The sequence below is a fragment of the Aegilops tauschii genome, chromosome 1 (assembly GCF_002575655.3).
Source record: "Aegilops tauschii subsp. strangulata cultivar AL8/78 chromosome 1, Aet v6.0, whole genome shotgun sequence".
NCBI lineage: Eukaryota > Viridiplantae > Streptophyta > Magnoliopsida > Poales > Poaceae > Aegilops > Aegilops tauschii.
In genome coordinates, this window is record NC_053035.3 from 232,115,043 (window position 1) to 232,187,131 (window position 72,089).

At 45.5% G+C, this 72,089-nt stretch overlaps 3 protein-coding genes and 2 long non-coding RNA genes across 6 annotated transcripts; 1 reads left to right on the top strand and 4 right to left on the bottom strand.

Moving 5' to 3' along the window:
• The first annotated feature begins 6,950 nt into the window (after positions 1-6,950).
• Positions 6,951-13,346, top strand: LOC123497552 (uncharacterized). Its single transcript, XR_006671358.2, has 3 exons — positions 6,951-7,227; positions 12,849-12,996; positions 13,078-13,346. It is a non-coding gene; the product is annotated as an uncharacterized lncRNA (long non-coding RNA).
• Positions 13,347-22,403: 9,057 nt separating this feature from the next.
• Positions 22,404-23,274, bottom strand: LOC141042576 (uncharacterized). The gene is made up of 2 exons (XR_012205812.1): positions 23,010-23,274; positions 22,404-22,661 (listed from the first exon to the last, which is right to left on the bottom strand). It is a non-coding gene; the product is annotated as an uncharacterized lncRNA (long non-coding RNA).
• Positions 23,275-23,497: 223 nt separating this feature from the next.
• On the bottom strand, positions 23,498-27,527 carry LOC109741840 (uncharacterized). 2 transcript variants are annotated; one of them, XM_073511386.1, is made up of 2 exons: positions 25,780-27,527; positions 23,498-23,575 (listed from the first exon to the last, which is right to left on the bottom strand). In XM_073511386.1, the coding sequence occupies exon 1, from the start codon at positions 27,510-27,512 to the stop codon at positions 25,788-25,790; it is 1,725 nt and encodes a 574-aa protein (XP_073367487.1). In that variant the 5' UTR covers positions 27,513-27,527; the 3' UTR covers positions 23,498-23,575; positions 25,780-25,787. The 2 variants fall into 2 exon arrangements, with proteins under 2 accessions (XP_073367487.1, XP_020156505.1); XM_020300916.4 differs by lacking the exon at positions 23,498-23,575 and adding an exon at positions 25,165-25,520.
• Positions 27,528-27,786: 259 nt separating this feature from the next.
• On the bottom strand, positions 27,787-30,324 carry LOC109741841 (uncharacterized). Its single transcript, XM_020300918.4, has 3 exons — positions 30,021-30,324; positions 28,988-29,936; positions 27,787-28,276 (listed from the first exon to the last, which is right to left on the bottom strand). Exons 2-3 carry the CDS (start codon positions 29,921-29,923, stop codon positions 28,238-28,240), a joined length of 975 nt encoding a protein of 324 aa, XP_020156507.1. The 5' UTR covers positions 29,924-29,936; positions 30,021-30,324; the 3' UTR covers positions 27,787-28,237.
• A 19,294-nt stretch (positions 30,325-49,618) lies between these two features.
• LOC109741839 (uncharacterized) lies at positions 49,619-52,739 on the bottom strand. Its single transcript, XM_020300915.4, has 10 exons — positions 52,440-52,739; positions 52,235-52,365; positions 52,002-52,087; positions 51,804-51,898; positions 51,534-51,630; positions 51,304-51,418; positions 50,986-51,140; positions 50,773-50,898; positions 50,198-50,385; positions 49,619-50,002 (listed from the first exon to the last, which is right to left on the bottom strand). The coding sequence occupies exons 1-10, from the start codon at positions 52,619-52,621 to the stop codon at positions 49,981-49,983; spliced, it is 1,197 nt and encodes a 398-aa protein (XP_020156504.1). The 5' UTR covers positions 52,622-52,739; the 3' UTR covers positions 49,619-49,980.
• Between the last annotated feature and the right edge of the window lie 19,350 nt (positions 52,740-72,089).

A 72,089-nucleotide genomic window follows, 5' to 3' on the forward strand; every position in this document is an offset into this window, starting at 1 on the left:
TCCACACTATCTATTGCTTCTGTCTCTCATACAATGTCTGTACATTCAACTATGTTTCCTGTTTATCAGCCATTTGAATTGGAGCGGGTGATGGCAGTATCTAGCGGAGTAAAAACACGGTCTTCAAATAAAATAGTGCTACCTCTTGGTGGAGATAACACCCCGGTTGTACATGCACGAGAACCAGCACTACCACGCATAACCCAGACTCTCGCAGATTGTACCCCTACTGCGATGGACAGAGAACCAGCTTCACCCAATCTAACCCCAACCCCAGCAGATAGTAACCCAGTTCCTGTTGACACATCACAATCTCCACCACAGAGCTCCCAAACAAGAGCAGTTAGTAAGGCAGCTCCAGTGCCCAAAGCGCCAGTACTACCACGGCGAACCCCAACTCCACCAGTTAGTACACCTATTCCTGTGGCGGAAGCACAACCAGCCATTCGTAGTTTAGCATCTATCGCATTTGATGTTGTTAAATCCTATGTGTGTATCTTCCCATCATGGAAATATTATACTGAAGATGAAGGAAAATGCCAGTTGCAGGTGTTTGTCCAGGAGTTATGTGTAAGTAATGTTATTCATGGCAATTACTTTGCTTTGTCCCATACATTCTGCCTCCATGATGGTTATAATACAGCAAATTTTCCCATTTTTCTCTATAAAGAAGGATCGATTTGGAAACTCGGGATGAGGTAACCTGTGCTAATACCTCTGCTATCTTCAAGAATGCTTGGTGGCAGTATCGGAACCTGAAGAAAATGTACTTCACTGGCAAAGAAACTCATCAAATTCCCTTACGTTCTCCTGAGACACATTTACTGGACGATGACTGGGAACGCTTGTTCTGTACTGGTCCCGAAACAAGAATGTGGTAAGGTCTATAAGCTCAATTTTTATTTTTAAGTACTATATGCATGTGTCTTACTGTATTATGTTCACGTAGAACAAGTGCTTAAACCTGAAGAACAACTATTCTCATTTAAAATTCCATTGATATCGTGCATACTGCTTTGCCCTTGTATCACTTTATTTACTCATACAAACTTATTTTTAAATTGAGAGATCCAATCGAAACTCCAATGGCACAACAGGTATGTTTACGCATGTTTCTTTAACATGTTTGCTCTTATAAATAGCTCTGTTGATTTCAATTTCAATTGTGTGTACAGTTGACTTCTCATATCATGCACATTACTAGCATCACAACAGAGCCAATAGTGTTGTTGTACATGTAGACCCGTGGTACCCATCTGAAATCTTGTTGTGCCGTGTAGTTTCCCACCTTTGTATTCTTTCAGTGCTGCTTTGTCTTGAACTGATATGATTTGAACCATGTCTCTATTTTGATTTGGCAAGACAATGCAGTGACCATAGGACATACATATATGTTTTTTATGCTTTTATTATGTACTACTTGGCAATAGAAGACTTGGTAGTTTAATCTTGTCCACCTTACTAATGAACTGGTTCACAGAAATGAGTTTCATATACTAGTACATGCTAAACCTGTTATGTATCTGCTTATTTCTTCTTTTAGAATGCTAACAAAATATTGGGGAAGAGTGCCTTATTAAGCAATGGTAAAGGAAGTAATGCAGATAAGGTTTTGGATAGTGAGACATCCTTGTTGGTCTCCAACAAAGCTGATGAAACAGCTAAGGAAAACTATCTTGAAGACAGTGAGACAACCCCAAAGTCTTGTCTTGGTGTAGTGTTCGAGTTACTGGCCACTACCGCTAGGACAAGCTATTCAAACTCATTGTCTGAATCAGTTCGGTTTCTTGAGTCTCAACTACAAGCTGAAAGACATCGATCAGCTGTACTGCGACAAGAAGCCGAATGACTGGGGAAGTCCCTGGAGCATTCAGATGCATACTTTCTGGTGCAACAGGAAGCGTTGGAGGATTTTAGCGCCAAACAGGAGAAAGCTAATAAGCTTGCTAAGCTTATTGCCAGCATGGTGGATACCCAAGATAACGTTTCTTGAGCTCTTCTGAAGTTGTTTCAGTTATGGACTTGTTTTGCTGCCGCGTTTATTTGCACTGGTGGCCAATTTAGACGGCCAGTGTATGTAATATGCTGTTTTGTTCTCTATATTTGCACTGGTGGCGAACTTTGATGCCCAGTGAATGTAATATGTGTAATAGCCTTAATAGCCTAGCATTAGTTGCTTGCTTATTTATTTCCTTATTGTCTTGTTTAGTTGTTTGCTTGTAGTCACTTCAGTTCTTTTTCCGTGTTTTTCTAGTGGCCACAGTAACCTATTTTTATAACTAGGCCACAATAACCATGGCAACACACGGACTGTTGTAACCATGGTCCTACATGATGTAGTGACCATGGCCCTCCTACGGGCCGTAGGATCCATGGGCCTTCTACGGGCCTTAGGATCCATGGGCCTTCTACGGGCCGTAGGATCCATGGGCCTTCTACGGGCCATATAATCGTTTCGCCAAACATGGGCCGTACTATTCCTGGACCAATAACGGTCCGCAAAATGGGCCATAAACGGGCTAGAGTGAAAATCGTCTGTTTTATGGCCCGACCATAACGGGCCGTTAATAGGCCGTATTTGATGATGCTATGAAAACAGCCTAACGGGTTAACGGGCCACAAACGGGCCGACTGTAACCACGGGCTGAATTTGGCCCACAAGCGGAACAGGCCAGTAACGGACCGTAAGTAACCGAATTCTGGAAATGAGCCCAAGAATAAATGGGCCCTTAGAACGTCAAAAGTTAACACGGGCTGAAAATGGCCGACGAAATAATGGGTCGTTAATGGGTATAAAGCGATACACTATTCATTATGGGCCAGTTTCATCTCAGGCCTTTAATGGGCCCAGAGTTACAAAGGGCCTCCTATGGGCCGAAAGACGTCATGGGCCATACATGGGCTGGAAGTTACAACGGGCTGGAATCATATTGGACGGCCCAGATGACGCTACTGGGCATAATCCGGGTAGGCCGAGATGACGCTACTGGGCATAATCCGGGTAGGCCGTAACGGACCGTGAGTTAGCAGGTTGTAAATGGGCTTTATGCGAACAGGCCGTTAACAGGCTTTCCATGGGCCGGGCCGCTACCTTTTGACCAAGTCAAACAGGCCGGCCTTTTCACCGGAATGGGCCTTTGTTGGGCCGTGCCATGTGTCGACATGTCATAGGCGCCTTCGGTCCAATGAGTGGATGACATCTGTCCCAACGGTGAGTCGACACGTGGTTCCTCTGGCCATTGAGAATTTTACACGTGGAAAATCTCCATTGGTCCGGGCTGTTAACGGGTTACTGGATCCAAACCGGAACCCGATAGCTTAACGGCGACCCATTACGGTGGATGTCACGTGTCGGTTACCCTTGATGAAAGTGTTGGGGAACGTAGTAATTTCAAAAAATTCCCTACGCACACGCAAGATCATGGTGATGCATAGCAACGAGAGGGGAGAGTGTTGTCCACGTACCCTCGTAGACCGAAAGTGGAAGCGTTATAACAACGCGGTTGATGTAGTCGTACGTCTTCACGATCCGACCGATCAAGTACCGAACGCACGGCACCTCCGAGTTCTACACACGTTCAGCTCGATGACGTCCCTCGAACTCCGATCCAGCTGAGTGTTGAGGGAGAGTTTCGTCAGCACGACGGCGTGGTGACGATGATGATGTTCCACCGACGCAGGGCTTCGCCTAAGCTCCGCAACGGTATTATCGAGGTGTAATATGGTGGAGGGGGGCACCGCACACGGCTAAGAGATCAATAGATCAATTGTTGTGTCTCTGGGGTGCCCCCTGCCCCCGTATATAAAGGAGCAAGGGGGAGGCAGCCGGCCAAGGGGAGAGGCGCGCCAAAGGGGGGAGTCCTACTCCCGGGGAGTAGGACTCCTCCTTTCCTTGTGGGAGTAGGAGAAGGGAAGGGGGAAGGAGAAAGAAGGAAGGGGGCGCCCCCCTCCCTAGTCCAATTCGGACTAGCCCATGGGGAGGGGTGCGGCCACCCTTTGGGGTCCTTTTCTCCTTTCCCGTATGGCCCATTAAGGCCCAATACGAATTCCCGTAACTCTCCCGTACTCCGAAAAATACCCGAATCATTCGGAACCTTTCCGAAGTCCGAATATAGTCGTCCAATATATCGATCTTTACGTCTCGGCCATTTCGAGACTCCTCGTCATGTCCCCGATCTCATCCGGGACTCCGAACTCCTTCGGTACATCAAAATTCAATAAAACTGTCATCGTAACGTTAAGTGTGCGGACCCTTCGGGTTCGAGAACTATGTAGACATGACCGAGACACCTCTCCGGTCAATAACCAATAGCGGGACCTGGATGCCCATATTGGCTCCCACATATTCTACGAAGATCTTTATCGGTCAGACCGCATAACAACATACGTTGTTCCCTTTGTCATCGGTATGTTACTTGCCCGAGATTCGATCATCGGTATCTCGATACCTAGTTCAATCTCGTTACCGGCAAGTCTCTTTACTCGTTCCGTAATACATCATCCCACAACTAACTCATTAGTCACAATGCTTGCAAGGCTTATAGTGATGTGCATTACCGAGTGGGCCCAGAGATACCTCTCCGACAATCGGAGTGACAAATCCTAATCTCGAAATACGCCAACCCAACAAGTACCTTTGGAGACACCTGTAGAGCACCTTTATAATCACCCATTTACGTTGTGACGTTTGGTAGCACACAAAGTGTTCCTCCGGTAAACGGGAGTTGCATAATCTCATAGTCATAGGAACATGTATAAGTCATGAAGAAAGCAATAGCAACATACTAAACGATCGGGTGCTAAGCTAACGGAATGGGTCAAGTCAATCACGTCATTCTCCTAATGAGGTGATCTCGTTAATCAAATGACAACTCATGTATATGGCTAGGAAACATAACCATCTTTGATTAACGAGCTAGTCAAGTAGAGGCATACTAGTGACACTCTGTTTGTCTATGTATTCACACATGTATTATGTTTCCGGTTAATACAATTCTAGCATGAATAGTAAACATTTATCATGAAATAAGGAAATATATAATACTTTATTATTGCCTCTAGGGCATATTTCCTTCAGTCTCCCACTTGCACTAGAGTCTACTGTGACAAACACGTATCATCACGGAAGTGTATTTTTTTATAGTGCAAGCCCCCGAGTGTGGAGCATGTCCTCACTCGAAATGTTTTTGAACTTAGGCGAAACTAGTTCACGGCTAAGCCCCCGAGTGTGGAGCATGTCCTCACTCGGAATGTTTTTGAACTTAGGCGAAACTGGTTCACGGCTAAGCCCGTGAGTGTGGAGCATGTCCTCACTCAGAATGTTTTTGAACTTAGGCGAAACTGGTTCGCGGCTAAGCCCCCGAGTGTGGAGCATGTCCTCACTCGGAATGTTTTTTAACTTAGGCGAAACTGGTTCGTGACCAAGCCTCCGAGTGTGGAACATGTCCTCACTCGGAATGTTTTTGAACTAAGGCAAAATTGGTTCGCGGCCAAGCCTTTGAGTGTGGAGCATGTCCTCATTCGGGATGTTTTTGAACTTAGACGAAACTGGTTCACGGTTAAGCATCCGAGGTGTAGCATGTCCTCACTTAGAAAACTACTAGTAGTAGCATGAAACCCTGCCCTTCTTTCTTTAAAGCCTCGTTCGATTTGAAGGAAACTAAAATGTAGGAATTAAGAGTAGTATAGAAATTTGATAGGATGGCATTTCTGATTCTTAGAAATTGTCTTGCCTCGTTCTTATGTAAAAAATGAGCTTTGAGTGGATGTGTACTTTTCTCTAAAAACACAGAAAATTAATAGTATTTCTAAGAAAATCCTATATGTGTTTCCTAAGAACCGAATGCATCTGTCGCCCAAGCAACCACAGCCGACACCCTACAACCATCTCTGGAGCCGCTGCTCCGACGTATAGACAGAGACCCCATGCGTCGACCCTGAGGCCATGCACCAAATGAGCCGCCACCTTCATCACCTGAGCAACCGAAGTCGACAACCAACAACCATATCCAGAGCCGCCACTCCAACATCCACGCCGATCCCGAGGCCGCACACCAGGCTAGCCAACGACACTGTCTCCCACGTGACCAATGTCGTCACCCCTTCATGACGACAAGATCCGAAGCTATCGTTCCGAATTCCACGCTGGCCCCGAGGCCGCACACCACCCGAGAAAATGGCTCTCCCAGGCCAAGAGCACTCCAAAACAATGCCTCCAAGAAGGACCACGACACCGGAGCGCCGCCCTCGTTCGCTCCAGGAACCTAGAACATGGATTTCCTTCGGAGTGCGAGAGAAGAGGTCCTAGGCCCTCGAGCAACGATGCCTCCAAGAAGGTGTGTGACGCCCACAGGCTTCGCCATCGTTGGCTCCGGCAAAGGCCGGAGCAAGGCTTTTGCCTGGAGCAACTGAAGGAAGCCCTTCCCTCAAATGGCACACGAGAGCCACTGCCCGCCTGAACCACCAGCCGCCACCAGAGCCTGGAGCCACCGACCAGAACAGCCTCACCGCCGCCACCTGCACCGTGCAGAACCGCCGACCAGGCCACCCCATCACCACCACAGGAGCCAAAACCGGCCACGTCTGGTCAGATTCGGTGCCCTGCGCAATAGCCACAACCAACCCATTGGCCAGCACCAAGCGTTCGTAGCACGACCGAGGGCCGACGCATAGCCGCAAAGTACCGAGGGGGCGCTCATTTGGGCGCTTGTGCTAAAAGAAAAAATAAATAAAGATGAAGCATCGACATAAGCATCTAGGTTTTCAACGTAGAAGCGCTAGTCCCAACGCTTACCTTTTATCTTCTTCCAGACGAGCATGCCAACCGCCCATTTCTCCAATGCATCCATAGAAGCATCGACGCCAAAACAGATAACGCCTGACCAAACACTGAACCGGCTAGCTACCTCACTCTAGATGTCTCCTCTCGAAATCTCCACACCCTTCCCCATCCCACCATCCCTCGTTGGATCTGGTGAGCCATGGTGAATGGCGGCATGCGGATGGGGAAGCAACAACCTGCATCGTCATCGTGGGGACGAGATCGATTGGGCAGCGAGGCTGAGGATGGGAAGAGAGCAGCGCGCAGGTGCGCCTTCTCGCAGGCGGACGAGGCCGGAGGAACTCGCGACGAGCCGGGAGGACAGGGAAAAGGAGGCAGTGAGGCGCAAGCTCGAGGCGTACAAGATGGACAAACTCGTCAGTATCGTTATCAAGTACGACGTCTAGGTAATATGCCCGCCCCTCACTCTAACAATCCCTAGTGAATTAGTTTGGCTCCTTCTGAGGTGAAGAAATTTATGGTCTCGCAGCAGAACAAGCGATGGTGATTTAAAGTTTGGCATGTTTCGAAATGACTGATTTTTAACCGTAGATAGTAACAAAAAGAAATTTGAGACTACACCTCGGAATTAGGATAGCAATTTCTTATCTAGTATTGCAGTGATAATTTCACAACATTGGATGCAAATATACATAAACAAGATAATAAATAAAAATATCCCACTTACAGTTTATGGCATCATTAGGAAAAACAGAACCTCCTTTTTGTTATAACAAAAATGAACTTCGATGCACTAGTGCTGCAGTACTAATTTGACTTGACAGTACTGTCATATTCCACTACGGACAATATCAATTTCATTCAGACATCCTCAAGTTAAGAAATTTGAATGGTTAATTCATTTCTAACTTATACATTTGAAGAGATTTGGAAATCAAGTCATGGTTAGATTCTCCAGTAGCTGTGAATGCATCATTGACCCTGCGCCACATGCCATTGAATAGCAGAATTTCAGAGTTCATCTTACCCCAATGACATTTGATTTGGATGTGTTGTCTTCTGCGATTATCAGCAATATTTGCGTTAAATTCTTCAATGACTTGAAACCAGTAATCCTCGACACCGCTTTCATTGCCAACAAAAACCAGTGGGAACATTTAACCAAGCATTTACCTGCTCAATTTATAAAATATTGTTAGGCCAACCTTTTCATGATATAGTAACTATTGATTATTAAACAAATGAGTTATGACGCATAGATATCCTCTTCGCTCCGTTGTAAGTGTATGTCTTCAATATTGGCATTGACGATAACCATTTGCTGGAACTAAATTGGACTACTATCATGGGGGTGAAGTATGTGCAACAAGTAGAGTATTTGTAGGTTCAAGTAAATGTTGAATTATTAATTATTACTAATGCATGCATAATTTAGTGGTCACTCTTGCTTTGACTGGCAGAGAACTTGTATTATAAAATAGAAAAATCTCAAATTACATGATACATTGGCATTCTAGTATCGATGTATGTAACAAAGTAAAGAATTTTTTCTACATAATAAAGTAAATGGGAAAGGTAATTGAAGTGATATATTAAAAATGAAAATAACATTCTAAAATGTTTCATGATTGTTTTAGTTTCCTTCAAATAGTTGTCCACTAAAAATATTTAGTGCCCATTGGTGTTCACTCTTTTCATATTCATCCATATGAGAGGCATCGACCATTATGAGTTCCTTGTTGTTACTAGACATTTTGATCATCTCTCTTGTCTTGTCAATCTCAAGCTTCTCTTTGGAGAGTCGAAGCTGCACCTCTGTCATTTTTTCTTGCGTGGATGCTCGTAATGCTTTCATGTGATGGTATAATTGAACATTTTTTGTGTGTAAGTGTTACAAAAGAGTTGTCATCTTCGACTTTTCCTTTATTTTTCCTTTCGCCCATTTGGTTCCACCTGGGAGAGTTTCTTTTTCCATCTGAGTTTGTATGTTAGCATTACCTTTGCCTTTTCCCTCCTTGCAGTGTCTAGTCTACTTCTGGTGGACTCTAACCTTCTCCCACCGGTACAATAGTGTAAATTTTTATCCTATCTCCTTGTATCTGGCTAGTGTTTTCTGGACAAGCTGCAAGTCACATTGACCACTCGGGTGGGCATCTTTTAGCCTGCAATAAACTCAATGAAAAGCAACAACTTTCCTATTAGTTTTACCCCAATGGTCCTTGAAGTTTTTGTTGTTTCTCCTCCGGTGGACGAACTGTTTTTGTTGTAGTCATCTGTTACATTCTTCTAGTACACCTCTCCCTTTTTGTTATTTCCAACAATAGAGTCTATGGACTTATTAAACCAAGTACTTATGTGCAATAAAAAAATTATATTCCTAAATGTTTCTTGAATAAAAATATTGAACTTCTTAAATATGGAAATAATGGAGTTATTCTACGAAGCGTTAATGTGCATGAAAATTTATTATATTTATACAAGTTTGTTAAAAAATATATGTGTGTACAAATTACTGGAAGGAAAAAAATATGTGTCTACTAGTTACTTGAAGGAAAAAAATAAAATGTTCTAAATATTAAAATGATGTAATTACTTAATCAACTGCCAATGAGCGATAGCATTCATTGTATTTCTATTTGTTCCTAAAATAAAAAATGTGGAATAGATGGATTTTTTTCTAGTGAAGCATTAACATTAATAAGATTTTATTACCAATGGCTTTATGATAAATAAAAGTTTATTCCCACATGTTTAAAAAACTATAGCAATAAAAATACTTGATGGCTACTCACCAGTTTAATGTTGTCCTCCTTGTCCTCCTTGGTCGAAGCTAGACGCCGACCTCGGCTATCTTCTTCATTGTTGTCGTCTTGGTCACTGGTACCATTGTGTTGAATACTCAGAGCATAACCATAGTCGCAATGTCCACTAGAATCAAATTGTTGGGACATATGTGGTTGGGAAGACAAATTTATTGGATAATTAGGAGGTGGATACATCTCTGGATTTTCATACTAGAAGCTAGCAAAAGCGAACCAGTCGTTCTGAAAGGGATTCATTGGAAAACCGTGATGTGTATGAACAAAAAATTGTGTGAGATATGCAAGGATTGTGTTGTGTATGAGCAGATAATTTTGGGACATGCATACAACTGGAACATGCAAGTAGGAATATATATATATAGCAATATAGTTTCGCTCCATGCTTTAGTTAGTCCGATTTAGCTGTGTATGACCGAAGGAATGGTTGAAGTAACTTGACATACCTTGTTTTTAACTTCGTACTCACCATGCTTTAAGGTTTGAAGATTGCGATTTTCGTCCCTATTGACCCAGCTTGGCATTCACATGCATTTCATTTTTAAACATTCATTTTTTATCAATTCAGGTTTTTATAGAATATTGTTGTGCGTGAAGAGAAAAGAAACAAATCATTATGTCTACCTGCGAAAGGAAATCGGCTGAGTTGTTGAGTAAAGCTTGTCTAGTTCAGCGATCATCTGAGCCCAGATTGGAGCAGAGAGAGGTTGTCGCAAAAAAAAGAGCCGAAGCACCCCGCCACAAGCTCCGCGTCCATGCCAACCCAAATCCTGGGATCGGGCCTGATCCCAGGATTTGGGTTGGCATCGATGTCGAGCCTGTCGCGGGGCGCTCCGCCTCTTTTCTTTGCGCCAGCCTTTTTCTCCGCTCCAATCTGGCAGCGAGCGTTACCTGGAGCTCTACAAATCAGTAAGTCTCGTAAACTGCTCAACTATACCAGCTCTACTCAAGTAACTCGGTTGATTTCTTTGGCAGCTAGACATAAAGATCGGTTTCTTTTCTCTTCACACACAACAATATTCTATAATAAATATAGAGCTTGTTTATTTATTTTAATTCTCCATGACACCTGAATACTTAGATAAAACTGAATTGATAAAAAGTAAATGTTTAAAAATAAAATGCATGTGAATGCCAAGCTGGGTCACTAGGGACAAAAATCACAATCTTCAAACCTGAAAGCACGGTGAGTATGAAGTTAGGAAAAAAAGTATGTCAAGTTACTTCAACCATTTGTTCAATCATACATGGCTAAATCGGACTAACTAAATCATGCATGCAGTCAAGCTATCTCACTATATATATTCCAACTTGCAGGTTCGAGTGGTATGCACATCCCAAAATTATCTGCTCATACACAACACAATTCTACTCATATCTCACACAAGTTTTTGTTCATACAGATCACGGTTTTCCAACGAATCCCTTCCAGAACGACAGGTTCGCTTCCGCTAACTCCCAGTATGAAAATCCAGAGATGTGTCCACCTCCTAATTATCCAATAAATTTGTCTTCGCAACCACATATGTCCAAACAATTTGATTCTAGTGGATATTGTGACTATGGTTATGCTCTAAGTATGCAACACAATGCTACCGATGGCCAAAACGACGACGATGATGAAGATAGCCGAGGCTGGTGTCTAGCTTCGACCGAGGAGGACAACATCAGACTGGTGACTAGTCATCAAGTATTTTTATTGTTATAGTTTTTAAACATGTGAAAATAAGTTTTATTTATCACAAAGCCATTGGTAATAAAATCTTATTAATATAAGCGCTTCATTAAAAAAATATCTATTCCAGACTTTTTTATTTTAGGAACAAGTAGAAAGACAATGAATGCTATCGCTCATTCGCACTTGATTAAGTAATTCCATCGATTCAATATTTAGAACATTTTTTCCTTCAAGTAAATAGTAGACATATATTTTTTTCTCGTTCTAGTAACTTGTACACACACATATTTTTAACGAACTTGTAGAAATATAATCAATTTTCACCCACATTAACGCTTGGTAGAATAACTCCATTATTTCCATATTTAAGAATTTCAGTTTTTTTTATTCCAGATAATTTCTTGGTTGAATAACTCCATAGACTCCATTGATGGAAATAAAAAAAGGGAGAGGTGTACTGGAGGAATGTAACGGATGACTACAACAAAAACAGTTCGTCCACCGGAGAGAAACAACAAAAACTGCAAGGACCATTGGGGTAAAACTAATAAGAAAGTTGGTGTTTTCATTGAGTTTATTGCAGGCTAAAAGATGCCCATGCGAGAGGGCAATGTGACTTGCAGCTTGTCCAGAAAGCCCTAGCCATGTACAAGGGGATAGGACAAAACTTTAAACTATTGTACTGGTGGGAGAAGGTTGGAGTACACCAAAAGTTGAGTAGACACTCCGAGGAGGAAAAAGGCAAAGGTAATGCTTACATACAAACTCAGATGGGAAAAGAAACTCGCCCGATCGAACCAAACTGGTGAAAGGAAAAGAGAAAGAAAAGGTCGAAGATGACGACTCTTTCATAACACTTACACACGATGATGTTCAATTATACCATGACACACAAGCATTACGAGTATCGTCGCAAGAAAAAATGGCAGAGGTACAGCTTCGACTCTCCAAAGAGAAGCTTGAGATTGGCAAGACAAGAGAGAAGATCAAAATGTCTAGTACCTATAAGGAACTCATAATGGTCGGTACCTCTCATATGGATGAATATCAAAAGAGTGAACATCAATGGACACTAAAAAATTTTAGTGACCAACTATTTGGAGGAAACTAAAACAATCATAAATCATTTTAGCATATTATTTTGATTTTTTAATGTGTCACTTTAATTACCTTTTCCATTTACTTTATTGTGTAGAAAAAATGGTTTACTTTGTTACATACATTGGTACTAGAATACCTATGTATCATGTAATTTGAGATTTTTTTATTCAATAATACAGGTTCTCTACCAGTCAAAGCAACAATGACCACTCAATTATTCATGCATTAGTAGTAATTAATAATTCAACATTTACTTGAACCTATAAATACTCTACTCTGTTGCACATTTCACCCCACATGCAGTAGCCCAATTTAGTTCCAACTAATGGATATAGGCAATGCCAACATCGGAGTCATACACTTACAATGAGCAAAGAGAATAGTCTATGCCGGTAAGTCATTTATTCAATTATCAATAGTTACTATATCACAAAAAGGTTGGCCTAACACCATTTTATGAATTGGGCAGGTAAATGCTTGGTTAAATGTTCCCACTGATTTTGTTGTTGTCAACGAAAATGGTGCCCGGGATTACTGGTTTCAAGTCGCTGGAGAATTTAACGCAATTATTGCCGATAATCGCGGAACACAACCTATCCAAATCAAACGTCATTGGGGTAAGATGAACTCTGAAATTCTGCTATTTGATGGCATGTGATGAACTCTGAAATTCTACTATTTGATGGCATGTGGCGCAGGGTCAACGATGCATTCACCGCTACTGGACAATCTAACCAGGACTTGATTTCAAATCTCTTCAAATGTATAAGTTAGAAATGAATCGACCATTCAAATTTCTTAACTTGTGGATGTCTGTATGAAATTGTCCCCAGTGGAAGAAGACGTACTGTCAAGTCAAATTAGTACTATAGCATTAGTGCGTCAAAGTTCAGTTTTGTTCTAATAAAACAGAGGTTCTATTTTTCCTAATGATGCCATAAACTATAAGTGGGATAATTTTGATTAATTTTCTTGTTTATGTATATTTGCATCTAGTGTGCAATTGTGAAATTATCACTGCAATACTAGATAAGAAAGTGACATCCTAATTCTGAACTATAGTCCCTAATTTCCTTTTGTTACTATCTAAAATTAAAGATCAGTCATTTGAAACATGTCAAAACTTTAGACCACCATCTCTTGTTCTTCGGCAATACCATAAATTTCCTTCATAGAACTATTGTTGTATCAATTCGACAAGAAAAGGCACAAACATATCACAGCTAATTCACCAGGGATTATTAGAGCGACGGGCAAGAAGATTACCTGGACGTTGCACTTGATAACGATATCGGGGAGCTTCTCCATCTTATACGCCCTGTGCTTGCGCGTCGCTGCCTCTCCTTCTCCCTGTCCTCCAACCTCGCCGCGAGTTCCTCCGGCCTCGTCCGCCTGCTGGAAGGCACGTCTGCTGCCTCCTCCACTCGCGCGCCGCCATCTTCCTATTCGTCAACCTTGCCGCCAGCTCCTCTGGCCTCATTCATGAGGGTTTGTGCCGCCTCCGCCAGCGTACCGCTCTCTTCCCGCCCATTAGCCTCGCCGCCGGACTGGCCTCTCGTCCCCATGATGCGGACCGCCCGTCGCCATTCGCCGTGTCTCGCTGGATCTAACGTGCAGACCGGCCTCTCGTTCCCATGATGAGGACGCAGGTTGTTGCCTCCTCCGTCCGCGCGCCACCATTCGCCGTGGCTCGCTGGATCTGACGTGGGATGAGGAAGGGTGCGGAGAGTTCGAGAGGAGACAGCTGAGAGTGAGGTAGCTAGCCGGTTCGGTGTTCGGTCGGGTTATCCTTTTTGGCGTCGAAGCTTCAGTGGATGCATTGGAGAAACGGGCGCTTCGCATGCTCGTCCGGAAGAAGAGAAAAAGGGCAGGTGCTCCTGCGCTGAAAATCGAGACGCTTATGCCGATGCTTCATCTTTATTTATTTTTCTTTTAGCGCAAGCGCTCAAATAGGCGCCCCTGCATTGAACATGTCTTAGAAAACTACTACTCCCTCCGTCACAGTTTATAAGACGCACATCAGAAATCTCTGGGACCAAGGTGATCCACGATTGGCTCCAGTTTTCTTTCCTCTCGACTAAAAAATAGCTGCGTAAGTTAAACCACAACGCCTAATTAGCTGAGAAATCAAAGCACAGTAAACAACCGGGCCATTAAACGAGCCGTCCGTATGCATGCAGTGGTGGAGTAGTAAAGCCTGCCTAGTACTAGTCTAATTAACTACTCTAAGCAGTAAATGCCAACGCGCCTTAAATCTCACATATTCTGAAAATGCATGTAAACGGAAGTGTGCCTTATAAACTGTGATGGAGGGAGTAGCGTTAAACTATGTTTCATGCAATGAAACCGGGGAAATTGCTTTACTTCATTAATTTTGACTTTTTTTTAAACAAACTTCATTAATTTTGACTTTTTTTAGACAAACTTCATTAATTTTGACTGATACACTTCACAGGAAAATGGGCCTCGAAACGTTACATTGTGTGCTTAAATGACTGTTTTTTAAGACCCAGCAATCGTTGCATTTTCATGTACTCCCTCTATATCAAAATAAAGACCCTTTTTGACACTCTCATAGTGTCAAAAAATCTTATATTATGTTACAGAGGTAGTATTATAAGCAGGGGCAGAACAAACTGTACAGGGTGATCATTCATCATCTTGTACGGTTTCCACGTCTGTAGACCTTGTAATCTCCATGTTTAATGCAACGTGCGGTTACTACTAAAGAAAGACGATCCAAGAAAGACAAACCCTCGGCGTGTTTGGTTGGGGGTAATTAGATCTAGGGAATGGGAATTGAAGGGGTATAAGACTTCAAATCTACTGTTTGGTTGGGGGATTGAGAATTAATAAGGGAATAAGCATGGGATTTTAGACTTCAACTCTCACCGTTTTATTAATAGGGGAGGGGTGGGAATTGGAAGGGAATTGTTTTAGTGAGTCAATCTTAACCCTTCATCATAACTTATGTAACTTCCCATGTCTAGTCCCTCACCAATTCCGATGAACCAAACAAGGGAATACCGTTTCTCCTCAAATCTCAGACATAATTCCTATTATGTGCCAAATAGAGGATTGGGAATAAAACGTCTCATCTCATGTCTAATCTCAATACAACTCCCTACTCTAAACTCCCATTCCCCTTCCCAAATATTGTCAAACGCGCTGTAAACCCTATTGCGATCATTCACAAGATGATCAAGGAAAGACAGAAAAAAAGGAAAATGAGAAGAAACAGTGGCCGGACAGAGGCGGAGAACGATTAGCGTGCTATATCTCATGTTCCCTTCCCCGAACAGGGGTTGCTCCGGCGAGCCGCCAGTGCTTCATCGCACGCCGGATTGAAGCAACAACGTCGCTTACTTGTGCTAACTTCCTCCTGTAAGACTCGATTGTTCAGCTCAGCCCAAATCTCCCAGGCAGTGAGGTGGACCGTACCCCTTTGCATGCGCCCTGGAGCAATGAGAGGACAAATCCAACATTGTGCAAGCTCGATTCTTTCTTTTGCTTTTGCAATGCCGAGTGGGACACAAAGCTCAACACACATGTGTTGCATTCCCTATCTTACTCGCTTTCCGTTCATTGTCCCATCTTGCTTGCCGATGTCAAAGGACCTGAAAGACCTAGGAGCTTCAAGTTCGAGAATTTTTGGACCTCCATGTCGGGGTTCCACAAGGTGGTTCACAAGGCTTGGAATGAACACTTGGACCACACCGAGCCTTACCAAGTTCTATTCCACAAGCTCAAGAAAACGGTCATTCATCTCACTGGGTGGAGTAGAGGGCTCTTCTCCGAAGCTAAGGTTGACCTCCACGCCGCCCTTTTGGTGATCTTTAGGCTTGATACCGCCAAGGAGATGCGACAATTATCTGTTAACGAGCACGACCTTTGTGCTAGACTAAAGAAAGGGGTCATAAGTTTGGCAGTGCTTGAGAGATCAAGGAAAATGCAATGTGCAAGGATTACCAACTTGGGAGAAGGGGATGCAAACACTAAAAAAATTCACCGCTGCATCAATGCAAGGAGGAAGAACCACATTCATAGGCTCAAGCATGGCCAAGGATGGGTGACCGAGCATGAAACCAAAGAGAAAATTATCCTTCACCATTTCATCGATGTCATGGGGAAAGGGTGTTATAGTTCCAAAGACTTCAATTGGGATGAGATAAATTTGGAGGTTCCGGACTTGGATGGGCTTGATAGATACATTTCCGAGAAGGAGGTGAAAGATGCCATTGATGATATGCCTAGTGCCCAGGCTCCCAGGCCGGACGATTTCACGGGTGCATTCTTTAAGAAGTGTCGAGGGCCATAAAGGTTGATATCATGAAGGTCATCCAACACTTTGATTCCTTGCATGCGACAAATCTTCATTGGCTTAACTTTGCAAATGTCGTGCTTTTGCCCAAGAAGGAGGGTGCGGAAGGGGTCTCAGACTATAGGCCGATTAGCCTCATTCACGAGATTGCAAAAATTATTACAAAGGTGCTCTCTCTCCGGTTAGACTTGCATATGAGCGCACGTGTCTCCAATTCTCAGTGATTTCATCAACTGAAGAGCTATGTTTCCTTATTCAGAGGCATGTAATAGAATGGAAAGCAGTATTTTCCCCCAAGCCGAAAGAGATAGCTGTGCAAACACATCTTTGGATGGCACCCCGGAAGATCGTATTAAGTTTAACAGTGACAGTGCGTTCTCGGAAGCTTCAGGTGAGGGTGGATGGGGCGTGGTGCAGTGGCGGAGCTTGAGATGAAATTATGGGGGGGCATGGGCTGAAGGGGGGGGCAAATATGATTGCTTTAGGCTGATTTTAGTCGAAAATTAGACCAAATATTAAGGCATATGTTCATGTTTTCCTATGAGCTGGGGGGCCATGGCCCAGGTTGGCCCCCAAGTAGCTCCGCCACTGGCGTGGTGGCACGAGACCATGAGGTCGACAATCGCCGTTGCTGCAACCGGACATCTCCATATAGCACGCCAACCTCTTCAAGCGGAGGCCGCAGCGTTGCAGAACGTGATCAGTATTGCAGAACAATTGGGCATTGGTAGGGATATGTTTGAAACAGAAATCTCGTCAATGCGATTACTTCTGGAGCATATGACCTTTCTAGTCTAGAGCATCAGTTCCTTGATATTATGTATCGTTTTACTCTGTCGTTTATTCAGTATCTTGCTGAGTATTGTCCTCGGGCGTGTAATCATGTTGCTCACTGGTTAGAAGCTAAGAGTGAAAGGGGGTGTCATGGATACCATACTTTGTGGTTGACGACCTACCCTGATGATGTAACCTGTCTGACGGCCGGCGATCTCGCCGTGTCTTTGGAATACAAATGTTCCATCCATCCAAAAAAAGGAGTATACATGACAACTTCACGTGCGTGTGGAACCTTTGCTCGCCGGTTACATAAGAGGAAGACCCCCTCGCTCGCCTTCAAGCTCAATATCCGCAAGGCTTTTGACTCTGTCAAATGGGAGTACATCTTAAATCTTCTCCAAAAGCATGGATTTCCAAGCAAATTTCGCGATTGCGTTACCACTCTTCTCAGCGCACAATCCTCACGGATCCTTCTCAATGGTGTGGCCGGCCCTCCCATCAAGAATGGTCAAGGGGACCCCCTCTCCCCCCTGCTTTTTGTTATTGCGATTGACCCCCTGCAACAAATGCTCGAACTGGCAACTAAGAAGGCAAGATCCGAGGGAGATGCATCATGGTGAGAACATCGCTAGACGCGGATGATGCGGCAATCTTTATGGCCCCTATCAAGGGTGACATTGATAACCTCGCGGGCATTCTGAGAGGATTTGGGGAGGTTACGGGTAGGGCTGTCTCCAGGAAATCGGGGCCCCGGTGCGAAATTTAAAACGGGGCCCAAAAATTAGACAAAGACTGTATAACTAAAACCTGATATAGCTAATTATTCTTTCATAAATGTGTTAAATACTAATGCTATAACAGTAAAGATAATACTAATGCTATAGAGTAAAGGTAATAATACTAAAGCAATTAGCTGCCCTCGTCTTCTTGCAAAGTCATCCGTCTAATTATTCTAGGTTGCTTTGTGGTAGGATGTGGACACTCCTGTTTTCATGTATTTTTCTTTTGATCTGCTTTGTAAGAGTATCTTCTCATCATCATGTATCTATTTGGCTGTGTTGCTTTATTTGTAAAGCAGGGTGGAAGCCTTTATCGGTAAATGAGGATTTCACTTATATCTTCATGACAAATCTTCTTCAAGATATCATTATCATCTATTATTGTGGTCAGTATATTCGGTCTCTCTTGAAATGAAATAGGTATAGCAGCCTAACACACTAGTGTGAAGAATTTGTACTAGAATTAAGGGTTGAATTACGGGTAGTGTGTCACATCAATCCTATTAATTTTGATTAGAAACAACAACAAGCCTAACAAAGTAGTACTATATTAGTAGGGATTGCATTTGATTTGGCAGGAAACTATGAAAAGAGCCAGAGAGAGAGAGAGATTGTAGTAGAAAATAACCCTAATGTAGTGTTCCTCGCTCACCTATTTTGACTACAACCTTATGACTTACGGCTTACCTGGGATCAGTGGACTGCCTGGAATATATTTGGGGATGATTGGACGCGGTTCTGCAGTAGCGAAGCCGGCGGCGACGGCCAGATGCACAACGGACTCAACATGGAGGCGACCGCGATCGATCTCGTCGCCGAAGCAGGCAGGGCGGCGGCTCGCTGTTCTCTCGCTCGTGAAATCGTGGAGATGCGCACGCGTGGTGTAGCAAGTAGGCCTGCGTTGTTTTTTCAATCCAAATTTCTACTGTACAAACAAGCCCAAAGGGAGTGGGCCACCTGTACTGGGCTAACAGGGGCCTGGATCCCGTTCACCGTAACACATCCGTCCTGCGCGAGCAGGCCACAGTTTTCTCTTCTTCGATCGTGATGAACCACGCAGCTGCAAAGTCATCCTGCCGGGAGCCTCTATCCCTTACAGAAGACATGGGCATCCAGAACTTTGTCGTCGCCTCGGACTGCCGGCAAGTCGTATCAGATATTAACAGGAAGTCACATGGAACGTATGGAGCGATCATTGCGGAGATAAACCTTAGAGCATCTACCTTTCATTATAATTTTTTTTAGAGTCGTACTGTTAATTATGAAGCACATAGCTTAGCCAAGTTTTCCTTCTCTAGAGGTCCGGGATGCCATGTTTGGTTCGGCGTGCCTCATGACCAACGATGTATCTCACTTCATGTGAACTTTAATGAATAAACTTAGTTTTACCCCTAAAAAAAAGCTGCAAAGTCATCCAGCAGTCAGACGAACCGGGAGAGCAACTAAAAGAGCGCTCGCTCCCAGTCTTCCCAGGAATCACTTGAGGATGGGCTACTTGGCGCACTCTCCACATGTCGCGCTCTGGACGCTTCCTCCAAATTTTTTTATTTTTCTACACGCGTTTTTGGCTTTATAGATGGGTTTTTTCTGGATTTTTTTGGCTTTTCGGTTTTTCACCGGTCTTTCTTAGCTTTTGGAAAAAGAAAATTGCACATTTTTTTACGTGGAAAAACACGTTTTCTTTTTTCCCTCTTCGCGAGGCACGGTGTCTCTCGAAAACGAAAAAAAAACATTTTTCTCTTTTTTTCACGAGAGGCATGGTTTTGCTTCCATGAGAGGCATGGCCGTGCCTCTCGAAAATGGAAAAAACATGTTTTTTTTCTTCTACGAGAGGCACGGTTTTGCTTCCGCGAGAGGCATGGCCGTGCCTTTCGAAAATGGGGGAAAACGTGTTTTTATTTCTTCCACGAGAGGCATGGTTTTGCTTCCGCGAGAGGCATGGGCGGAAACGGAAAAAAACGCATTTTTTCGGTCCGTGAGAGGTACGGTCTTGCTTCCGCGAGAGACACGATCGTGCCTCTCAAAAAGAAAAAGAAAAACGTGCTTTCCCTTTCTTTACGAGAGGCACGATTTTGCTTCCGCGAGTGGCACGGACGTGCCTCTCGAAAACGGCTTTTGGAAAGGAAAAAACGTGCTTCTAGTCTGGTTTATTTCGTGAAAAAAAAGTTCATCAAAACCTATCAACATGGGATCTAGTTTTGAAGATCTCGACGCGATCCAACGGTGAAAACGGTTCGAGATATGGACGCACGGTTTAAGAGATAAATCATTTTGAATAAACGAATCTACGAAAAAAGGGAAAACTCTCTGACTGCGACAAGCGGCGCGGAAGGAGTACTTCTCAACTAGTGATTTCGACGAACCGGACGGTTCTCCTGGTTTTCTCTCCGATCCCCCCCCCCCCCCCCCCCCCCGGATTTTGGGGGCCCTGTGCGATCGCTCACGTCGCACGCCCTCATCGACGGGCCTGATTACAGGACTATGCACTAACTTTCATAAGAGCTCAGTGGTGCCCATTCAATGCAACCATATCAACCTTGATTTCATCTTACCGACAACTAGAGCTTCCTTCCCCCATGCGATATTTGGAGCTTCCACTTGACAGCTCAAAAGAGTGAACCTTCAATATCTTGTGGACAGGGTTGGGGGCAAGCTCGTCACTTGGGGGGGGGGGGGGGGGGGTGAGGGGGTCCAAACATAACCTCCATTGGCCACACGGCTCTCGTCAAGTCCGTGATCACTTCCCAAGCAATCTACTTCATCACTGTGGTACCGCCAAGTATACTCCATGACGTCAACAAGCTCGAGCGAGCTTTTATTTGGTCTGCTTCGGACAAAACCACCGGCACTGAATGCAAGGTCAATTGGGAGGTGGCTTGCCGACCTCTTGAATATGGAGGTCTAGGAGTGCTCAACACTGACAAATTTGCACGCACTTAGGCTCCATAGTCAGTCATATGAGTGGAATCAGCTATCCAAGTTGTGGGTTGGGATGGGAAATCCGTGGGACAAGGATGACCTCAACTTTTTCTATGCTTCCATGACCATCATCGTTGGCAATGAAGCGAGGACACCGTTCCGGAGCTCCCTTTGGCTCCTTGGCTGAAAGCCTATGGATATCGCTCCACTTATACATGAGGCATCCACAAGAAAAGAAAATGGAAAGTGTGGGAAGCACTTATGGGCAACGCGTGGATCTTCAAAATCAAACCTCCTACCATCGTCACCGCCCAACACATCTGTGAATTCTTCTTGCTTTGGATGCTTCTCCATGAGGTGCAACTTTTTACACACGTTGATGATGATATTGTGTGGAAACACATGGCTAATGGACAATATTCAGCGGCGTCTGCTTACAAGGTGCAATTCTTCAGAAAGATTCGCTCATCAATGGAGCATGTGCTTTGGAAAGTTTGGGCACCGACAAAGGTCAAGTTCTTTGCTTGGTTGGCTATGCAAGACCGCATTTGGACTGCTGATAGGCTGGCTAAGCAGGGATGACAGAATTGCGGTCTTTGCCCGCTTTGCAAGATGGTGCAAGAATTGGGTTACCATTTCTTTTTCAAGTGCCGGTTCACTATCCGGCTTTGGCGCTTGATGATCGACAAGCTTCATCTTGATAGCATTGACCCATCTTTGTGGCATTTGGAGAGCTCCGTCAACGATTGGTGGATGGATCGCTCCAAGGTGGGAACTACCCATAGAAAAGCGATAGCCTCCCTCATTATACTTGTATAGTAGACAGTTTGGAATGAGAGAAACGCTCCCCCCAAAATCTTGCTCGACATGATCATCGACAAAATGAAGCTTTGGTAACTGCAGGTGCAAAATATTTAGGGGCTTTTATCTTGGGAGAATAATCGTGTTCGTGCTTGTGGGTCTCTTGTAACACAAACTCTTTCCTCCTCTTAATCAATATATGAGACAAATCTTTTGCCTCCGTTTCAAAAATAAATACATCTGGTAGGTATTAATATCAATGGCAGATGGTTTCAGTTCAGCTGCCAAAAGGTCCAGAAGTTCTTCCAAAATAACCACTGATATAATACATAATAAAATTGTCATTAACAAAGCAAGATATATGTATTCTTGCAGCTCCTAAGAACTCCAACGTCATCTGAATCAATCATGGAAAATCTTGCATATGTTTACAGATGAACATACAAGATTTTTATTAATAGATTTGTCAACTTGTATAACACAGATTGTAAAGCATTAAATCAATTGCATATGGCGCAAACTAATTAACCGATGAAGCAATGTGAATCACGGGGAATTCATTAGTGATCCCACTATGTTGATGGTTGGAGCCACAAGTTGAGGTGATCAAAAACATACCTGAAACAGTCAAACCATCTAATCTGAGACCATCAACAGTCCTGAGTAGAGCAGATGTGCAGTATGGCTGCAGTAGAATGACAAGAATTAGGGAACAGTAAGAATAATTCAACCAATGCACGAGTACAACTTGTAGTTTTTCTTAACGGGCGCTACTATGATTGTAAATATCTCTATTCAATTCATCATATACTTGCATATTCCCATGTAATTCCTTGTTGCTTGAACAATCATCGTACTTTCTTAAATACACATTTTCCTGCAGTGCTTCTAACTAGTAATCAAAGGCTGGCACAAAGAAGCAATTGGGTTGCGTTATCAAACTTGAGCCATCCAATTCAAATGCTTGAGCAGGAGGAAATGGTGAGAAGCATTACTGACAAGAACTACACGATTGTTGCAGCAATATACTTACCAGCATTGATGAGACGAGCCACTCAATCTACAAATCTGCTCCACGAGTGCCATGCGCGAAAAAAGGTCATCAATACAGCCATGCAGGCATCCACTGGCTGGGCGGTGCATAGTCCGCCTGGTTGAAGCAACACGGAGGGGAGCTGCAGTGGCACACTAGAGCCACTTCGCGCTAGGCTGCTGGAGGTGGATCATGGCGAGGCGCCGCTGGAGGAGAGGTCGGTCGGTGAACAAAGCAAAAGATCATGGGACTTGGGCATCAGAACCTACTGCAATAACAAATGACTAATTTGCCATTCCAATCCAATTTTGGAAGAGCATGGAAGCACTCCTCATATGCTAATATCATTTGAACATAAAAGACAAGGATGAAATATATCGTACCTTATGGCTAGATATCTGGATTTCAAATCCAGGAAATATCCATATCCAGCAGATAGCTGATCGAATCTGGATTTAACTCCGACCAGATAGTAAATTTTCTTTCGGAATTTCAATTTGCCCCAATTTGGCTCCAGATCATGTGGAAACTATACGCCTGTATTTCAACCCTACGTGCAGCCCTGACTGAAACCATATAATCTGTTTAGTTATACTTTCTCTCTTGTTGTCCAGCACTCACCGAAATCCATTATGCCGATCAGAATCCTTGCCCACCCCAGATTGCAAAACGGCAAGTAAACAAACAGCAGAGAAGGGTCAAACTTTACTGTAAGTACTGAGCTTTGCACATTCAGATCATAAGAGCAGAGGAGGTCTATCACATGATTTGTCACTTGAGAATAATTGTACAGACACATAAGCTGAAGGCTTTATAGTTGGTACCTATACCAGTAAAAGCATAAGGCTACAACGAATAGTTCCTGGTAAGTCAGGCAACTTTACAATATGCTGATAAGCCAGTGGTGGTGCTTTGGAAAGGAATTATCACTTATTCCCGTTTCTCATGTAAGATTTATACAACCTCGAAATGATTTGGAACCCTAAATCTACCATCAGGGTTGGGCTCAGAAACATTTGCCGAGCAACAGCACACAATATGCAATACCCCACTTGCTGGTTAGAACCATCAGCAAGACAAAACAAATATTATTGGAGAAAAGGTGTGCATAGGCCTCGATATGCACATGTTGTTTTCAGATTCATTTACGTGGGTGATAAACATTTTGCTGCACCTCATAGGACAGGACTCAGAGTGGACATGGAAGCCCCAAACCTTTTTTTTTCCAACATCAGGGAGTAAATTCCTGGCTGCATTTCATTCGTGTGGCTACTGGGGACCATGAATATAACTTCTATTCTTGAGAAACACGAACAATTTTCTGCTCAAGGACTAGTGAGGACTCGTGTGGCTACTGGGGACCATGAATATAACTTCTATTCTTGAGAAACACGAACAATTTTCTGCTCAAGGACTAGTGAGGAAATTTCATCAGATATTTTGTGGCCCTTATGAACCAAATAAAATGGCTCCTAACCTTAAGGTAAATACAATAGCAATTTTTTCCATTTTCTAAAGGAATCCTTCAAAAGTAAGACAGTAACAGATCAGTGTAGTGTCCAGGAGGCACAGTGCCAGGTGAGCACTTTCAGATTCATGGATCTGTCAGATAGAGTTGCACAGGTGTTCGCCTCCGGTATTCACTTTCTGTGTGATGCTATATAGGAAGCATAGGAGAGTGCCATACTGTCGTGCTAAGTACTCTGAAAGCCAAAATGAATGCTAGTATGATATTACCACTAGTAAGCATGATACTCAAGTTTGCCTAGTTCGCTTCAGTTCACCCTCCCAGGCACCCCTTTCCAGGGGACTCGGGCCCGGTCCGTCGCCGAGGACGCCTCTCCAGACTACAATTCGGACGGCACAGACGCCTGATTCTCGAGTTGGGCTGCTCCGGGTTCGCTCACCGTTACTAGGGGAATCCTTGTAAGTTCCTTCTCCTCCGCTTATTTATATGCTTAAACTCAGCGGCTAGTCCCACCTGACCTGGGGGCTGGGGTCGCGGTTGAAGTGATGTGCGCGTCATTTGATGGGTCATTTGGGGGCCATCACGCCGGCTACATGTCGGATGCACTGCGTTAATAAAGCAAGGACGCCCACCATGTGCTGTGTCCAGTGCGGTACGCCGGCAGCCCGATCTTCGGCGCACCGCCTCTTGTTTTTTCGATAAAGGGCGATTTTATTATCTCAAATGTAGCATCAAGCGGATACAAAGCATTATGAGTAACACCCGGCCTCTGCATAACTAGGATGCACACGGCCCAATATGAAGGTCTGACAAAAAATGATGAAAAAAAACCGACAAATCAGCAGCAGTAGAGCCCTATAGACCAACACTATGCCTATGTCGATGGAGGTGGTGGATCGATCCGAAGGTTATGTTGCCACCCATGTTGGGAAAAAACCTCCATAGCCACCTCTTGTGACTTCCTTCAATGTGAACACTTGTGCACGCCAGAAAGACTGGGTCCAAGAAAAGACCAACCATTCAAACTTAAAACTGTGAACTGGCTGCAAGGTAGTTGGATCGAGAACAATGTTAATGGCTGAACTATACCAAAGAACAGAGTAACTCCTAGATTCTACCACATAAGGACCAAATGATCACATCCAACCTAAAGGCAGTGGGAAACTATGACCTAGCAGGCTAGCATACTTAGGGATCGCCAATTTCTCATTTCAACAACAATCCAACTAGGCATTTACTTGCTTTGTTTGCTAGGTATAAGTAGGTATAGACACGCTATGCTGGTACATTACTAGAGCATACCAAGCGTTTCAGGATGTCAGATTTTGAGAGGCTTCTGAGCAAGCGAGTCCTCTTACATCAGGAACGTAACCTTTCTCCATCATCCCCTCCTTGATTGTTTCATAGGTAACCTTATTTGGAACGAGACCTTTCTCCAACATCTCATTCAGGAGCTCATTAGCCTCCTCCATCTTCCCCATTCTGGAAAGGTGCTTGATGAAGACATTGTATGTGACCACATTTGCCCGTTTCCTACCTTTCTCCATCCTGGCCCTAATTTCATAGGCAGACTTAATGTTCCCCTTCTCACAGTACCCATTTATTATGTTGTTGTAAGTCCGATGCTCTGGTTCCAAGCCAACCATCAACATTTCATCCAAGAGCTTTACAGCTTTACGTACTTCCCCTTTGCAGCACAGGGCACCAATAAGTGTATTGTAAGTGACAATATCAGCTCTAACACCTTTGTCCTTCATCTCATCGAGAAGACCAGAAACACTGCCCCAATCCCCGCTCTGGTCAAACCCAGCTATCAGGCAATTGTATGTTCTGACATTTGGACTAATCCCCTTCCCTGCCATGGCCTCCTTCACAGCCGCCGTATCCATCATTTTACCGAGCCGGCGATATCCATCCATCAAGGTATTGTAAGTAACCACATTCGGTTCAACATTCCTCTGTGCCATACCATCAACCCAATTCTCAGCATCTGCCATTAAGCCCTTTTTGCAAAACCCATTCAGCACACTATTCAGGGTGGCCACATTAGGCGCCAGCCCCAGATCCTGCATCTCATCCACCAGCTTCACCCCTTCCTCTACCTTCCCCTCACAGCAGAGACCCCAAACAAGTGCATTGTATGTCCCCATGCTGGGCGCAATCCCCTGCTGTTTCATCTCCTCAAAGACTTTCACCGCAGCAGCAGTGTTCGAGTCCTGGCAATACCCAGTAACCAGCACATTGAATGTAACAACATTGGGCGAGATTCCAGCCTCGACCATCTCCTTCAAAAGCGCGTCGACGTGGTACATCCTCCCGACACGACCCTTCTTGCAGTAGCCGTCGATGAGAGCATTGTAGGTGGCCACAGAGGGGGTCAGCCCCCACGCCCTGATGTCCTTGGCGACATCGCCGGCCTTGCGAAGCTGCCCAGCCTTGCAGAGCCCGGAGACGACGATGTTGAAGGTGAAAAGGTCCGGCGACACGCGCCGCCGGAGCGCCGCCTTGAAGGCCCGCTCGGCGAGGTCGACCCGGTCGGCGGCGAAAAGGGCGGAGAGCAGGCTGTTCACCGAGAAGGCGGAGGGGCGGTGGCGCGGGTGGTTGTCGCCGAGGAGGAGGAAGGCCTCGTACGCCGCCAGGGGCTGGGAGGCCCTGGCGAGCGCGAGGACGAGCATGTCGGCGATGAGCGGCGCGGCGGCTGGGGAAGCCGCGGGGAGGGCGCGGACGATTGACGCCGGGGAGTGGAGGCGGGCGGCGGCGAGGGCGTGGAGCTCGGAGCGGAGCAGCGGGTGGAGGCCGTGGGAGGCGAGGCGGGCCAGCAGCAGCGCGTGGAGCCGGAGCGGGAGAGGCGCGCGGAAGTGGGAGCGGGACCAGCGCGCGAGGGAGACGAGGTGGGGGAGGGGAGGGGCCGGCGCGGTGCGGAGGAGGAGGTGGAGGACGCGGTGCGCGGCCGGCGCCGTGGCCGCGCCCGTGAGCGCCTGCAGGCGCGCGAACTGGCCAGCCGCGAGGTGCCGGAGCAGCGTGCGGAGCGGCATGGAGTGGTGTTTGTTAGGGGGAGAGGGTTTGGGGTGGGTTTTCTCAGTATCACAGTTCCCAGCGGTGATGATGACTGACTGGAAAATACAGACAGGAGGAGTTCGGCACAAACATTTCGCTTCAGAACCAGAAGCATGGCAGGAACGTAGGAGTATATGATTACGATGTCATCGCGTTTTGGATCCTACAAGATTGAAAATCATTCGATTACTCATAGGGGGAACGTAGAAAACCTTTAACGTGTTAGACTCAATGTAATTTTGCTACGGGAACTTGGTGCAAATGGAGAAGTTCATTCCAAGCTAGAAAAAAGTCAGATACAGCCCGGGATCTCAGTTACATCTCTGAACTTGAGCAAGCGAGATTGTAAAAAGAACAACACTACCAAAGCGAAAAGCCGGTAGAATCCTACCACAAAGCACAGGCATCTACCAAACTACGCCATGTCATGTGCACTCCAATCTCGAACGCTGCTGATGCCATGAAGCAGGCCAAAGACAAGACACATGGAACTGGAGGCTTGTCACAAACTGCAGAGTATAGACAGCGAGGCAGAGCAGCGAGTTCCTGGGGGCACAAATGCTAAGATCTGAAACAGGATGCCCAGATGCCCTTTAGCTGTTCTACATCTCATGGTTTGTCTTCCGAGATGACATAAAATGGATCCTGCAGCATTGGGCTCATGCCATCAAGGGGTTATATATGCTGGCCAACCGTTGAGCTGTCACCGAGACTCACCGCCTTGCTGCACCACCGGCGCATTCTGCAAGTGAAGGTCAAAACAGTGAGGTCAAGCATTGTTTGTTACAACAGTAGAGTTTAAAAGTGGTGGATGTGCCATCATGGGATTTCAGCTCTAATTGATCCAGCCTGTAAAGATGGAACGAAATTGATTTGTTTTTAGCTGTTAGGCATCATTGTTTAAACCAAACGTTTTTAACTAAGACAGACAGGCTCGTGAAAATACCAGAGTCCCACTGCACTGCACTGCAATATTGCATACATACTGCTATATGAGATAAGATGAGTGAATGGTTTTAATACCACAACGTCCTGAAGATTTTGCTTCTCTGTGCTGAAACATTTTCAAATGGCAAACAACATGATGAACTTGTTCATTCCAAAGAAAAACTAAAGTATCTTTGCTTCTAACAGCTTGCCAAAATAACAACATGAGCCCTACAAATATGTAAAGATCGCCATACTACCAGGTTTTCAGAAAATACTCTTGTCTACGTGAATAATATAACTTCACTGCAAAAATAAAACATACACTACAGAGATGTTTCTATGTAGTTTCCCAAGAACCCATAGATTAGTTCTGCTCTATATAAATTCACACGTGGTATCAACCAAATATTTTCAAATTACTTCCACATGTTATGTGCTGAGAAGATTAAAATATACTGTATATTAGAAAATTCAAAGGCGTCATCAAACAAGGGAAATAGAATAATAAATAATCATGACATACCTTTGTTAGCTTCCTCCTATGTTTGAGTTTCACCTTCACATCGACTCCATTCTCAATTATTCCACGCAACACAACCTCAATTTTTCCTTCGATTTTGTCCCCTTTTCTAGGTGTATAAATTGCATTGTGAATATCATCCTCTATCGCACGCTTCGCAAGTAACGCCCCAACCGCCACACATGCCTTGATGCCCTTCCTTGAACCCAGATCAAACTTCATGTCCTTTGATATGGAGTGAGCGACCGACACAACCCTGCTGGTCACTCGGTGGACGAAGCAAGCACGCACCGACCCCTTGGAGACATGTATGTCCAGGCAGAAAGGGTGGTGGTAAGGATCAGTCATCTGGTTAAAAGTTGGCACTCGGTCCCTCTTCCCCTCAACTATGTCATCCTTATGCACTGCAGGCTCTGCTTTCAGCTTTGGGACCTTCAAACGAGCTGGCTTCTCAGGTTCCACCTTCTCGCAATCGGATGGATCCTTGGCATTGGGTTTATCTCTCTTCCATCTGCGGCGCAAGGGCAAGTTATACTCCTCAAACTCCTTGGACCCCCTGTCCAGCTTGTAGAAGAGCTGCTTGCGGTGCCTCATGTCATCTATCTCATCATCCGAATCGTGCATGTGTTCTTCTCCATGTTCTTGGAAGGTATCAAGACACTGGTCACCCGGCGTGGGATCCGAGGAGAAGCCGAAGGAAGCGGGCCAGAGGTCGTCATCAACAACGTCAATGTGGAAGCCCACGCCAAGTGGGTTGGCATCGGAGCAAGGCAAGGTCTGGGGCAGCTGAATTTGCGTAGGAGAGCGGCAGGGTGGCGTGGCCGAGGCTCCGGATGGTAGAATAGAGAGCGAGCGGAAGACATGAAGTAGCTCGGAGAGCCGTGGAGGCGGCTGAGACCAGCGCTGCCGCGCTTGGAGAAGCATGTGCCGAAGTGGCATTTGCGCAAGCACCCTACGGGCGTGCTGGTTAGAGAAGCGTTCTGTTTCTCGTGTAATCAAGAGTTGTGTGTCTGTAGAGGGGGGATGGGGGCCTTACCAAAAGTAGCAGCTCCACCGGCGGGACGGCCGATCGGGGAAGTTGCCACGCCGGCCTCAGTTACTCTGCCGGCGCCGCTTAGTTCAACTATTCGAGTCGCTCTGCAGAGCTTGCAAGGTTGAGGCAAAGGTGGAGTGGGATCTGGGAGCCGCCGGTGCGGGGTGGATATGAGCGAACAGACCGTAGCAGTGGCGTGCTCGCCGGCCGACCAGTGGGGCGGAGGAGTTGCCGCGGAGGAAACACGCCGGCGACAGGAGGACCGGTGATGGTGAAATGAAATGCAGAAAACAACCACAATAGCAATAGCGGTGTCATTGCGAATCAACCTGTGGTTGAGATGGTTAGGTGGCAGTGGTATTCCCAACCCATCAGGGTTCAAATCCTGGTGCTTGCATTATTCCTGGATTTATTTCAGGATTTCCGGCGATGCGCTTTCAGTGGGAGGAGACGTTTCCGTCGACGACGAGGCGCCTATGGTGACAGGGTGTACGTGTGTGCGTTCATAGGATGAGTGTATGCGCGTATATATGAGCGCTTGTGTCTGTACTGATGCTAAAAAAAAAAGCAATGGCGGTGTCATTAGCAGAAAAATCACCAATTACTCAAAAAATCACCGCACCAAAAATTAACGGTGACAAAAAACACCGACGGTAATTGGTCAGGCCCACCGCCAGGCTGAGTTGGCAGGCGAAAATGCCACGTGGACACTTGGTTTTTTATTTAAATTAGTACAGACACAAACACTCATATATACGTGCATACACTCACCCATATGACGCGCACACACACCCTACCCCTATGAGCAACTCCGAGAGACTGAGCCGACATATCATCTTGAGATTTTACGAAGTCGCCATAGACGCCTCATAATCGACAGGAACATCTCCTCCCACTGAAAGCGTATCGCCGGAAATTTTGAAATAAATTCAGGATAAATGTGAACACCAGGACTTGAACCCTGATGGGCTGTGGATACCACAACCATCCAACCACATGTTGGTTCACGAGACATTGGACTCGGTGTTCTTCTTCTTCCTTCTCCCCTCTCTCTGCAATACATCGAGCATCTCATGTGCATCAAACTAACTTTCAGTCAAATTCAGATTCATCTTTTCATGGAAGTTGCTAAATCTGGAGCTCGATGTCGAGCCTCCTGGAGCCCTCGGGGGTGACCGGTCCATGCGCTTGTTGAAAATACCCTAGAGGCAATAATAAAATGGTATTATCATATTTTTCGTTCATGATAAATGTTTATTATTCATGCTATAGTTGTATTGACCGGAAAGTTAAATATATGTGTGAATACATAAACTACACCGTGTCCCTAATAAGCCTCTACTAGACTAGCTCGTTGATCAAAGATGGTTATGGTTTCCTAACTCTAGACATGAGTTGTCATTTGATAACGGGATCACATCATTAGGAGAGTGATGTGATGGACAGACCCAACCATAAGCTTAGCATCAGATCGTTTAGTTATTTGTTATAGCTTTCTTCATGTCAAGTATCGGTTTCTTAGACCATGAGATCATGCCACTCCCGGATACCGGAGGAATGTCTTGTGTTCTATCAAACGTCATTTTGTAACTGGGTGATCATAAAGGTGCTCTACATGTATCTCCGAAGGTGTCTGTTGGGTTGCATGGATCGAGACTGAGATTTGTCGCTCTATGTGACAAAGGGATATCTCTGGGCCCTCTCGGTGATACAACATCATAAGAAGCTTCATGTGACTAATGAGTTTAGTCACGAGATCTTGTATTACTGAACGAGTAAAGAGATTTGTCAGTAACAAGATTGAACTAGGTATGGAGATACCAACGATCGAATCTCGGACAAGTAACATATTGCCAAACAAAGGAAATTGCATACGGGATTGTCTGAATCCTTGACTGAAGGAAATATGCCCTAGAGGCAATAATAAAGTTATTATTTATTTCCTTATATCATGATAAATGTTTATTATTCATGCTAGAATTGTATTAACCGGAAACATAATACATGTGTGAATACATAGACAAACAGAGTGTCACTAGTATGCCTCTACTTGACTAGCTCGTTAATCAAAGATGGTTATGTTTCCTAGCCATAGACATAAGTTGTCATTTGATTAACGAGATCACCTCATTAGGAGAATGACGTGATTGACTTGACCCATTCCGTTAGCTTAGCACCCGATCGTTTAGTATGTTGCTATTGCTTTCTTCATGACTTATACATGTTCCTCTGACTATGAGATTATGCAACTCCCGTTTATCGGAGGAACACTTTGTGTGCTACCAAACGTCACAACGTAAATGGGTGATTATAAAGGTGCTCTACAGGTGTCTCCAAAGGTACTTGTTGGGTTGGCGTATTTCGAGATTAGGATTTGTCACTCCGATTGTCAGAGAGGTATCTCTGGGCCCACTCGGTAATGCACATCACTATAAGCCTTGCAAGCATTGTGACTAATAAGTTAGTTGCGGGATGATGTGTTACGGAACGAGTAAAGAGACTTGCCGGTAACGAGATTGAACTAGGTATCGAGATACCGACGATCGAATCTCGGGCAAGTAACATACTGATGACAAAGGGAACAACGTATGTTGTTATGCGGTCTGACCAATAAAGATCTTCGTATAATATGTGGGAGCCAATATGGGCATCCAGGTCCCGCTATTGGTTATTGACCGGAGACGTGTCTCAGTCATGTCTACATAGTTCTCGAACCCGTAGGGTCCGCACGCTTAAAGTTACGATGACAGTTTTATTATGAGTTTATGTATGTTGATGTACCGAAGGAGTTCGGAGTCCCGGATGAGATCGGGGACATGACGAGGAGTCTCGAAATGGTCGAGACGTAAAGATCGATATATTGGACGACTATATTCGGACTTCGGAAAGGTTCCGAGTGATTCGGGTATTTTTCGGAGTACCGGAGAGTTACGGGAATACGTATTGGGCCTTATTGGGCCATACGGGAAAGAAGAAAAAGGGCCTCAAGGGTGGCCGCACCCCTCCCCTTGGTCTGGTCCGAATTGGACTAGGGAAGGGGGGCGCCCCATTCCTTCCTTCTCTTTTTCCCTTCCTCTTTTCCTATTCCATATGGGAGGTGGAATCCTACTAGGACTAGGGAGTCCTAGTAGGACTCCACACTTGGTGTGCCCCCTCCTAGGGCCGGCCTCCTCCTCCCTTGATCTTTTATATACGGGGGCAGGGGGGCACCCCAGAGACACAACAATTGATCCTTGAGATCTTTTAGCCGTGTGCGGTGCCCCCCTCCACCAAATTACACCTCGATATTATCATTGCGGAGCTTAGGCGAAGCCCTGCGTCGGTAGAACATCATCATCGTCACCACGCCGTCGTGCTGACGAAACTCTCCCTCAACACTCGGCTGGATCGGAGTTCGAGGGACGTCATCGAGCTGAACGTGTGTAGAACTCGGAGGTGCCGTGCGTTCGGTACTTGATCGGTCGGATCGTGAAGACGTACGACTACATCAACCGCATTGTGATAACGCTTCCGCTGTCGGTCTACGAGGGTACGTGGACAACACTCTCCCCTCTCGTTGCTATGCATCACCATGATCTTGCGTGTGCGTAGGAATTTTTTTAAAATTACTACATTCCCCAACAGTGGCATCCGAGCCAGGTTTTATGCGTTGATGCTATGCACGAGTAGAACGCAAGTGAGTTGTGGGCGATATAAGTCATACTGCTTACCAGCATGTCATACTTTGGTTCAGCGGTATTGTGAGATGAAGCGGCCCGGACCGACATTACGCGTACGCTTACGCGAGACTGGTTTCACCGTTCGGAGCACTCGTTGCTTAAAGGTGACTGGCGGGTGTCTGTCTCTCTCACTTTAGTTGAACCGAGTGTGGCTACGCCCGGTCCTTGCGAAGGTTAAAACAGCACCAACTTGACAAACTATCGTTGTGGTTTTGATGCGTAGGTAAGAACGGTTCTTGCTAAGCCCGTAGCAGCCACGTAAAACTTGCAACAACAAAGTAGAGGACGTCTAACTTGTTTTTGTAAGGCATGTTGTGATGTGATATGGTCAAGACATGATGTGATATAATGTGTTGTATGAGATGATCATGTTTTGTAACCGAGTTATCGGCAACTGGCAGGAGCCATATGGTTGTCGCTTTATTGTATGAGATGCAATCGCCATGTAATAGTTTTACTTTATCACTAAGCGGTAGCGATAGTCGTAAAAGCAATAAGTTGGCGAGATGACAACGATGCTACGATGGAGATCAAGGTGTCGCGCCGGTGACGATGGTGATCATGACGGTGCTTCGGAGATGGAAATCACAAGCACGGTGCTTCGGAGATGGAGATCACAAGCACAAGATGATGATGGCCATATCATATCACTTATATTGATTGCATGTGATGTTAATCCTTTATGCATCTTATCTTGCTTTGATTGACGGTAGCATTATAAGATGATCTCTCACTAAAATTTCAAGATAAAAGTGTTCTCCCTGAGTATGCACCGTTGCAAAAGTTCTTCGTGCTGAGATACCACGTGTTAATCGGGTGTGATAGGCTCTACGTTCAAATACAACAGGTGCAAAACAGTTGCACACGCGGAATACTCAGGTTAAACTTGACGAGCCTAGCATATACAGATATGGCCTCGGAACACAGAGACCGAAAGGTCGAGCGTGAATCATATAGTAGATATGATCAACATAGTGATGTTCACCATTGAAACTACTCCATCTCACGTGTTAATCGGACATGGTTTAGTTGCTTTGGATCACGTAATCACTTAGATGATTAGAGAGATGTCTATCTAAGTGGGAGTTCTTAAGTAATATGATTAATTGAACTTAAATTTATCATGAACTTAGTCCTGATAGTATTTTGCAAATTATGTTGTAGATCAATAGCTCGCGTTGTTGCTTCCCTGTGTTTATTTTTTGTTCCTAGAGAAAAATTATGTTGAAAGATGTTAGTAGCAAAGATGCGGATTGGATCCGTGATCTGAGGATTATCCTCATTGCTGCACAGAAAAATTATGTCCTTGATGCACCGCTAGGTGACAGACCTATTGCAGGAGCAGATGCAGACGTTATGAACGTTTGGCTAGCTCAATATGATGACTACTTGATAGTTTAGTGCACCATGCTTAACGACTTAGAATCGGGACTTCAAAGACGTTTTGAACGTCATGGACCATATGAGATGTTCCAGGAGTTGAAGTTAATATTTCAAGCAAATACCCGAGTTGAGAGATATGAAATCTCCAACAAGTTCTATAGCAAAAAGATGGAGGAGAATCGCTCAACTAGTGAGCATGTGCTCAGATTGTTCGGGTACTACAATCGCTTGAATCAAGTGGGAGTTTATCTTCCAGATAAAATAGTGATTGACAGAATTCTCTAGTCACCATCACCAAGTTAGTAGAACTTCGTGATGAACTATGGTATGCAAGGGATGACGAAAGTAATTCCCGAGCTCTTCGTGATGCTGAAATCGACGAAGGTAGAAATCAAGAAAAACATCAAGTGTTGATGGTTGACGAGACCACTTCAAGTGTTGATGGTTGACGAGACCGCTAGTTTCAAGAAAAGGGCAAAGGGAAAAAGGGGAACTTCAAAAAGAACGGCAAGCAAGTTGCTGCTCAAGTGAAGAAGCCTAAGTCTGGTCCTAAGCCTGAGACTAAGTGCTTCTACTGCAAAGGGACTGGTCACTGGAAGCGGAACTACCCCAACTATTTGGTGGATAAGAAGGATGGAAAAGTGAAGAAAGGTATATTTGATATACAGATTATTGATGTGTACTTTACTAGTGTTTATAGAAATCCCTCGGTAATTGATACTGGTTCAGTTGCTAAGAGTAGTAACTCGAAACGGGAGTTGCAGAATAAACAGAGACTAGTAAAAGTGAACAAAGGTATATTTGATATACAGATTATTGATGTGTACTTTACTAGTGTTTATAGCAACCCCTCGGTAATTGATATTGGTTCAGTTGCTAAAGAGTAGTAACTCGAAAACGGGAGTTGCAGAATAAACAGAGACTAGTAAAAGGCGAGGTGACGATGTGTGTTGGAAGTAGTTCCAAGATTGATATGATCATCATCGCACACTCCCTGTACTTTCGGGATTAGTGTTGAAACTAAATAAGTGTTATTTGGTGTTTGCGTTGAGCATGAATATGATCTGATCATGTTTATTGCAATACGGTTATTCATTTAAGTTAGAGAACAATTGTTGTTCTGTTTACATGAATAAAACCTTTATGGTCATACACACCAACGAAAATGGTTTGTTGGATCTCGATCATAGTGATACACATATTCATAATATTGAAGCCAAAAGATGCAAAGTTAATAATGATAGTGCAACTTATTTGTGGTACTGCCGTTTAGGTCATATTGGTGTAAAGCGCATGAAGAAACTCCATACTGATGGGATTTTGGAATCACTTGATTATGAATCACTTGCTTGCGAACCGTGCCTCATGGGCAAGATGACTAAAACGCCGTTCTCCGGAACTATGGAGAGAGCAACAGATTTGTTGGAAATCATACATACAGATGTATGTGGTCCGATGAATATTGAGGCTCGTAGCAGGTATCATTATTTTCTGACCTTCACAGATGATTTGAGCAGATATGGGTATATCTACTTGATGAAACACAAAGTCTGAAACATTTGAAAAGTTCAAAGAATTTCAGAGTGAAGTGGAGAATCATCGTAACAAAAAAAATAAAAGTTTCTACGATATGATCGCAGAGGTAAAATATTTGAGTTACGAGTTTGGCCTTCAGTTAAAACAATGTGAAATAGTTTCACTACTCACGCCACCTGGAACACCACAGTGTAATGGTGTGTCCGAACGACATAACCGTACTTTATTGGATATAGTGCAATCTATGATGTCTCTTACCAATTTACCACTATCGTTTTGGGTTATGCATTAGAGACAGCTACATTCACGTTAAATAGGGCACCATCAAAATCCGTTGAGACGACGCCTTATGAACTGTGGTTTGGCAAGAAACCAAAGTTGTCGTTTCTTAAAAATTTTGGGGTTGCGATGCTTATGTGAAAAAATTTCATCCTGATAAGCTCAAACCCAAATCGGAGAAATGTGTCTTCATAGGATACCCAAAGGAGACAGTTGGGTACACCTTCTATCACAGATCCGAAGGCAAGACATTCGTTGCTAAGTATGGATCCTTTCTAGAGAAGGAGTTTCTCTCGAAAGATGTGAGTGGGAGGAAAGTAGAAATTGATGAGGTAACTGTACCTGCTCCCTTATTGGATCACAGAAATCTGTTCCTGTGACTTCTACATCAATTAGTGAGGAAGTTAATGATGATGATCATGTAACTACAGATCAAGTTACTACCAAACCTCGTAGGTAAACCAGAGTAAGATCCGCACCAGAGTGGCACGGTAATCCTGTTCTGGAGGTTATGTTACTAGACCATGACGAACCTACAAACTATGAAGAAGCGATGGTGAGCCCAGATTCCGCAAAATGGCTTGAGGCCATGAAATCTGAGATGAGATCCATGTATGAGAACAAAGTGTGGACTTTGGTTGACTTGCCCGATGATCGGCAAGCAATTGAGAATAAATGGATTGTCAAGAGGAAGACGGACGCTGATAGTAGTATCACTATCTACAAAGCTAGAATTGTCGCAAAAAGGTTTTCGACAAGTTCAAGATGTTGACTACGATGAGAGTTTCTCACTCGTATCTATGCTTAAGTCTGTCCAAATCATGTTAGCAATTGCCGCATTTTATGAAATCTGGCAAAGGGATAAACAAAACTGCATTCCTTGATGGATTTATTAAAGAAGAGTTGTATATGATACAACCAGAAGGTTTTGTCAATCCTAAAGGTGCTAACAAAATATGCAAGCTCCAGCGATCCATCAATGAACTGGTGCAAGCATCTCGGAGTTGGAATATACGCTTTGATAAGTTGATCAAAGCATATAGTTGTATACAGACTTGCGGTGAAGCCTGTATTTACAAGAAAGTGAGTGGGAGCACTACAACATTTCTGATAAGTATATGTGAATGACATATTGTTGATCAGAAATAATGTAGAATTATTCTGCAAAGTATAAAGGAGTGTTTGAAAGGAGTTTTTCAAAGATAGACCTCGGTGAAGCTCCTTACATATTGAGCATCAAGATCTATAGAGATAGATGAAGACGCTTGATAAGTTTTTCAATGAGTACATACCTTAACAAGATTTTGAAGTAGTTCAAAATAGAACAGTCAAAGAAAAGAGTTCTTGCCTGTGTTACTAGGTGTGAAATTGAGTAAAGACTCAAAGCCCGACCACGGCAAAAGATAGAAAGAGAATGAAAGTCATTCCCTATGCCTTGGCCATAGGTTCTATAAAGTATGCCATGCTGTGTACCAGATCTATTGTATACCCTACACTGATTTTGGCAAGGGAGTACAATAGTGATCTAGGAGTAGATCACTGGACAACGGTCAAAATTATCCTTACTGGAATAAGGATATGTTTCTCGATTATGGAAGTGACAAAAGGCTCGTCGTAAAAGGTTACGTCGATGCAAGTTTTGACACTAATCTAGATGACTCTAAGTCTCGGTCTAGATACATATTGAAAGTGGGAGCAATTAGCTAGAGTAGCTCCATGCAGAGCATTGTAGACATAGAAATTTGCAAAATACTTACGGATCTGAATGTGACAGACCCGTTGACTAAAATTATCTCACGAGCAAAACATGATCACACCTTAGTACTCTTTGGGTGTTAATCACATAGCGATGTGAACTAGATTACTGACTCTAGTAAACCCTTTGGGTGATGGTCACATGACGATGTGAACCATGGGTGTTAATCACATGGTGATGTGAACTATTCATGTTAAATCACATGGCGATGTGAACTAGATTATTGACTCTAGTGCAAGTGGGAGACTGAAGGAAATATGCCCTAGAGGCAATAATAAAGTTATTATTTATTTCCTTATATCATGATAAATGTTTATTATTCATGCTAGAATTGTATTAACCGGAAACATAATACATGTGTGAATACATAGACAAACAGAGTGTCACTAGTATGCCTCTACTTGACTAGCTCGTTAATCAAAGATGGTTATGTTTCCTAGCCATAGACATAAGTTGTCATTTGATTAACAAGATCACCTCATTAGGAGAATGACGTGATTGACTTGACCCATTCCGTTAGCTTAGCACCCGATCGTTTAGTATGTTGCTATTGCTTTCTTCATGACTTATACATGTTCCTCTGACTAAGAGATTATGCAACTCCCGTTTACCGGAGGAACACTTTGTGTGCTACCAAACGTCACAACGTAAATGGGTGATTATAAAGGTGCTCTACAGGTGTCTCCAAAGGTACTTGTTGGGTTGGCGTATTTCGAGATTAGGATTTGTCACTCCGATTGTCGGAGAGGTATCTCTGGGCCCACTCGGTAATGCACATCACTATAAGCCTTGCAAGCATTGTGACTAATAAGTTAGTTGCGGGATGATGTGTTACGGAACGAGTAAAGAGACTTGCCGGTAACGAGATTGAACTAGGTATCGAGATACCGACGATCGAATCTCGGGCAAGTAACATACTGATGACAAAGGGAACAACGTATGTTGTTATGCGGTCTGACCGATAAAGATCTTCGTAGAATATGTGGGAGCCAATATGGGCATCCAGGTCCCGCTATTGGTTATTGACCGGAGACGTGTCTCGGTCATGTCTACATAGTTCTCGAACCCGTAGGGTCCGCACGCTTAAAGTTACGATGACAGTTTTATTATGAGTTTATGTATGTTGATGTACCGAAGGAGTTCGGAGTCCCGGATGAGATCGGGGACATGACGAGGAGTCTCGAAATGGTCGAGACGTAAAGATCGATATATTGGACGACTATATTCGGACTTCGGAAAGGTTCCGAGTGATTCGGGTATTTTTCGGAGTACCGGAGAGTTACGGGAATACGTATTGGGCCTTATTGGGCCATACGGGAAAGAAGAAAAAGGGCCTCAAGGGTGGCCGCACCCCTCCCCTTGGTCTGGTCCGAATTGGACTAGGGAAGGGGGGCGCCCCATTCCTTCCTTCTCTTTTTCCCTTCCTCTTTTCCTATTCCATATAGGAGGTGGAATCCTACTAGGACTAGGGAGTCCTAGTAGGACTCCACACTTGGTGTGCCCCCTCCTAGGGCCGGCCTCCTCCTCCCTTGCTCTTTTATATACGGGGGCAGGGGGGCACCCCAGAGACACAACAATTGATCCTTGAGATCTTTTAGCCGTGTGCGGTGCCCCCTCCACCAAATTACACCTCGATAATATCATTGCGGAGCTTAGGCGAAGCCCTGCGTCGGTAGAACATCATCATCGTCACCACGCCGTCGTGCTGACGAAACTCTCCCTCAACACTCGGCTGGATCGGAGTTCGAGGGACGTCATCGAGCTGAACGTGTGTAGAACTCGGAGGTGCCGTGCGTTCGGTACTTGATCGATCGGATCGTGAAGACGTACGACTACATCAACCGCGTTGTGATAACGCTTCCGCTGTCGGTCTACGAGGGTACGTGGACAACACTCTCCCCTCTCGTTGCTATGCATCACCATGATCTTGCGTGTGCGTAGGAAATTTTTTGAAATTACTACGTTCCCCAACATTGACATCGTGGTTCAACCTTTAAAGATCTTCGTTGAATATTTAGGAACCAATATGGGCATCCAGGTTATTGATCGGAGAGGAGTCTCGGTCATGTCTGCATAATTCTCGAACCCGTAGGGTCGCACGCTTAATGTTCGGTAGCGCTAGGGTAGTATTGAGATATTAATAGTGAAAAATCTGAAGGTTGTTCGGAGTCCCAGATGGGATCCGGTATGTCACGAGGAGCTCCGGAATTGTCCAGAGGTAAAGATTTATGCATGGAAAGTTTTTGTCAGGGTTCCAGAAAAAAGTCCGGGTTTTTTCGGTATTGTACCGAGAAGCCACCGAAAGGTTCCGGAGGGGTATAGAAGTCCTCGAAGGGTTCCACCACGTCCCATATAGTAGCATAGGCTGTAGGGGGCGCCCTGACCTTAATGGTCCAGGGGCACCAGCCCCTACAAGGCCCATGCGCATGGGGGAGGGGAAACCCTAAGGGGGAGGGCCTCCACTTGGCTTGGAGGTCACTCCTCCCCCCTTGGCCGCTGCCTCTGCCTTGGGAGGGGGGCTAGGGCTGCCACGCCCCTCTCTCACCCCTTTATATAGTGGGGAGGCGCAGGGAGCAACTAGCCCTTCCATGCTTGCCCCGTCTCCCTCCCGTTACTCCTCCTCCACGTTCCATCGGCGCTTGGTGAAGCCCTGCCGGAGTTCCGCTGCCACCGCCACAACCACTCCATCATGTTGGTTCAGATCTCATCTACCTCCACTCCCTCTCTTGCTGGATCAAGAAGGAGAGGACGCCGTACGTGTGCTAAAGTCGGAGGTGCCGCACGTGCGGTACTTGGATCGGATTAGATCGCGACGCGAGTACGACACAACCACGATCTCTATATCGTTAACTCTTTCGGTCTACAAGTGTATGTAGATAACACTCCCCTCTCATTGCTATACATCTCCTAGATTAGATCTTGGGTGTTCGTAGGATTTTTTTTTCATGCTTCGTTCCCCATCAGCGCTGCCATGACCATGTCGGGCCATCGCGGCCAGCTCTGGCCCGCGGCATTGAGCCCCTTGAGCAGCCCCTTCACCTTGGTCGATCTGGTGAACACAATGGTGTTGAGCGCGGCGGCATTCGGGTCCACCAACCCCTCGGCGTAGCCAGGTCCGACCCAAGCACGTGGTGTACGCCGACGCGCACACGGCTGCCCGCCTGGCCATGCCGAGCCGGGCGAGGAAGTCATATTCTCGATAATTGATTTATCTTTGACTATCAATCCCCCTAAAATCACAAATCCATCAATAAATCACAAACATTACATGTTTGCCAACATTTTTCACAATCGCCTTGCATTCAATCAAACAAAAGCCGAATACAAAATGAATGGCTCTTTTTTCCTCATTGGCGTTTCTGGTCCAGCGTAGGACTAGGAAGACAACCCAATTTCGCTCGCCATCGGGACAAAGGGGGAGGAGCAACGTCGTGGCCTAATGTCTTCTTCGATTTCTTTGCTGAGGATTGTTGTGACACTGGCGGGGGGAGGTCGGCGGCTGCACGTGGCAGCATAGGATTTGCCACCTCTACATCAGACTCGTTGCCGGCAAGATGGATGAGGTGCTGGCTTAGAGCATCTCCAGCCGCGCCCCCAACAGGGACTCCCTAGGCGAATTATTAGCACCGGCGGCGAAAATCGGCCCAGTCGCGCTCCCAGGATTCAGTTTTTGCCAGGTTGGGCCGAAATAATAGCCGACGCACCCGAGCCGAACCCGGCGTGCTGGGGGGCGCCTGGGGGCGCCGGCACAAGCGAAAAGGGGCGTGGGGCCACTCCGTCGGCGAGAGGAGGGCCTTTTCCCGCCGTTTCTTCCCGCTTCCCCCCGGCTTCCCTCCCATTCTCTCCATTCCTCCTGCCAATCTCCTCCTCCTCCCCTCCCAGTCGGCCGCCATGCCGCCGAAGAAGTACGTGTTCTCCCATGCCGCGACGGGTGCGACTGCCGCCGTCGCCCAGCCGAAGCAGAGGAAGCCGAGGGCTCCGCCGTCCAAGCCCCTGGGCATGTCCAACGCCGACTGGAGGGCTGAAGTTCAGCGCTGGGAGGCTGTCACCACCGACCGGCGAAACAGGGCCAACGCCAAGAAGGCCCAGGACAGCGCGGCGCGGCTCGCGGCCGCGGCGGCCGAGCAGGCGGAGCGGTCGGCCGAACAAGCTGAGGGGACTCGCGTGGGGATGATGAACCCGCCCGGCGGCCATGCCCCGTACGCTCCCTAGAGCCAGCAAAGCGTCGGTTCTCCGGCCGGCTTCTCGTCGTCGCCGCAACCCTGGGGCTGCACGCCGTCGCCGGGCTACGCCGACGGTGACGCGCACAGCGGGTTCGACCCCAACATCACCTTCCCCCATGGTCACCCGGCCCAGCGCACGCCCTCACCCGCCTTCACCGGCGTACAGTACCCCTCGCACAACTACTCCCCACCGGCGTACGCATCCTCCCCGACACCCCCTCTTTGCCGCGGCGTGCTGCCCTTCTCCCAAGCCTCGACGTCGCATCTCGGCGACACCGACGCGACCGAAGCCGACATGGACGACATCATAACGGTCGGCTCGGCCGCCGCTGCCGCGTCCCCGGGTTTACTACCCACGACGACACAATGGACCTCAACGGCGACATGGACGGCGAGGAGGAGCCGGAGCCGGAGCCGGAGGAGGAGGAACCGGCGCCTGCTCCGGCGAGGAAACGGAAGAAGAAGAAGGGGCCGGCAAGGACCGGCGAGCCACGCATCAAGTGGGCGTCCAAGGAGGACGAGTGCCTCGCCGAAGCGTGGAAAGTCGTCTGCCTCGACCCAATCGCCGGCACAAACCAGAGCATCGAGACGTATTGGGACCGCATCAAGGCCGAGTTCGACGAGCGCAAGCTCGTCGACCCCTACTTCAAAGGCGTGTACATGCAGCGCGGGGCGAAGGCAATGGCGAACCATTGGGGGCTCATCCAATCGGCGTGTAACAAATGGCATGGGATCGTCGAGGAGATCGTGTCTTGCCCAGAGAGCGGCACCAACATCAAGGATCAGGTATGGCACGCCGGCCTCTCCCTTTTCCTTTTCGCCGGGTGCGCGCCGCTCACTGATAGTTCCTCGGTGCAGCTGGTGCGGATGTTCGGCATGTTTCGGCAGGACAGCAGCGACCAAGATTTCAAGTACCTCCACGTCTTCAAATGTATCGAGAAGTGCGACAAGTGGGCGGATGCCCGGCGCACCCTCGCCAAGGCCAAGGAGACATACAAGCCGGACGCGCCGACGCCGGGCGCCCCGAAGGCAACAAAGGGGCCAAGAAGGGGAAACACGCCGACTCGGCAACTGCGCGAGTGCAGGAGTCCATTGAGCATTGCCTCGCCGACGCGCAGGCCCGGGCCGCCTTGCGTGAAGAGAAGACCGAGGCGCGGTGGTCGGCGTTGATGACGAACAACGCCGTCAAACTTGACCTGCTCCGGACCAACGTCGCCGCGAAGAAGAGGAACACCGACCTGGCTTTCCTGCTGGGCGGGGCGGACATGCTCTAGAGCAACGACGAGCAGGTCAAGGTGTGGTACTTGGCGGAGCGTGGCCTCATCCTGAACCAGCTGCCGTCGACGGCGCCGCCAACTCCCACGCCCACGCCCACGCGGCCGCCAAGCCCGAGCGATGATGCCTCCACGACGCCCAGCAGCACAGACGCCGCTCCAACGCTGCCCAACACAAAAGCAGCTCCGACACCGCCAAGCCCGCGCACGCCGACTCTGCCGACGCAAGAGGCCGACCACGCCGTGTGATGCGTTGCCCACGCGTCCTTTTTTTGTACGACGAACTTTTCATCCGATCGCCGAACTGGGCCGCTGATCGCAGGATTTGCGGCGTTTTTTTGTGAGCGGGAATGGCCAAGTTTGAATTTGACGCGACTTGGGGGCGGCGCCTGGGGGCATGGCTGGGAGCTAGATCGTCCCCAGGGGCCAATCTAGCGTCGGCCCGCCCCCAGGCGGCTCTTTTTCAGCGCCCTGGGGGGCCAACGGCTGGAGATGCTCTTAGGCAGTGTCAGTTGGTTATCAGAGTCGCATTTGGTGCATCAACTGTTAGAGTTCCGGGATCCTTCTCCAAAACGATGGAATGACATGCGGGGATCAAGGCGGTGTCCGTGGAGCCATCGACGGGGACTGGGAACGACGGGAAACAATCAAAGGCGATGCTACGGCAGAAAGGGGACGCGACGGGGCGGATAGGAAGAGCAACATTAAGGGGGAATGTTTGCGCGCACCAAATCTTTTTCGGGATGGAGTGCCCTTCGAATATCCCCCATAGACGGAGGCTCGATTTGGAGCACCCTTCAAAAATTATGTCAATCGGGGGCGAGGTGGTCACTATGCTAGAGCAGTCATTTTGGCCAAAATCGTCATAACGACGATTATTATGTCTCGGTCACTTATGGCAATCTGAGTAAATTACATCTACGATACCTAAACTTGATCCTAGGGTTCACTTCCATCACTGTATTTAGAAAAGCTTAAAATACGGTCACTAAGATTGCCCGGGCGTGTCACTCTACGGTCACCATTACCGTATCAGTCCTATTTTTGCTGACGTGGCAAATACCCATCTCTCACTACTACTATTTATCTCTGTAATTCTGTCGAACACATAACCCGCGCCCACCGCTATGCCACACCCCACGCTCCCACTGCTGTCGCAGTTCTTCAGTGTCAGTGTGTCACGTCCTAGAGCTCCTAAAGCCTCGTCCGGCCGACGAACAAATTGTTGCGCTGGTTGGCCAGACTCATGCTTGGAATTCCCAACTCTCTAGCAATGTCGAGCTTGAAGCTCATCAGCGTCGTTGGCACCATGAAGGTTACTATCCCGATGTGCGTCGTTGAAAGTACGAGCGCCGCTGTGGGAGGGTACCATGGGTTGCCGCTTCAGTTTACTGACCCGTAGTAGGTCACCCTGGTTTAGGAAGTGCATGGTTGCGTGCATGACCGAGCGGCGCCATATGTTTGCCAGCCAACGTCGACTTAGCCTTACACCCTGCCGCGCTCCTCAGCGTTGACATGGCTGGCAACCTGCTCTCCCCTCACCTCGTCGTCCAGCCGGAGGCCCACGCCGCCATGCTTCGCAGCTCTCAGGCGTACTCGTAGTTTGTGTACTGGTCGGTGAACGCTAGCCAGTAATCCATCGGCACGCCGGATGCCTTGTTGGTTGCGTCTTCGTTGAACACGTCAGGTCCATGGTGCAGAACTACAGACTGCAGATGCGCAGGACTCAGAACTGAGAGCTGCGACGACTTCGGCCTGCTCGCGTATGGCATAGCCCCGCCAAACACCATGCACTCCGTACCGCCGGCTGCCTGCGCATGTTCTTTTCCGCCGCCGCAGGTCGACGTCGTCGAGCTCCATGGGGTTGGCAAGAACTACAGCCGCGCCGTGAGGAAGGACAACGTCGTGTGCCTCGCATTGAGCCTGGGAAATGCACCTAGGTCGCTGTGCACGGCAGCAACGCGAGTCGAAGAAGACGTCCTCGTAAGGGTGCAACACGTTGCCGTAGTGCCCTACTGCTCAAGAAAGAGCGGGGCGTTGAAGGAGAGGAGCTCGAGCAGAGCGGGACTTCCGGCCTGACGAGGACGCCGTTGCACGGAGAAAGGCGGTGGGTAGTAGAGGCCGTCGATAGAAGAGTGCCGGGAGGCAATGTGGTCTGTCGCCGGCTCGCCGCGGGCTCAAAGGCATGTCGGCATAGATGGACGGGCGGTGATCAGTTTCACTAGAAAGGGTCCAAGTAAGCAAGTCAACGGCGCCGGACCGGTCAATGTGCCACATCAGCGAAATACATTGGATACGGTAGGGGTGACCGTAGAGTGACACATTTCTGCGACCTCAATGACCGTATTTTGACACTTTTAGAATACAGTGATGAAAGTGAACCCTAGAGTCAAGTTCAGGTACTATAGATGTAATTTACTCTGGCAATCTGCTAGAATTGCTCTAATCGTGGTGATAAAACTACCATGACATACTGATGTGTGTAGTTGGGCCACCGACATGTGCATGTCAAACGATCTATGTATGTGGCTGCATCAAGATATTTCCTCTCTCACACCCGCTCTAGCGACTTCGATTTTTTTTCTCTCACCTCCTTGACGGATAATTTAATTTATGTAACTAATTTATCATCTATTTTATATCAGCTAATTCAATCTGATTCCCAAATGATATTTAATTAAATTATTTTAATAAATACAAAATAACTAAAATATTTCTAAAATCAAAGTAATTATTTCAATAATTCCTTAATATATATTTCACTAAAGTTCACTAGTATATTTTAATGATTACATTAACATATAATAAATACGTCACTAACATTTTTAATTCCATGCTAACCACTAACACATTTCAATAACATATAGTATTTCATAAACACATATTTCACATATGGCAATAATTTCCAAACTGATATTTTTTTTATTTCAATAAAGTTCCACATTAATAGCTTCACTTACTATTTTAAAATAGTGCCTTTAAATATTTCAGTAATTTTCTCAAGTATTTCAAATAATGAGTTAATATATTTTAAAAATGAAAACACTTTTTTCAAACACTTTAATGCACATATTTGAAATAAACAGCTTCACATATTTGAAATAATTAGTTTCGCAGATTGAAAAACTGTACCACACATTGCAAAACCAGTTTCACATATGTGAAATAATCAGTTCCACATATTTGAAATAATGAGTTTCACATGTTGCACATATCGCAACATTCACAAATCACAAATGCATATTTCACAAATATATGTTATCTGAAATAAATTATTTCCCCTAAAAAAATATTTGTTTCAGTTAACATATATATATATATATTATTCAGAAAGTTAATTAACAAATATTCACTAATATGTATTACAATAATTCCACCTTTCTTATTTCACAAATATCACATCCGTTTCAGTTTCAGATATGTAAATTCAAAAATATGACAAACTTCCCATATGTAAACTACCAAGTAATATCCGTTTTCTTATTCCATAAACTATTTCATTTTTAAGAGAAAAGTGATCTGACATATTAAAAAAATGTTTCACATATTTAAAAAATCCATAAACTATCATAAATTCCAGTTTCACAAATATGCACATCATTTGCACGTACCACAAATCTCATATCACTTCATCAATTTGACAAGCAACAATCCAAAAACCACTTCATCAAATGTGCATTGGGAGGAGTAGGCAGTGGTGCTTAGCGCAGTGGTCCTCACCCTGGTGCCCTACTTTGTCCCTTGACACTTATATATACCCCCTAATCACCGTCATATTTATCAACGCCGTTTTTCTCCATCGCAAGTGATGAGGACATGACTATCTTGGATACGACCAAAAATATTGCATACATGCATATTTGTCAGGTGATTTCTGGTGCAAACTATTCAATAATCTATTTATGTTATCCAGAACAAAAATACTTCACACACTTTTGTGTTTTGTCTAATTGCAGGTGTATGGGATATTTGTACAATCCACATATGAAGATAGGGGAAAAGGAGAAGTTTAGGTTCTGTTCAAAAAGTCCTCTCACGTCACTTTTGGGCCAAGAGAAGATAGAGTCCAAGTCTCTCACGTTCTGGATTCAGATTCGGACTGCACAGACATACCTGACTCAAAACGCCAACAACTTTTTCATACGGACTCCGAATTGGGTGATTTTTTTTGTTAGAAAGTAGATTTCGTCCTCTTTCCAACCCAATTGGATTCACCTTTAAATTCGTCCGGAGCGTTGAGATATGGACGAAACAATCTGACGCTGCAGCAGAATCCGAGTCAAACAACAAGTCCAAAGGTGTTGCATCACCTCCACTTGGGCCCATGAGCCTTGTACGACCTAGGGTTGGTTTTAGGCTGCCTTGGGACGTCCTCCCACCTCCTTGGCTGCCACCCCTTGCTCCTATATAAGTAGATCCATCTAGTAGCTTTTTTCTTGGGATTTGTTTAGTTAAAAGTTAGCCATTGCAACTTTGTGTACTTCGTTTGTGTCCAACGACCAGACCAAGACCGCTTCCGGATCCCCACCTTTATCAATACTTCATTCATATTTGCAATATTCAGATTGCTTTTATCATATTCTTGCTTGTTCTTCGATTGCATGCAGGAATAGACCTTCGTGGTCAGGCTGATCGTGCTTCCGGCATCGTCGGTAACCTCACGGAGATTGGTTTAGCGATTGCTAAGGCGCAACGTCGTGCACGTTTGTAGTCGGATCATGAAAGTCGTCTCCACCAAATCGATAGTTATCATCTCATCGAAAGATCGGGACACCCCGCCTCTATCAGCAAGTTCAAAATCTGAGGCGGAACTCGTCTACAACCTTGTTCCGAAGCTCTGCCGGAAAGGGGGGGGGGGGTGTCATCACCTTCTTTAAGAACAATCAACCTTCGATGCTCCCAAGATGAGGTGTGGGTACTCCACCCCTTAGATGGTGGGTTTGTAACAATAATATTTAGCATCTTCTCTCACATACCTCAATACACAGATCACACGGGCTTCTCTACATGATTATCCATCTGATATAATCGTTATGGTGTTATTTTTGCTATGTGGTGAATTATTATTACTTTATGATCACATTATGGATAGTGTTTTACATGACTTATAGATGTATATTGCTCTCTGTTTATTCATTTGCAAGTATAGACAAAAAAATTGTAGAGGGAATGGTTAGATGGGATAGATCTTTAAGAATGAAGTCTCACTAATAGTAATGAAAAAAAACTGCAATTGCATCTTCGGCACTGAGTATAAAAGGATAGTCAGAGTCATTGTCCCGACGATGAACACAATGTGAGGGGAATGTTATTATAAACAGTATCTGATTCTACTTGATACAATATTCTAATTTATTGCTCCCTCCGTCCCACAATATTATGCCTTGTCAGCAGTCCTTGGATGGAGTATTAGCTACTCCCTCCTTTCCAGTTTAAAAGGTCCACGTGTATCCTTATATCACCAATTCGATGAATGTAATACAAGTTTTACATCACAGAAGTTATACCATCAGAAAATTACACAAATGTAGCTAGCGATTAGTTAATGCATGGAGTTAATTAGGCAAGTGTGGCGGGTGGCTTTGTGGATGCGTGAGCCTATATAAGCACTGTAATCATGTTTTACTTTGAACCAAGGGAAATAGAAGTGAGAAAAGACGCTTGCTGTGTGAAACAGCACGTCACCAAACTCATGTCTCATGTGTTCTTATGCAAGCTGTGTGAAGCAGCCATGTGGAAGAAGGGAGCTAGGATCAGCTGCAACACGGCCTTGGCTGTAGTCTCCGAGCATCTTTACTTGGTAACATGTTCATTCCTGTGTTGAAATGACAATGTGAAAACTCAATTTTTTCTGTGTTAACAACGCTGGTACTCCCTCCGTTCCAAAGTAAGTGTCATGGTTTTAGTTCAAATTTGACCTAAAACCACGGCACTTATTTTGGACAGGGGGTAGGAGATATTGAAGGCATTTCCAGTTAAAAGAAAAGGGGAATTATGATCTGAGTCTCACTTTCTGTTGCTTTTAACCGGCTTCATCATCTTCTGGGCAGCAGCCTTGAGGGTCTCATCGCTCTTGCAAAAAGCAAACCTCACATAACGGTGATGGTAAGTTTGGTCGTCGGCATCTGTGTGGAAGAAGCCACGACCAGGTACTGCCGCCACACCAGCATTGTTAATCAAGTTCGTCACAAAATCTATCTGCATTGACATCACAGAGAAATGGTCTCAGTTGTTGAGTGTTGGTGATCTACTGGTTACTTCGAAAGCATTTCCTTGATAGAGAATTAGAGATAATAACAACATGTTGAAGAGTCGGTAACTAATAAAGCTTGATGAGTGTGACACTATTAGTACCAAAATATCTGAAAATCTATAGACAGTTAACTGTTCTGGATTAGTTTGTCTTCAGAGGGACCAGTGTGACTAATAAAGCAAACCAAGTGCCAGTGCAATAATATCTTGCTTTACCTCCCAATTTAATAAATAATTGTTTGCTCCACATGGTTGAATTATCAGATAATAGTGGTGTTTTCTCATTCATGATCTCATATTTCAACAAAAGTTCAGTATGTAAAAGGAACTCACGTCGGAAATTTGCCAAGACTTGGGCAACTCAGCAAACACAAAGACTGAACCTTGTGGCTTGAAGCTAATGTGGAAACCATAATTTTTCAGTAACTGAAGAATGAAGTCTCTTCTCTCTGCATAGTCCTTTCCAAGGTAAGTACGTTAAAATGATGATGGGTAGTTGAATTTGATAGATGACATTAATAATAAACAGTTAGCATGAAACCTTACTTTTTTCAGGGACTCATAGTAGTCCGGTGTGCTGGTTAGCGCAACCAATGCAGCTTCTTGGAATGGTGCAGGAGCTGAATCTGTCAGTTTGACATGGATATTTCTTATTGCCGCAGCTATGTTTGCTGCAGCACAAGCCCAACCAATTCTCCAACCTAGTCAGTTTACACAGCTGTAGTTAACATCCCACATCACTAGCAAAATTTAGAGAGTACAGTAATATAGTGCTGCTTGCGTCATACAGATCATAGTAAATCTGTACAGTTGTTCAACAAAGAAAAGAGTAACTCTGTACAGCTATGCAACTGAGTAACCCACCAGTTACACTGTATGTTTTTGACAGCGAGGATGTTATGATTGTCCTCTCTTGCATTCCTGGAAGAGAAGCCAGAGAGATATGCTTGTTCTCATCATAAGTAATATACTCATAAACCTAGAACATCCAGAATTTTAGACTCGTTTATAAAACAGACAAACAGATTAATGAATTTATTGAAGATGTTTAACTACTAAAAGTTATTTCTGTCTATACCATCATGCAGATTTACCTCGTCAGTTATTGCAAAGCAGTCCATTTGCTGACATGCTTGAGAAATGATAAGCAATTCCGCCCTGCTAAAGACCTTCCCTGTGGGATTATGTGGGCTGCAGTAGTGAGATTTAACCATGTCACAAACTGAAACACCACCATGGGACTCACCAAATCACTCGTGCAACTTACAAAGGTGAGAGTCGTAGCGATAAACAGAAGTGACATCCCAGTCAGCACTATATTCATAGGTAATTACCAACAAAGAGAAACAGTGGGAACTACTCACCTATTTAAGATCACTGCCTTTGTCCGCCTAGTAAACGACTTCAAAAATTTATCCGCGTGCAGTGTCCAAGAAGGTGGATCCAATGGCACATACACCTTCATGTACACAAATTAAATTACATAAACATGTGATTAGCTAACAGAAGATCGTCATCATTCATGTTGGAAAATAAAACTCTGAATTAGACGAAAGACATACGGGGACGCCCCGGGCCAGCTCAATGCATGTTTGATACGTTTCGTAAGCCGGGTCGAAGAGCAGAACCTCATCCCCTGGGTCTATAACTGCATGAACAGAAACCGCATATGCATCAGTACATTCACCAGGTACAGCATTCCCCTTGAGGCTTGAGCTGCCACGATTCCGTAGCTCATATAGTCATATGTGCAGAATGAGCATTAGTAGACGTAGTAGTTTGCATGAAGTGCTACCTGCAAATATTGCCGCGGCGAAGGCCTCGGACTGCCCGCAGCAGATGGCGAAGTCCGTGAGGGGGTCGACGTCGAGGCCGTGGTCCCGTTTCATCGTCGCCGCGAGCACGTCGCAGATCCCCTGCACATGCCTTGAGCCAGCCATCCAAATGCGCGTCACTACAGGGTGATCGAATCAGTGGCGATGGAGTCACGGGAGGCGGACCTGTACTGGTTGAGGTCGGCGGCGATGGCAGCGGCGGCGGCGGCCTTGACGTGGGCGGGCGCGGGGAAGTCGGGGAATCCCTCGGCGAGGTTGACGGCGCCGACGCGCTGCGCGAGGTGGGAGAGCTGCTGGATGGGCGACGGGACGGCCCGCTTCGACGCCTCTGACAGCTTCCCCTCCATTGGCTGCTCCCGCCGGCCTCGACTGCTCCACCTAGTTCGACTGTTGCCTGTTGGAGTCGCTTGGCAGCTCGCAACGTTTGGATAAGGAGGAGTAGGAGGATCTGGGAGCGCAGGCGCGAGTTCGAAAAGTCAAGAGGAATGAGGGCTGTGTTGGTTTGGGCTTCGGCTTGGACAGAATCAGATGTCGATTCACTGTGGTGGCAAAGCTGATTCACTGACGAATCAGCTGTAGTGAAGGTTAGTTGTTTGGCAACATAGCTGTGGATTTGACATTGAGCTAGTGAAAAGGCTAAAATGCTCCTAAAGTAGAAAAAAGTCCATTTTACTACCCTGAACAAAGTTGGTGGTTCACATAACCCCCGATCTTTATTTCGGTTCCCTTTACCCCCTGAACAATCCCAAACCGGACAAAAGACCCCCTTGGGTGGTTTGTCTCAACATGCAGCTGATGTGGCACTGGTCAATGGTGGTTTTGACCTGCAGGCGGTGCGCGGCGTCGAGCTTGCGGGAACGGTCGAGCGCGGCCTCGGCACGGGCCAGGGCGGACTCAGCGCGCGAGTGTGCCGCGTCGAGGTGGCGGACGGGGGAGTAGAGCGCCTCGGCGAGCACGGCGGTGGAGGAGGATGACTCCCTGAGCGCGGTGGCGTCGGAGGCGGCGAGCGAGAGGAGCGGCGGGGCGGAGCGGAGCAGGGAGGCGGCCGCGCGGTCGAGGTCGGGACGGCGGGCGAGAAGCGCGTCGAGGGCACGCTGGTAGGCGACGCCCTCATGGAGCAGGCGGGTGGCGGCGCCGGCGTCGGTGAGGCCGCGGAGGGCAGCGAGGGAGGCCGGGTCGCCGAAGTCCAGGGACGGGGCGGCGTCGGCGGCCGCGGATGAGTCCGGGCGAGGGGAGCGCAGGGCATGGGCGCGGCGGACGGCACGGCCATGGCCGCCGGGGGGCAGGGTGGCCTGTGTGAGTTCAGATGTGCGGGAATGGAGAGGAAAGAGAAGGGAGAAAGGAGAAGCAGGGCAGCAGCTTGGAACTCCGGCGGTCACCGGCGTCATCCAGAGGCGGCGGGGTCGGGCGCGGTGCTCGGAAGGGAGGCAGCTGCGAGGGGAGGCTCGGGAGGAGCTCCTCTGTCTCAACCCAGTGTGACAAGGGAGACTCAGCCGCAGGTCAAAACCGTCCATTGACCATTGCCACGTCAGCAATCAGTCACGTCAAACCATCCAGGGACTGATTTTGTCCGGTATGAGATTTTTCAAGGGGTAAAGAGAACCGAAATAAAGATCAGGGGGTTATGTGAACCACCAACTTTGTTCAGGGTAGTAAAATGAATTTTTTTCCCTAAAGTACTGAGATGAGTGTAACTTGCTGATTTTGTGTGAACGGGCTGTTTAAATGGTATTTGGACAGACAGTGAATGATTTATTCTCTAATAACGTATAAAATATTTCATAATAATATTTCTCTCACTATGTTTCTCATAGATAATTCGAATAACAGAATGCAAAATAATGATGTTGTCACGCCGCTAGTCCATGCAAGTAACAATTTATCTAACAATAGAGAAGATAGTCCATATAATTTCCTTCCAAAAGAGGGCCAAAGGTTTGGATCATACATATAATTAATAATCCACCATACAAAAGGGAGCTAAAGGTTTGGATCATACATATAATTAATAATCCATACATATAATTAGATATTTGTACAGAAAGTAAACTACCTAGCTTGTCGTGCTATCCACAAAGAGGTCGCAATACTGTCACGCATGTCGTTCATATTGCCTTCATCAGAGGATGTCAGAACGACATCCCCAAGCAGAAATTGCCCGTGCCACCGTGGGCATGTAATTTTCATTCTCATCACATTTGTCAAACTCTTTATCACGTAGCTTGCTGTCCCTAATGTAATTGTGCAACGTCATACAAGCACATTCCTTAGGATGCGCCATTTCTGCTTCAGAACACCAAATGTGCGCTCAACCACATTCCGAAGAGAAGAGTGAGCATGATTATACACCTCTAACTTTCCAGTTGGTGGGCGTCCCGCCCGAAATTCTGGAAGGTGATAGGTCTGGCCTTTGTAAGGAGCTAGATATCCCACCCGGTTTGGATAACCGGAATCGACAAGGTAGTACATATCTACATGCATAGAGATGAAATTAGAACAATGCATTAATCAATAGAAACAATCTGTACAAAATTAGTTGATTTGTGTACCTTTAGGAGGTGCAGGATAAGTACTAGCATACTTCTCCGTACTGTGATGAAAATTCCCCGTGTCATGTACCGACCCCGCCCAACCGGCAACGACAAAGGTAAATCTCATGTCGAAGTCACAAACTGCCAACACATTTTGATTTTGACTTGTGTAGTCGTGTCTTCCTGTAAAGTTCACGGTTTCTTTGGCAGGAACTATAACAGAAATGTGTGTTGCATCAATTGCACCAAACAACCTTTGAAGTGAGGCCAGAAACGTTTGTCTCTTATTTTTGGATGCACATCTGTGAATGTAGGATCTATAGGTTTGATAATGCCCCCCTAGAGCATATACACAGTGCAACACATGATTGAATTTCCTATGAATTGTTTCAGTTGACCGAACAAAGCGATCTTCGGTTTAACGAAATGATTGAGGTCCTCCAAGCATCCACAAGAACATGCCTAGACATTCCAATGAGCTCATATTGCTAGTTGATTCCAAATGATAGTCACTCGCTAAAAGACCATGCAAACTCAAGAAAACTTCTGGAAACATTCTAAACATTTTGTAGCAAGATTTGGGACGTGCTAATTTTTCCATCACCCATTCATAACCAGTTTGCACTGCAATCCTCCTAGGCTGCTTATTCAAATAATACTTGCTGTAGTGCACATCCATTTGGCCTAAGGTTGCAAGATCAGTACTTAACTTGAGCAAGTGTTGAAGCTGTATTGTCTTTATGTTAGCGTCATCGTCATCACGTCCGTTGTCAATTCCATCCGTCTACAAATGCAACATGACAACAACATTAGTTGCCATATCCATTGTTCATCCATACATATGACAAGGAAATAGTGCACATCCAGTAAAGAAAATTGTACACATCCAGTAAAGGAAATAATTCACATCCAGGAAAGGAAATAGTTCACATCCATACATATAACAAGGAAATAGTTCGCAACCAGGAAAGCTAAAAACTAGGATTTATTGTTAACGGAAGTTTACTACATTTCATGCGCTCTCTCGAGCCAATCAGACCTCCCTTCCTTGGTCTTAACCGTTGCAAACATTTCTCTATACTCAGGTTTCATAAAAAGCATGCTCGATGAGAAAAAGAGAGGAGTTCCTTCCTCGACTCCATAGTCGCGAACCATCTCCATTGCATCTTCCATACTAGGGCCAACCAAAGGAGGAGGAGGAGGAGCCTTGTTGGAGCTCGATGCCTCTTTTATACTTTCAGTTGTCACACATATGGCATCACTAGCCTTCTTGTACATCCTAACAAAAGGATTCTTCTCGTCTTGTGCAGAAAAATCAGATTTGGTAGACTTCTTTGTACTTCTCTTTTTCTTTGGTTTTTCTTTGATGACTTCATCATCTTCTTCTTCACTATCAGTATCATCAATAGTCATCGCCTCCTTGTCCAATGGTATCTCACCCGGGATAGCGGACTCGGCACCGGTGACATGACGATCTTCAAACATCAGATCCATTTCTGTCAAGTTGGGTGGACCTCCATTCCTATACCTTGCATGCTCCGGGTGTTTCTGAAAAAATAGGCAAGAACAAAGCATTAGACAATTAAGAAATGATAAAATCCAATGTACATACAATTAGTAACAGGAAAGAAAATACCTTTAGGTGAGTATTCCACCAATCAGTATCAGCATCGATAGTTCCTAGCTTAGCATTCCATCCAAGTCCAGATGCATGAATTTGCAATTGTTTCCAGTGGCAATACAACGTTTTGAGTGCACCCCATCTATTCTTGAATTGCAACCTCGAATAAGCTTTTTTAGTTATGTTTGTCCAATTCTCTCCCAAATTCGTATATCCTTTACCACTCAAGAACGGCCCTGGCCGGTTTCCTGCTTCACATTCCTTTGGCCCGAATCGGCTCTCAGCTCCGAATCCACAGCTGCTCTAATTTAGCTGTTTGTTTCAGCTTCAGATTAATCCTATCAAAATCTGCCTTGTAAATCTGAAACAAACAGGGCCGAACCAACGCTCTCGATCTTAGAGCATCTTCGGCACAAGAAGCAAATTTAAAAATGTAAAATAAGAGAGGTAAAAATTTATACCTTCAAAAATAATTTTTTACATTTTTAAAAGAGAAACAACTCCGATAGATGATGTTATATTGGAGATGTAAAAGAGCAACTTCAATAGGTAATACAAACTGGAGATGTAAAAACCAACCGCCGGCTGCGCGATTGTGTACAACTGCTTAGAGCCGCATTTGCACATTAAAATAGCAATAAAATTCCACCGCAAAATAATAGTAATAAAATTTTATAATTCTACCAACAAAAGTGCATCATTGGTCAAAGTTTGAAATCCTACAACAAAATGTACATTGTCTCAAATAGAGTTCTTGGCCCAACAAATTAAAATGCACATAAATATCACTCAATTTTTGTCCACTCCCTTGTCACTAGTGACATTGTGGACGGTAGTATGATCGTCATCGTCAATGGCTTCTTTGTCGACGTTTTCATCGTTGCCGCGAACTCCGCCGGAAGAACCTTCATTGCCACCTCCCATGCCGCTCATGTTGCCACCGAGGCCACCTCCCATGCCACTCATGTTGCCGCCAAAGCCACCTCCCATGCTGTTCATGTTGCCACCGAAGCCACCTCCCATGCCGCTCATGTTGCCTCCAAAGCCACCTCCCATGCCGCTCATGTTGCCGCCGAAGCCACCTCCCATGCCGGCCATGTTGCCACCAAAGCCACCGCCCATGCCACCGAAGCCACCATCCATGTTGCCACCAAAGCCACCTCCCATGTTTCCACCAAATGCATCATTCATGCCACCTCCCACCATGTTCATGTAGCCGCCCATTCCTACGCCTATGGCACCTCTTATTCCTCCTCCCATTCCTCCCATGGCACCTCCAATTCCTCCTATCATCATGCTTCTCATGAGCATTTTCTCCTTCATGAGCATTTCATCGCAGCAAAGTTCGACATACGCCTTTGCCTTGGGATCAAGAGTAGATATGTCCATGAACATAAACTTGAGTGCCTTCTCCTCGACCATCTTCATCTCCTCGACCGCTGCCTTTCTCTCCTCGATCGCCGCCCTCCGCCGCTCGGCTTCACCCCTCTCCCCATTTCTTTGAGCTTCAACAAAAAAAAATCCGGCATGCTCTTTCCTCGCCATGACAATAGCATCAAATCCTTCCTTGAGATCATTGTCTTCGGCCTTGGATCCCTTCACTTTCTTAGTTCTGTCGGGTCTATATGATTTAGTCGCCGAGTGAGGAGTGGGGCTCCTTCTCTCCTCACCCGGGCCATCTTCTTCATCCTCCACCACCACACTTTTCTTCTTCGAAGCATCAAAAGCTTCTCTAGTTTTCCACTTCTCCTCATCCTTGAGCTCTTTGGAGCAATGATGCAAAGTGAAAGCTCTTCCTCTTCTCTCCTTCGTTGTTCCTCTCTCGAAATAATCCTTGCGCAATCATTTTCTACAAGAAAACAACCAAGATGTCGTCATCAAATTAGGGAACAATTCAATATTTGTGGAAATTAGAGAAAGCACACATGAATAGCAAATTATTACCAAGTCACTATCACCGCAACCACTTGGGTTCATGCGATCAACATTTGCCAAGCATCCGGCTCACTTTTGACATTTGGCTTTGATGGTGCCCCAACATTGACGAAGAGAGTCCCTTCATCGGAAGTGGCCGCTAGTGTTGCGCTCATCGAAGTACTCCTTGATGCGTTGCTAATGCGTGTCCGCGGCTTGATGGTCCCAACGGTTGCATCTTGAGAAACTTTTTTCCATGTGATGCAAATGAACCCATCGTCGGCGTTGGTATAATTTGAGGTTCTTCCCTTCATAACGAAACCCTCTTCGTCCATGTCGAGATTATCATCATCATATTTGAGTTTCATATTCTTGTGATGCATACTCATGCGAGAAATAATCATCACTAGTCACATTTGTTGCACGCATGAAAGCTTCATCATCAAGAATACAAATGGATGTACACGTAATCAACTTCACATTATATTTGAATCGAAAATTGGGACAAACAAACAAGAGAACAAAAGAATGTAAAAGAACTTTTTTTACCTTTGCGACATATCCTCGAACACCTTGGATGCGGTTGCCATCGACGTGACCACATCTTCCTCCATGGCCGGCGGTGGCGGCGGCGGGGGTGGAGGAGGGGCTCCTTGGCCTGAGGAGGATGCCAAGGCCGCCGACGGTACCCAATCGGCTGACGTGGCCGCGTCCGGCTTCAAAATATTGGTTGCCCGACCTTGGTTCGCCGCCAGGTTGCGGCCTCGCGCCGCCGGCCGCTTCACGCCTCCACCATGGGGCTTGGCTGCCCGCTGCTTCTTCGTTGGCGGCTCATTCGCAAAGGCGACCGGCCGAGGTGGGGCAAAACCAGGGCGACGGCATGGAGGCGGAGGCCAAATTGGGGAAAGTGATCACGGCGGCGGCGGTGAGGTGGGTCAGACCGCCGACGTCGGGGTCAGAGGCGTGGGCCATGGTGGTGGCGGACGGCGGGTGGGCGGGAGGCGGACAAGTGGCGGTCGCGTGGAAGCCAACTGAAGGCAGTTGGGCGATTGACGCGCGGCTGGCGTTTTTACATGTCCAGTGGGCGGAGATGCAAATTTGCATCACGAGGTGTTGTATTTTACATCTCCAGGAGGCGGACATGTATTTTTTTTGCATCTACATCATTTGCTGGAGAGGGGGTTTTGCGCCTCGGAGGTGCTTTTTTGCATCTACATCTTCTATTGCAGATGCTCTTACAAGTCATAAGGGCATCTTCAATGGTGACCCGCAAATTTCCACCCGCATCCGTCCGCGGACAGGGGGGCTAGTCCACGAACATGGATGCGGGAGGCCGCCATCCAATCATAGCCGCATACATTTGAGCTTCCTTTTTTTAAGTCCGCACGACCAAATAGCCGCATACATAGGGTACAGACGTTCAAATAGCCGCATGTAGCAATAGTTAAATTTGAAAAAGTTCAAATATTACATCCAACATTGTTGTCCCCTTTTGAAGGAAATATGCCCTCGAGGCAATAATAAAGTTGTTATTTTATATTTCCTTATATCATGATAAATGTTTATTATCCATGCTAGAATTGTGTTAACCAGAAACTTGATACATGTGTGGATACATAGACAAAACACCGTATCCCTAGTAAGCCTCTACTAGACTAGCTCGTTAATCAAAGATGGTTAAGTTTCCTGACCATAGACATGTGTTGTCATTTGATGAACGGAATCACATCATTAGGAGAATGATGTGATGGACAAGACCCATCCGTTAGCTTAGCATGTTGACCGTTAAGTTTTATTGCTATTGCTTTCTTCATGACTTATACATATTCCTTTGACTATGAGATTATGCAACTCCCGAATACCGGAGGTACACCTTGTGTGCTATAAAACGTCACAACGTAACTGGGTGATTATAAAGATGCTCTACAGGTGTCTCCGAAGGTGTTTGTTGGGTTGGCATAGATCGAGATTAGGATTTATCACCCTGAGTATCGGAGAGGTATCTCTGGGCCCTCTCGGTAATGCACATCACGATAAGCCTTGCAAGAAATGTGACTAATGATTTAGTTGCGGGATGATCATTACAGAACGAGTAAAGAGACTTGCCGGTAACGAGATTGAACTAGGTATGAGGATACCGACGATCGAATCTCGGGCAAGCAACATACCGATGACAAAGGGAATGACGTATGTTGTCATTGCGGTTTGACCGATAAAGATCTTCGTAGAATATGTAGGAACCAATATGAGCATCCAGGTTCCGTTATTGGTTATTGATCGGAGATGTGTCTCGGTCATGTCTACATAGTTCTCGAACCCATAGGGTCTGCACGCTTAACGTTCGATGACGATTTGTATTATGAGTCACGTGTTTTGGTGACCGAAGATTGTTCAGAGTCCCGGATGAGATCACGGACATGACGAGGAGTCTCGAAATAGTTGAGAGATAAAGATTGATATATTGGACGATGGTATTCGGACATCGGAATGGTTTCAGGACGTTTCAGATATTTACCAGAGTAATGAGGGGTTACCGGAACCCCCCGGGGAAGTATTGGGCCTGCATGGGCCATAGGGGAGAGAGGGGGAGCCAGCAAGGGGTGGCACGCGCGCCGCCCCCAAGGGAGTCCGAATTGGACATGGGGGAAGGGGGCGCGGCCCCCTTTCCTTCTCCCTCTCCCTCTCCCTCTCCTTCCCTTTCCCCCTCCGAAAGAAAGGAAAGGGTGGGGGGGGGGTCGACTAGGATTGGGAGTCCTAGTCGGCCCCCCTGCATGGCGCGCCCCTTGTGGCCAGCCTCCTCCCCTCCTCCATCATATACGGGGGCAGGGGGGCACCCCAAAGCACATCAATTGTTTCTTAGCCGTGTGCGGTGCCCCCCTCCACCGTTTACTCCTCCGGTCATATTGTCGTAGTGCTTAGGCGAAGCCCTGTGCGGATCACATCACCATCACCGTCACCATGACGTCGTGCTAACGGAACTCTCCCTCGACACTTTGCTGGATCAAGAGTTTTAGGGACATCATCAAGTTGAACGTGTGCAGAACTCGGAGGTACCGTATGTTCAGTGCTTGATCGGTTGAATCGAGAAGACGTTCAACTACATCAACCGCGTTAAGCTAACGCTTCCGCTTTTGGTCTACGAGGGTACGTGGACACACTCTCCCCTCTCGTTGCTATGCATCTCCTAGATAGATCTTGCGTGAGCGTAGAATTTTTTTGAATTACATGCTACGTTTCCCTTCAGTGGCATCCGAGCCAGGTCTTGCGTAGATGATATGCACGAGTAGAACACAAAGAGTTGTGGGCGGTGATAGTCATACTGCTTACCACCAACGTCTTATTTTGATTTGGCGGTATTGTTGGATGAAGCGGCCCGGACCAACCTTATATGACCACGTTCATGAGACCGGTTCCACGGACAGACATGCAACTTGTTTTGCATAAAGGTGGCTGGCGGGTGTTTGTTTCTCCAACCTTAGTTGAATCGAATTTGACTACGGCCGGTCCTTGTTGAATGTTAAAACGACAAACTTGAAAAACACCGTTGTGGTTTTGATGCGTAGGTAAGAACGGTTCTTACTAGAAGCCCATAGCAGCCACGTAAAACTTGCAACAACAAAGTAGAGGACGTCTAACTTGTTTTTGCAGGGCATGTTGTGATGTGATATGGTCAAGACATGATGTGATATACGTTATTGTATGAGATGATCATGTTTTGTAAAAGTTATCGGCAACTGGCAAGAGCGTTATGGTTGTCGCTTTATTGTATGAAATGCAATCGCCATGTAATTGCTTTACTTTATCACTATGCGTTAGCGATAGTCGTAGAAGTAATAGTTGGCGAGACGACAACGACGCTACGATGGAGATCAAGGTGTCAAGCCGGTGACGATGGAAATCATGACGGTGCTTTGGAGATGGAGATAAAAGGCATAAGATGATGATGGCCATATCATGTCACATATTTTGATTGCATGTGATGTTTATCTTTTATGCATCTTATTTTGCTTAGTACGGCGGTAGCATTATAAGATGATCCCTCACTAAAATTTCAAGGTATAAGTCATGTTCTCCCTGAGTATGCACCGTTGCGACAGTTCGTCGTGCCGAGACACCACGTGATGATCGGGTGTGGTAAGCTCTACGTTCACATACAACGGGTGCAAGACAGTTTTGCACGTGCGGAATACTTGGGTTAAACTTGACGAGCCTAGCATGTACAGACATGGCCTTGGAACACTGAGACCGAAAGGTCGAACGTGAATCATGTAGTAGGTATGATCAACATAGAGATGTTCACCATTGAATACTACTCCATCTCACGTGATGATCGGACATGGTTTAGTTGATATGGATCACATGATCATTTAGATGACTCGAGGGATGTCTATCTAAGTGGGAGTTCTTAAGTAATATGATTAATTGAACATAATTTATCATGAACTTAGTCCTGATAGTATTTGCAATCTATGTTGTAGATCAATAGCTCGCGTATAGCTCCCCTGTTTTATTTTTGATATGTTCCTAGAGAAAACTAAGTTGAAAGATGTTAGTAGCAATGATGTGGACTGGGTCCGTGATCTGAGGATTATCCTCATTGCTGCACAGAAGAATTATGTCCTTGATGCACCGCTAGGTGACGGACCTATTGCAGGAGCAGATGCAGACGTTATGAACGTTTGGCAAGCTCGATATGATGACTACTTGATAGTTTAGTACACCATGCTTTACGGCTTAAAACCAGGACTTCAAAAATGTTTTCAACGCCATAGAGCATATGAGATGTTCCAAGAGTTGAAATTAGTATTTCAGACTCATGCCCGTGGCGAGAGGTATGAGACCTCTGACAGTACTTTGCCTACAAGATGGAGGGGAATAGCTCAACTAGTGAGCATGTGCTCAGATTGCCTGGGTACTACAATTGCTTGAATCAAGTGGGAGTTAATCTTCCAGATAAGATAGTAATTGACAAAGTTTTCTAGCCACTATCACCAAGTTACTAGAACTTCGTGATGAACTATAATATGCAAGAGATGACGAAAACGATTCCCAAGCTCTTCGCGATACTAAAATCGGCGAAGGTAGAAATTAAGAAATAGCATCAAGTGTTGATGGTTAACAAGACCACTAGTTTCAAGAAAAAGGCCAAGGGAAAGAAAGGGAACTTCAAGAAGAATAGCAATCAAGTTGCCGCTCCCGTGAAGAAGCCTAAAGCTAAACCCAAGCCTGAAACTGAGTGCTTCTACTGCAAAGGAAGTGGTAACTGGAAGCGGAACTGACCCAAACATTTGGCGGATAAGAAGGATGGCAAAGTGAACAAAGGTATATTTGATATACAGATTATTGATGTGTACTTTACTAGTGTTCATAGTAACCCCTAGGTATTTGATACCGGTTCAGTTGCTAAGTTTAGTAACTCGAAACAGGAGTTACAAAATGAACAGAGACTAGTTGAGGGCGAAGTGACGATGTGTGTGGGAAGAGATTCCAAGGTTGATAAGATCACTATCACATACTCCCTCTACCTTCGGGATTAGTGTTGAACCTAAATAAATGTTATTTGGTGTTTGCGTTGAGCATGAATATGATTGGATCATGTTTATTGCAATACAGTTATTCATTTAAGTCAGAGTTGTTCTGTTTACATGAATAAAACCTTCTATGGTCATACACCCAATATAAATGGTTTATTGAATCTCGATAGTAGTGATACACATATTCATAATATTGATGCCAAAAGATGCAAAGTTGATAATGATAGTGCAACATACTTGTGGCACTTCCGTTTAGGTCATATTGGTGTAAAGCGCATGAAGAAAATCCATGCAGGTGGGCTTTTGGAATCACTTGATTATGAATCATTTGATACTTGCGAACCATGCCTCATGGGCAAGATGACTAAAACTCCGTTCTTCGGAACAATGGAGCGAGCGATTGACTTATTGGAAATAATACATACCGATAACCCACAAGTATAGGGGATTGCAACAGTTTTTGAGGGTAGAGTATTCAACCCAAATTTATGATTCAACACAAGGGGAGCCAAAGAATATTTGAAGGTATTAGCAGCTGAGTTGTCAATTCAACCACACCTAGAGATTAATTATCTGTAGCAACGTGATAAGTAGCAAAGTAATATGATAGTTTTGATAGTAGTGACAACATCAATGGTAATGGTAACAGTGATAGCAGTATTTTGTAGCAAGTGCAATAGTAACGATAGCAGTAGTAAGTTAGCAAGAACAATATAAGATAAATTCGTAGGCATTGGATCGGTGACTTTTTGGATGATATTCATCATGAGACAGTTATAACCTAGGGCGATACGGCACTAGCTCCAATTCATCAATATAATGTAGGCATGTATTCCGTAAATAGTCATACGTGCTTATGGAAAGAACTTGCATGACATCTTTTGTCCTACCCTCCCGTGGCAGCGGGGTCCTATTGGAAACTAAGGGATATTAAGGCCTCCTTTTAATAGAGAACCGAACAAAGCATTAACACACAGTGAATACATGAACTCCTCAAACTACGGTCATCATCAGGAGTGGTCCCGACTATTGTCACTCCGGGGTTGCCGGATCATAACACTGTAGGCCAGTAGAATCCGCTGCGGAACACCTTGCCCACGAGAGTGTGCGATGAAGAGTGATGCCCGCAGTCCCCTTGGTGAATATCGGCCAACAACTCACGTCCTTGATCTTCTGAAATACATCTTAGCGAGACGTCGTTGGGACGCCTGCGGTACAGCTCGCCGTCCTACAGGCAGTAGGCGGTGGCCTGGCAAGCTACACGCTCCGCGTCCTCCTCCTTTTTCGGCAAGGTGCCATGGAGCAGCTAGGCCTTGAACTCCTCGGTCCAACTACCTTCTTGAGGCTCCAATGCTAAGAGCAGACGGGCTCCTAAGGTCGTGCCGTAGGCCAGAGCGCCCATGGGTGGCGCGGGTGGCAGCTCTTCCTGGAGTAGTGTTGGGCCTGCAACCGGGGGCGCAGCCGACGGCTTGAAGAGCCTTTCCTCAAAGATGTCAGGGTTTTGAGGTTCACGACGGGATGCTCGCCTGGCGACATCGCCGGCTTCCTTGTTCGCACCCCGCGGGACATGCTGCAGCTCCAGGCCCAAGAAACGCTTTTCAATTTTATGCACCTCCTCAAGGTATGCCACCATATGCTCGTCCTTTGGCTTGTATTCCTTGTTGGAGAAGTTGACGAGCATCTGTGAATCGCCTTTGATGGTGAGGCGTTTGACCCCCAAGGCGGTAGTGGCCTTGAGGCTGGCGATGAGGCCCTCATACTCTGCGATGTTGTTGGACACCTTCTCACTGTGTTGGAAGCATAGTTGAACGGCGTAGTAGAGCTTGTCTTTGGTAGGGAAAACGAGCACGACCCCAGCCCCCGCGCCCTGCCGGGAGAAGGTGCCAGCGAAGTGCATGACCCAACCGTCAAGTGCCTCGTCCCCGGGCAAGAGGGACTGGTCCAATCGTGGCTCCCCGTCGTGGGTATCCATCCATTCCGCCATGAAGTCGGCAAGCGTCGCCCCTTTGATGACTCTGGTCGTGCAGAACTTCAGTTGGAAGGCTTGCAGCTTGATGTTCCACTCTGCGACTCGGCCCACGGCGTTAGGGTTGTGTAGCACCTTCTCTAGAGGGTATGCAAAGACAACCTTGATTGGGTGGCCCTGGAAGTAATGGCGAAGCTTCCTAGAGGCAACTAGGAGCGCGAGAAGGAGCTTCTGCTGCATTGGGTAGCGCGCCCGCGCGTCCCACAACACATTGCTGACGAAGTACACCTGGTGCTCGACAAGGCGTGGGGCGTCGGTGGTGGCTCGCTCCCTGTGGGACGTGTGGGGTCCGCGCGTGCTGCCAGGTGAGGAAGGCGCGAGGGGGGCTGAGGCGCCGTCTTGTGCCATCGGGGATACGCGGGGTCCTACGGCTTCGTGGAGACACGCTCCTCTCGGACCGCGATGAGTGCCGCGCTAGCCGAATGCGGGGTCGCCGCCAGGTAGAGCACCAGGGGCTCACGGAGGCGGGGCGCCACCATGATGGGCGGGCTCGTGAGGTACCTCTTGAGGTCTTCAAAGGCCGCATCTGCTTCCGGGGTCCACTCGCAGGGCCCCTTTCTCTTCATCAACTTGAAGAAAGGAAGGGCACGCTCGCCAAGCTTGGAGATGAAATGCCCCAGAGAAGTCACGCACCCCGCCAATTTTTGCATTTCCTTGAGGGTCTGCAGAAGGCGCATCTTCTCGATGGCCTTGATCATCTCAAGGTTGGCCTCGATCCCACTACTAGGGAAAAGCCTAGCAGTAGCGCGGGTATTAGGGCTAGGAGTAGCGCGGGAGACCGCGCTACTGCTATGTCGCTACAGCTAAAGGGTAGCAGTAGTGTTGGTTTAGCCGCGCTACTACTATACCTACTTAGCAGTAGCGCTTCTTGCAGAAATCGCTACTGGTAGTTACTAGCAGCGCGCTCCTCTACTCGTGCTACTAGTATTATTACGTATTCTATTTCTTTTTTATTTTATGTCATATTCATACACAATTATACAAGTTTTCATACAGTAGCAATTTAGAGATTGTTTTTACATCATAATGAGTTATTACATTGAAGGGGAGCCTTGGCGCAGTGGTAAAGCTGCTGCCTTGTGACCATGAGGTCACGGGTTGAAGTCCTGGAAACAGCCTCTTGCAAAAATGTAGGGAAAGGTTGCGTACAATAGACCCAAAGTGGTCGGACCCTTCCCCAGACCCTGTGCAAGCGGGAGCTACATGCACTGGGGCTGCCCCCTTTTTTAATGAGTTATTACATCACTGGGTGAAAGAACCATCGATTAGTGTCAAGTGCATGGATCCAAAGTGACCAAGTCATGGATTAGCATGATTAGCGTGCGAACCATGACTTGGTCACTTAGGATCCATCCACTTGAAACTAATCCACGGTTCTTTCACCCATGATATAATAACTCATCATCATCATATCATTAACAACTTATCATCATAATACATCATTGTCATATAACAACTCCTCATGATCATCATTTTCGTCCATGAGATGCCATATAACAACTTGGTCACTAGTCATAATCACAACTCCTCCTCATCATCATCGTCGTCAACTCTAACACATTGTAGCACATAATAACACATCGTACCTAGGACCTACTCCTCTCTCACAGGACGTACTACCCTCTCTAAGGTAAAATAGCATAAAACAAGATAGGCCCTGCCGCTTCATTATGGAGAATGGAGACTATCCTGTCTTCAATTCTTGCGCTTCGCACAATGTTACTTCCAAGTAGCTCTCTATGATTGTCCATACATTTTTTACATTCTCTGATTGTCATGTCTTCATCGGTTTTAGAAATTCAGTATGAATAGCGGTGAAGCCTAGGATGACCTGGCCGTAATCTAATAACATCAAGGCGACCTTTCGGAAGCATCAGATCAGGCACACAATCATTCGGGATTTTCTGTTGAAAAACATAATAATAACGTCGTAGTTAGCAATGTAGTTTAGCTTTAGAAGAATTTATGCAAAAGATGCACGGATGTCGTAATACTAAAAAATCTTACAATGCCATCTCCATGGATGTTACCGTAGTTCAACACGTGCACTGGTGGCACGTATTGACCATAATGTGCAGGAATTTCATGATTGATATTGTAATTATCAACATCAATAATAAATGAGACAAGATGATCTTTCTCCTGATAAGTTAATTCCGTGCCATCGGTGTAGTAGGTTCTTTCTACCATCTTGTGTACATTTTGAAGAATGAAAATAACCTGTCAACTATTTTGAAATAAACAATATATATGTTTGAGAAACTCACATAGCGGTAGAATTGGAAGCATATCAACAAGGACCCAAGTGTCCATATTCTCTTCGTCGATGTCAGGATCACCAAGATCCAAGGTGACAATCATACCCTCATGAAAATCATACGTTTTGCAAAGTGCTTCCCAATTCGGGCAACCAAAATGGGATACGCTCTCAGAATTGTATAGATTTACAGCAAAATCATAACCATGATGGGTCCTTAGGTGAACTATCTTTTTCTCCATATTTTCATGATCTTCAAAATCCAGCTTCTCCAAGACATAGCGTCTTGCATGGCATGGGATAAGCTAGTCGAATTATAAAAGACGGAAATTACACGTTGAAGAAGCAAAAGTCGTGCTTAATTACGAAAAAACACTTGTTGTCGTTGCGTACCGTTTCAACATCGAAGGTCTCGTCGAGCTTAATACTGAAGCGTCGACCTTCTACCAGCTGAGCCATGTCGCACAGACCCCGGTCGTTGCCGCACCACTCGCACTCTGGGAGCCTATCGTTGTCGTCAGACATTTCCTATGTTCATAATTCAAAGATTAAACTTGTACAATTCAATATATGTACTACAAAAACTAAATTAGATCATTATTATTCATCACGGGTTGACTATTGGTCTATCGACTTAGAGTCAACCCAAAATGGCGTTAAATGCTCTTTCCGGCATTTTCAACGCACTCGATATTTCCTATATTATAGCACAAGCCACGCCAAAATTCACGGAAAAATCCGGCATGACGTTTGCTAAAAAAAGGACATATCGAGAGCGTGAAATTTGCCGGAACGGAATTTAATCAACACTCCGGCAAAACATAGGCCACTCGGAGGTGTTCCCTTCAAACATGGCCACTTGGGCAAGCACATATCCTATTTGAGCAACACTAGATATACATGTTTATATCTACATCATATGAGCATTCAAACTTGATGGTCATTGCATTTCGATGGTTGAAAATATGAACTAAAACATTTCAAAATATCTTATATATAATCCTAACATAACTAAATTTGCCAATATAGGTCTCTCTCTCTCTCTAAACTAGTTCTATTAAGCACTTACTAAATAAAATAGTTCTATTAAGAACTTACTAAATAAACTAGTTCTATTAACCACTTACTAAATAAACTAGTTCTATTAACCACTTACTAAATAAAATATTTCTATTAAACACTTACTAAAAACAATGCAATGTAAGTGTTCTACTACTAAATTTAATACCTAAAAATTTCTATTCTTAAAATTTCAAAAACAGAGGGAAGTGGAGGGAGTAGGAACAAAGGGAGGGGTGAGTGAGGGTGGAAGGGAGGAGGCAGACGGATGAGGCAGGGAGGAGGAGGACGGATGAGGCAGGGAGGAGGGGACGTACGAGGCAGGGAGGGAGGTGGGAGGGAGGAGGCTGGAGTGGGGAGGGAGAGGGAGGGATCAGGAGAGGGACCAGGAGGGGAGGGAGGTGGAAGGAGGAGGGACGGAGCCACGGAGGAACTACCTGATACGTCTCCAACGTATCTATAATTTTTGATTGTTCCATGCTGTTATATTATCATTCTTGAATGTTTTATAACCATTTTATATCATTTTTTGGGACTAACCTATTGACATAGTGCCAAGTGCGAGTTGCTGTTTTTTGCATGTTTTTTACATCGCAGAAAATCAATATCAAACGGAGTCCAAACACCGTGAAACTTTTTGGAGATTTTTTATGGACCAGAACACCCAAGATGGGCCAGAGCAGCACCTGGGGGGTGCCCCGAGGGGGGCACAACCCACCAGGGCGCGCCAGGGGGCCCTGCCGTGCCCAGGTCGGTTGTGCCCATCTCGGTGGCCTCCCGCACTCCCTCTTTGCACTATAAATTCCCAAACATTCCGAAACCCTTCGGGGTTAACCTAGATCAGAAGTTCCACTGCAGCAAGGCTCTGTAGCCACCGAAATCCAATCTAGACCTTTTCCGGCACCCTGCCGGAGGGGGGAATCATCTCCGGTGGCCATCTTCATCATCCCGGCGGCCACCACAATGAGGAGGGTGTAGTCCACCCTCGGGGCTGAGGGTTTGTACCAGTAGCTATGTGTTTAATCTCTCTCTCTCTCTCTCTCTCTCGTGTTCTTGAGATGTTACGATCTTGATGTATCGCGGGCTTTGTTAATATAGTCGGATCATATGGTGTTTTCCCCTCTCTATCTTGTGATGAATTGAGTTTTCCCTTTGAGATTTCGTTTTATCGGATTGAATACTTTTATGGATTTGAGAACACTTGATATATGTCTTGCAATTGAATACTCGTGGTGACAATGGGGTATCGTATTGATTCACTTGATATATGTTTTGGCACTCAACTCGCGGATTCCCGATGTGACATTGGGGTAATCTATGCATAGGGGTTGATGCACGTTCTTGTCTTTGTTTCTCCGGTAGAAATCTTGGGGCACTCTTTGAAGTTCTTTATGTTGGATTGAGTATTATGAATATGAATTTTCTTTGGTGTTATTTTAGTACGAACTCTAGGATAGATCGAACGGAAAGAATAGCTTTGTGTTATTTTAGTACGAACTCTTGAATAGATCGAACGGAAAGAATAGCTTTGAGGTGGTTTCGTACCCTACAAACAATTTATTCTTATGTTCTCTGCTAGATAGGAACTTTGGAGTGATTCTTCATCGCACTTTGAGGGATGGTTATATGATCCAATTATATTAGCATTGTTGAGAGATTGCACTAGCGAAAGTACAGACCCTAGGCCTCATTTTCAAGCATTGCAATACCGTTTTTGTGCCCGTTTACTATTTGCTACCTTGCTGTTTTTATTTATTCAGATTATAAAAATATATTTCTACCATCCATATTACACTTTTATCACCATCTCTTCCCCGAACTAGTGCACCTATATAATTTGCCATTGTATTGGGTGTGTTGGGGACACAAGAGATTTCTTGTATTTAGTTGCAGGGTGATTTGAGAGAGACCATCTTCATCCTACACCTCTCATAGATTGATAAACCTTAGGTCATCCACTTGAGGGAAAATTGCTACTGTCCTACAAAACTCTGCGCTTGGAGGCCCAACACGTGTCTACAAGAATAAAGTTGCATAGTAGACATCAAGCTCTTTTCTGGCGCCGTTGCCGGGGAGGTGAGTGCATGAAGGTATATCTTTAGATCTTGCAATTGAATCTTTTAGTTTCTTGTTTTATCACTTGTTTGGTTTATAAAGAGAAGACTACAAAAAAAATGGAATTGAGGCTGCATCATATTATTGATCATCTTTATAATATCTTTCTTGAAAATGATGGTTCAGAAAATTTTGCTCAATTGTTAGAAGAAGAAGTCAATAAAATGTTTGGCACAAAATATTTGAATGATGAGCATGATTGCAATGTTGTTAGTATGAATTCTTCGAATATCCATGATGCGAATAATATGCAAAGCCATAAGTTTGGGGATGCTATATTTCATGAATATGATATTTTTAGTCCCCCAAGTTTTGAATAGAAAATTTATTATGATGATAGCATGCCTCCTATTTATGATGATTATATTGATGAAAGTGGATTTGGAGAGGCCGTGACTTTATTTAATGACGAATCCACTATTTTGGAGGAGGTTGCAATTGATTATGACAACAAAGTTCCTATATATGATGATTATGGTGATGAAATGTATGCTATAAAGAATAATGATAACCATGAAACTTGTCATCATGATTTCAATTTTCAATCACATGATAGTTATTTTGTTGAGTTTGCTCCCACTACTATTCATGAGAATAAATTTGCTTATGTGAAGAGTAGTAAAATTTCTATGCTTATGGATCATGAAAAGAATGCTTTATGTGATAGTTATATTGTTGAATTCATTCATGATGCTACTGAAAATTATTATGAGAGAGGAACATATGCTTGTAGGTATTGCAATAATATCAAGTTTCCT

Bases quoted from the DNA above. Each gene is read 5' to 3' on its own strand.
- LOC109741840 (XM_073511386.1), bottom strand. From the start codon at position 27,512: ATGCCGCTCCGCACGCTGCTCCGGCACCTCGCGGCTGGCCAGTTCGCG.
- LOC109741839 (XM_020300915.4), bottom strand. From the start codon at position 52,621: ATGGAGGGGAAGCTGTCAGAGGCGTCGAAGCGGGCCGTCCCGTCGCCC. The intron at 52,366-52,439 runs GTCCGCCTCCCG...GGCTGGCTCAAG, and splicing joins GCCGACCTCAACCAGTACAG to GCATGTGCAGGGGATCTGCG. The intron at 50,386-50,772 runs GTGAGTTCCTTT...ATGTCAATGCAG, and splicing joins AGTCTTGGCAAATTTCCGAC to ATAGATTTTGTGACGAACTT.
- LOC109741841 (XM_020300918.4), bottom strand. From the start codon at position 29,923: ATGCCACTTCGGCACATGCTTCTCCAAGCGCGGCAGCGCTGGTCTCAG. The intron at 28,277-28,987 runs GTATGTCATGAT...CTTCACTTGCAG, and splicing joins ATAGGAGGAAGCTAACAAAG to AATGCGCCGGTGGTGCAGCA.